This window comes from Dendrobates tinctorius, unplaced genomic scaffold (assembly GCF_039654945.1).
Source record: "Dendrobates tinctorius isolate UK_male_01 unplaced genomic scaffold, ASM3965494v1 ptg000029l, whole genome shotgun sequence".
Taxonomy (NCBI): domain Eukaryota; kingdom Metazoa; phylum Chordata; class Amphibia; order Anura; family Dendrobatidae; genus Dendrobates; species Dendrobates tinctorius.
The window spans coordinates 16106815-16178903 of record NW_027361697.1 but is presented as its reverse complement, the minus strand read 5'-3'; positions in this window follow the sequence as shown (position 1 = coordinate 16178903).

Here is a 72089-nt window from a genome sequence, read left to right as displayed (position 1 = left end):
CGCTCAGATATTCATTGGGCCTCACACAATCCAAAAGTGTCCAGTGTCCAAAAGTCTGTGCAGAGATTCAAAATCTCCCTTATCCTCTAGTCACTTTGGTCACAGCTGTGCCATTGAGCCTGTCACATAGCGCTCAGATATTCATTGGGCCTCACACAATCCAAAAGTGTCCAGTGTCCAAAAGTGTGTGCAGAGATTCAAAATCTCCCTTATCCTCTAGTCACTTTGGTTACAGCTGTGCCATCGAGCCTGTCACATAGCGCTCAGATATTCATTGGGCCTCACACAATCCAAAAGTGTCCAGTGTCCAAAAGTGTGTGCAGAGATTCAAAATCTCCCTTATCCTCTAGTCACTTTGGTCACAGCTGTGCCATTGAGCCTGTCACATAGCGCTCAGATATTCATTGGGCCTCACACAATCCAAAAGTGTCCAGTGTTCAAAAGTGTGTGCAGAGATTCAAAATCTCCCTTATCCTCTAGTCACTTTGGTCACAGCTGTGCCATCGAGCCTGTGACATAGCGCTCAGATATTCATTGGGCCTCACACAATCCAAAAGTGTCCAGTGTCCAAAAGTGTGTGCAGAGATTCAAAATCTCCCTTATCCTCTAGTCACTTTGGTCACAGCTGTGCCATCGAGCATGTCACATAGCGCTCAGATATTCATTGGGCCTCACACAATCCAAAAGTGTCCAGTGTCCAAAAGTGTGTGCAGAGATTCAAAATCTCCCTTATCCTCTAGTCACTTTGGTCACAGCTGTGCCATCGAGCCTGTGACATAGCGCTCAGATATTCATTGGGCCTCACACAATCCAAAAGTGTCCAGTGTCCAAAAGTGTGTGTAGAGATTCAAAATCTCCCTTATCCTCTAGTCACTTTGGTCACAGCTGTGCCATCGAGCCTGTCACATAGCGCTCAGATATTCATTGGGCCTCACACAATCCAAAAGTGTCCAGTGTCCAAAAGTGTGTGCAGAGATTCAAAATCTCCCTTATCCTCTAGTCACTTTGGTCACAGCTGTGCCATCGAGCCTGTCACATAGCGCTCAGATATTCATTGGGCCTCACACAGTCCAAAAGTGTCCAGTGTCCAAAAGTGTGTGCAGAGATTCAAAATCTCCCTTATCCTCTAGTCACTTTGGTCACAGCTGTGCCATCGAGCCTGTCACATAGCGCTCAGATATTCATTGGGCCTCACACAATCCAAAAGTGTCCAGTGTCCAAAAGTGTGTGCAGAGATTCAAAATCTCCCTTATCCTCTAGTCACTTTGGTCACAGCTGTGCCATCGAGCCTGTCACATAGCGCTCAGATATTCATTGGGCCTCACACAATCCAAAAGTGTCCAGTGTCCAAAAGTGCGTGCAGAGATTCAAAATCTCCCTTATCCTCTAGTCACTTTGGTCACAGCTGTGCCATCGAGCCTGTGACATAGAGCTCAGATATTCATTGGGCCTCACACAATCCAAAAGTGTCCAGTGTCCAAAAGTGTGTGCAGAGATTCAAAATCTCCCTTCTCCTCTAGTCACTTTGGTCACAGCTGTGCCATCGAGCCTGTGACATAGCGCTCAGATATTCATTGGGCCTCACACAATCCAAAAGTGTCCAGTGTCCAAAAGTGTGTGCAGAGATTCAAAATCTCCCTTATCCTCTAGTCACTTTGGTGACAGCTGTGCCATCGAGCCTGTCACATAGCGCTCAGATATTCATTGGGCCTCACACAATCCAAAAGTGTCCAGAGTCCAAAAGTGTGTGCAGAGATTCAAAATCTCCCTTCTCCTCTAGTCACTTTGGTTACAGCTGTGCCATCGAGCCTGTCACATAGCGCTCAGATATTCATTGGGTCTCACACAATCCAAAAGTGTCCAGTGTCCAAAAGTGTGTGCAGAGATTCAAAATCTCCCTTATCCTCTAGTCACTTTGGTCACAGCTGTGCCATCGAGCCTGTCACATAGCGCTCAGATATTCATTGGGCCTCACACAATCCAAAAGTGTCCAGTGTCCAAAAGTGTGTGCAGAGATTCAAAATCTCCCTTATCCTCTAGTCACTTTGGTCACAGCTGTGCCATCGAGCCTGTCACATAGCGCTCAGATATTCATTGGGCCTCACACAATCCAAAAGTGTCCAGTGTCCAAAAGTGTGTGCAGAGATTCAAAATCTCCCTTATCCTCTAGTCACTTTGGTTACAGCTGTGCCATCGAGCCTGTCCCATAGTGCTCAGATATTCATTGGGCCTCACACAATCCAAAAGTGTCCAGTGTCCAAAAGTGTGTGCAGAGATTCAAAATCTCCCTTATCCTCTAGTCACTTTGGTCACAGCTGTGCCATCGAGCCTGTGACATAGCGCTCAGATATTCATTGGGCCTCACACAATCCAAAAGTGTCCAGTGTCCAAAAGTGTGTGCAGAGATTCAAAATCTCCCTTATCCTCTAGTCACTTTGGTCACAGCTGTGCCATCGAGCCTGTCACATAGCGCTCAGATATTCATTGGGCCTCACACAATCCAAAAGTGTCCAGTGTCTAAAAGTGTGTGCAGAGATTCAAAATATCCCTTATCCTCTAGTCACTTTGGTCACAGCTGTGCCATCGAGCCTGTGACATAGTGCTCAGATATTCATTGGGCCTCACACAATCCAAAAGTGTCCAGTGTCCAAAAGTGTGTGCAGAGATTCAAAATCTCCCTTATCCTCTAGTCACTTTGGTCACAGCTGTGCCATCGAGCCTGTCACATAGCGCTCAGATATTCATTGGGCCTCACACAATCCAAAAGTGTCCAGTGTCCAAAAGTGTGTGCAGAGATTCAAAATCTCCCTTATCCTCTAGTCACTTTGGTCACAGCTGTGCCATCGAGCCTGTGACATAGCGCTCAGATATTCATTGGGCCTCACACAATCCAAAAGTGTCCAGAGTCCAAAAGTGTGTGCAGAGATTCAAAATCTCCCTTATCCTCTAGTCACTTTGGTTACAGCTGTGCCATCGAGCCTGTCACATAGCGCTCAGATATTCATTGGGTCTCACACAATCCAAAAGTGTCCAGTGTCCAAAAGTGTGTGCAGAGATTCAAAATCTCCCTTATCCTCTAGTCACTTTGGTCACAGCTGTGCCATCGAGCCTGTCACATAGCGCTCAGATATTCATTGGGCCTCACACAATCCAAAAGTGTCCAGTGTCCAAAAGTCTGTGCAGAGATTCAAAATCTCCCTTATCCTCTAGTCACTTTGGTCACAGCTGTGCCATTGAGCCTGTCACATAGCGCTCAGATATTCATTGGGCCTCACACAATCCAAAAGTGTCCAGTGTCCAAAAGTGTGTGCAGAGATTCAAAATCTCCCTTATCCTCTAGTCACTTTGGTTACAGCTGTGCCATCGAGCCTGTCACATAGCGCTCAGATATTCATTGGGCCTCACACAATCCAAAAGTGTCCAGTGTCCAAAAGTGTGTGCAGAGATTCAAAATCTCCCTTATCCTCTAGTCACTTTGGTCACAGCTGTGCCATTGAGCCTGTCACATAGCGCTCAGATATTCATTGGGCCTCACACAATCCAAAAGTGTCCAGTGTTCAAAAGTGTGTGCAGAGATTCAAAATCTCCCTTATCCTCTAGTCACTTTGGTCACAGCTGTGCCATCGAGCCTGTGACATAGCGCTCAGATATTCATTGGGCCTCACACAATCCAAAAGTGTCCAGTGTCCAAAAGTGTGTGCAGAGATTCAAAATCTCCCTTATCCTCTAGTCACTTTGGTCACAGCTGTGCCATCGAGCATGTCACATAGCGCTCAGATATTCATTGGGCCTCACACAATCCAAAAGTGTCCAGTGTCCAAAAGTGTGTGCAGAGATTCAAAATCTCCCTTATCCTCTAGTCACTTTGGTCACAGCTGTGCCATCGAGCCTGTGACATAGCGCTCAGATATTCATTGGGCCTCACACAATCCAAAAGTGTCCAGTGTCCAAAAGTGTGTGTAGAGATTCAAAATCTCCCTTATCCTCTAGTCACTTTGGTCACAGCTGTGCCATCGAGCCTGTCACATAGCGCTCAGATATTCATTGGGCCTCACACAATCCAAAAGTGTCCAGTGTCCAAAAGTGTGTGCAGAGATTCAAAATCTCCCTTATCCTCTAGTCACTTTGGTCACAGCTGTGCCATCGAGCCTGTCACATAGCGCTCAGATATTCATTGGGCCTCACACAGTCCAAAAGTGTCCAGTGTCCAAAAGTGTGTGCAGAGATTCAAAATCTCCCTTATCCTCTAGTCACTTTGGTCACAGCTGTGCCATCGAGCCTGTCACATAGCGCTCAGATATTCATTGGGCCTCACACAATCCAAAAGTGTCCAGTGTCCAAAAGTGTGTGCAGAGATTCAAAATCTCCCTTATCCTCTAGTCACTTTGGTCACAGCTGTGCCATCGAGCCTGTCACATAGCGCTCAGATATTCATTGGGCCTCACACAATCCAAAAGTGTCCAGTGTCCAAAAGTGCGTGCAGAGATTCAAAATCTCCCTTATCCTCTAGTCACTTTGGTCACAGCTGTGCCATCGAGCCTGTGACATAGAGCTCAGATATTCATTGGGCCTCACACAATCCAAAAGTGTCCAGTGTCCAAAAGTGTGTGCAGAGATTCAAAATCTCCCTTCTCCTCTAGTCACTTTGGTCACAGCTGTGCCATCGAGCCTGTGACATAGCGCTCAGATATTCATTGGGCCTCACACAATCCAAAAGTGTCCAGTGTCCAAAAGTGTGTGCAGAGATTCAAAATCTCCCTTATCCTCTAGTCACTTTGGTGACAGCTGTGCCATCGAGCCTGTCACATAGCGCTCAGATATTCATTGGGCCTCACACAATCCAAAAGTGTCCAGAGTCCAAAAGTGTGTGCAGAGATTCAAAATCTCCCTTCTCCTCTAGTCACTTTGGTTACAGCTGTGCCATCGAGCCTGTCACATAGCGCTCAGATATTCATTGGGTCTCACACAATCCAAAAGTGTCCAGTGTCCAAAAGTGTGTGCAGAGATTCAAAATCTCCCTTATCCTCTAGTCACTTTGGTCACAGCTGTGCCATCGAGCCTGTCACATAGCGCTCAGATATTCATTGGGCCTCACACAATCCAAAAGTGTCCAGTGTCCAAAAGTGTGTGCAGAGATTCAAAATCTCCCTTATCCTCTAGTCACTTTGGTCACAGCTGTGCCATCGAGCCTGTCACATAGCGCTCAGATATTCATTGGGCCTCACACAATCCAAAAGTGTCCAGTGTCCAAAAGTGTGTGCAGAGATTCAAAATCTCCCTTATCCTCTAGTCACTTTGGTTACAGCTGTGCCATCGAGCCTGTCCCATAGTGCTCAGATATTCATTGGGCCTCACACAATCCAAAAGTGTCCAGTGTCCAAAAGTGTGTGCAGAGATTCAAAATCTCCCTTATCCTCTAGTCACTTTGGTCACAGCTGTGCCATCGAGCCTGTGACATAGCGCTCAGATATTCATTGGGCCTCACACAATCCAAAAGTGTCCAGTGTCCAAAAGTGTGTGCAGAGATTCAAAATCTCCCTTATCCTCTAGTCACTTTGGTCACAGCTGTGCCATCGAGCCTGTCACATAGCGCTCAGATATTCATTGGGCCTCACACAATCCAAAAGTGTCCAGTGTCCAAAAGTGTGTGAAGAGATTCAAAATCTCCCTTATCCTCTAGTCACTTTGGTCACAGCTGTGCCATCAAGCCTGTCACATAGCGCTCAGATATTCATTGGGCCTCACACAATCCAAAAGTGTCCAGTGTCCAAAAGTGTGTGCAGAGATTCAAAATCTCCCTTATCCTCTAGTCACTTTGGTCACAGCTGTGCCATCGAGCCTGTGACATAGAGCTCAGATATTCATTGGGCCTCACACAATCCAAAAGTGTCCAGTGTCCAAAAGTGTGTGCAGAGATTCAAAATCTCCCTTATCCTCTAGTCACTTTGGTCACAGCTGTGCCATCGAGCCTGTCACATAGCGCTCAGATATTCATTGGGCCTCACACAATCCAAAAGTGTCCAGTGTCCAAAAGTATGTGCAGAGATTCAAAATCTCCCTTATCCTCTAGTCACTTTGGTCACAGCTGTGCCATCGAGCCTGTCACATAGCGCTCAGATATTCATTGGGCCTCACACAATCCAAAAGTGTCCAGTGTCCAAAAGTGTGTGCAGAGATTCAAAATCTCCCTTATCCTCTAGTCACTTTGGTCACAGCTGTGCCATCGAGCCTGTGACATAGCGCTCAGATATTCATTGGGCCTCACACAATCCAAAAGTGTCCAGTGTCCAAAAGTGTGTGCAGAGATTCAAAATCTCCCTTATCCTCTAGTCACTTTTGTCACAGCTGTGCCATCGAGCCTGTCACATAGCGCTCAGATATTCATTGGGCCTCACACAATCCAAAAGTGTCCAGTGTCCAAAACTGTGTGCAGAGATTCAAAATCTCCCTTATCCTCAAGTCACTTTGGTCACAGCTGTGCCATCGAGCCTGTCACATAGCGCTCAGATATTCATTGGGCCTCCCACAATCCAAAAGTGTCCAGTGTCCAAAAGTGTGTGCAGAGATTCAAAATCTCCCTTATCCTCTAGTCACTTTGGTCACAGCTGTGCCATCGAGCCTGTCACATAGCGCTCAGATATTCATTGGGCCTCACACAATCCAAAAGTGTCCAGTGTCCAAAAGTGTGTGCAGAGATTCAAAATCTCCCTTATCTTCTAGTCACTTTGGTCACAGCTGTGCCATCGAGCCTGTCACATAGCGCTCCGATATTCATTGGGCCTCACACAATCCAAAAGTGTCCAATGTCCAAAAGTGTGTGAAGAGATTCAAAATCTCCCTTATCCTCTAGTCACTTTGGTTACATCTGTGCCATCGAGCCTGTGACATAGCGCTCAGATATTCATTGGGCCTCACACAATCCAAAAGTGTCCAGTGTCCAAAAGTGTGTGCAGAGATTCAAAATCTCCCTTATCCTCTAGTCACTTTGGTCACAGCTATGCCATCGAGCCTGTCACATAGCGCTCAGATATTCATTGGGCCTCACACAATCCAAAAGTGTCCAGTGTCCAAAAGTGTGTGCAGAGATTCAAAATCTCCCTTATCCTCTAGTCACTTTGGTCACAGCTGTGCCATCGAGCCTGTCACATAGCGCTCAGATATTCATTGGGCCTCACACAATCCAAAAGTGTCCAGTGTCTAAAAGTGTGTGCAGAGATTCAAAATATCCCTTATCCTCTAGTCACTTTGGTCACAGCTGTGCCATCGAGCCTGTGACATAGTGCTCAGATATTCATTGGGCCTCACACAATCCAAAAGTGTCCAGTGTCCAAAAGTGTGTGCAGAGATTCAAAATCTCCCTTATCCTCTAGTCACTTTGGTCACAGCTGTGCCATCGAGCCTGTCACATAGCGCTCAGATATTCATTGGGCCTCACACAATCCAAAAGTGTCCAGTGTCCAAAAGTGTGTGCAGAGATTCAAAATCTCCCTTATCCTCTAGTCACTTTGGTCACAGCTGTGCCATCGAGCCTGTGACATAGCGCTCAGATATTCATTGGGCCTCACACAATCCAAAAGTGTCCAGAGTCCAAAAGTGTGTGCAGAGATTCAAAATCTCCCTTATCCTCTAGTCACTTTGGTTACAGCTGTGCCATCGAGCCTGTCACATAGCGCTCAGATATTCATTGGGTCTCACACAATCCAAAAGTGTCCAGTGTCCAAAAGTGTGTGCAGAGATTCAAAATCTCCCTTATCCTCTAGTCACTTTGGTCACAGCTGTGCCATCGAGCCTGTCACATAGCGCTCAGATATTCATTGGGCCTCACACAATCCAAAAGTGTCCAGTGTCCAAAAGTGTGTGCAGAGATTCAAAATCTCCCTTATCCTCTAGTCACTTTGGTCACAGCTGTGCCATTGAGCCTGTCACATAGCGCTCAGATATTCATTGGGCCTCACACAATCCAAAAGTGTCCAGTGTCCAAAAGTGTGTGCAGAGATTCAAAATCTCCCTTATCCTCTAGTCACTTTGGTTACAGCTGTGCCATCGAGCCTGTCACATAGCGCTCAGATATTCATTGGGCCTCACACAATCCAAAAGTGTCCAGTGTCCAAAAGTGTGTGCAGAGATTCAAAACCTCCCTTATCCTCTAGTCACTTTGGTCACAGCTGTGCCATTGAGCCTGTCACATAGCGCTCAGATATTCATTGGGCCTCACACAATCCAAAAGTGTCCAGTGTCCAAAAGTGTGTGCAGAGATTCAAAATCTCCCTTATCCTCTAGTCACTTTGGTCACAGCTGTGCCATCGAGCCTGTGACATAGCGCTCAGATATTCATTGGGCCTCACACAATCCAAAAGTGTCCAGTGTCCAAAAGTGTGTGCAGAGATTCAAAATCTCCCTTATCCTCTAGTCACTTTGGTCACAGCTGTGCCATCGAGCCTGTCACATAGCGCTCAGATATTCATTGGGCCTCACACAATCCAAAAGTGTCCAGTGTCCAAAAGTGTGTGCAGAGATTCAAAATCTCCCTTATCCTCTAGTCACTTTGGTCACAGCTGTGCCATCGAGCCTGTGACATAGCGCTCAGATATTCATTGGGCCTCACACAATCCAAAAGTGTCCAGTGTCCAAAAGTGTGTGTAGAGATTCAAAATCTCCCTTATCCTCTAGTCACTTTGGTCACAGCTGTGCCATCGAGCCTGTCACATAGCGCTCAGATATTCATTGGGCCTCACACAATCCAAAAGTGTCCAGTGTCCAAAAGTGTGTGCAGAGATTAAAAATCTCCATTATCCTCTAGTCACTTTGGTCACAGCTGTGCCATCGAGCCTGTCACATAGCGCTCAGATATTCATTGGGCCTCACACAGTCCAAAAGTGTCCAGTGTCCAAAAGTGTGTGCAGAGATTCAAAATCTCCCTTATCCTCTAGTCACTTTGGTCACAGCTGTGCCATCGAGCCTGTCACATAGCGCTCAGATATTCATTGGGCCTCACACAATCCAAAAGTGTCCAGTGTCCAAAAGTGTGTGCAGAGATTCAAAATCTCCCTTATCCTCTAGTCACTTTGGTCACAGCTGTGCCATCGAGCCTGTCACATAGCGCTCAGATATTCATTGGGCCTCACACAATCCAAAAGTGTCCAGTGTCCAAAAGTGTGTGCAGAGATTCAAAATCTCCCTTATCCTCTAGTCACTTTGGTCACAGCTGTGCCATCGAGCCTGTGACATAGAGCTCAGATATTCATTGGGCCTCACACAATCCAAAAGTGTCCAGTGTCCAAAAGTGTGTGCAGAGATTCAAAATCTCCCTTATCCTCTAGTCACTTTGGTCACAGCTGTGCCATCGAGCCTGTGACATAGCGCTCAGATATTCATTGGGCCTCACACAATCCAAAAGTGTCCAGTGTCCAAAAGTGTGTGCAGAGATTCAAAATCTCCCTTATCCTCTAGTCACTTTGATGACAGCTGTGCCATCGAGCCTGTCACATAGCGCTCAGATATTCATTGGGCCTCACACAATCCAAAAGTGTCCAGAGTCCAAAAGTGTGTGCAGAGATTCAAAATCTCCCTTATCCTCTAGTCACTTTGGTTACAGCTGTGCCATCGAGCCTGTCACATAGCGCTCAGATATTCATTGGGTCTCACACAATCCAAAAGTGTCCAGTGTCCAAAAGTGTGTGCAGAGATTCAAAATCTCCCTTATCCTCTAGTCACTTTGGTCACAGCTGTGCCATCGAGCCTGTCACATAGCGCTCAGATATTCATTGGGCCTCACACAATCCAAAAGTGTCCAGTGTCCAAAAGTGTGTGCAGAGATTCAAAATCTCCCTTATCCTCTAGTCACTTTGGTCACAGCTGTGCCATCGAGCCTGTCACATAGCGCTCAGATATTCATTGGGCCTCACACAATCCAAAAGTGTCCAGTGTCCAAAAGTGTGTGCAGAGATTCAAAATCTCCCTTATCCTCTAGTCACTTTGGTTACAGCTGTGCCATCGAGCCTGTCACATAGTGCTCAGATATTCATTGGGCCTCACACAATCCAAAAGTGTCCAGTGTCCAAAAGTGTGTGCAGAGATTCAAAATCTCCCTTATCCTCTAGTCACTTTGGTCACAGCTGTGCCATCGAGCCTGTGACATAGCGCTCAGATATTCATTGGGCCTCACACAATCCAAAAGTGTCCAGTGTCCAAAAGTGTGTGCAGAGATTCAAAATCTCCCTTATCCTCTAGTCACTTTGGTCACAGCTGTGCCATCGAGCCTGTCACATAGCGCTCAGATATTCATTGGGCCTCACACAATCCAAAAGTGTCCAGTGTCTAAAAGTGTGTGCAGAGATTCAAAATATCCCTTATCCTCTAGTCACTTTGGTCACAGCTGTGCCATCGAGCCTGTGACATAGTGCTCAGATATTCATTGGGCCTCACACAATCCAAAAGTGTCCAGTGTCCAAAAGTGTGTGCAGAGATTCAAAATCTCCCTTATCCTCTAGTAACTTTGGTCACAGCTGTGCCATCGAGCCTGTGACATAGCGCTCAGATATTCATTGGGCCTCACACAATCCAAAAGTGTCCAGTGTCCAAAAGTGTGTGCAGAGATTCAAAATCTCCCTTATCCTCTAGTCACTTTGGTCACAGCTGTGCCATCGAGCCTGTCACATAGCGCTCAGATATTCATTGGGCCTCACACAATCCAAAAGTGTCCAGTGTCCAAAAGTGTGTGCAGAGATTCAAAATCTCCCTTATCCTCTAGTCACTTTGGTCACAGCTGTGCCATCGAGCCTGTCACATAGCGCTCAGATATTCATTGGGCCTCACACAGTCCAAAAGTGTCCAGTGTCCAAAACTGTGTGCAGAGATTCAAAATCTCCCTTATCCTCTAGTCACTTTGGTCACAGCTGTGCCATCGAGCCTGTGACATAGCGCTCAGATATTCATTGGGCCTCACACAATCCAAAAGTGTCCAGTGTCCAAAAGTGTGTGCAGAGATTCAAAATCTCCCTTATCCTCTAGTCACTTTGGTCACAGCTGTGCCATCGAGCCTGTCACATAGCGCTCAGATATTCATTGGGCCTCACACAATCCAAAAGTGTCCAGAGTCCAAAAGTGTGTGCAGAGATTCAAAATCTCCCTTATCCTCTAGTCACTTTGGTCACAGCTGTGCCATCGAGCCTGTGACATAGAGCTCAGATATTCATTGGGCCTCACACAATCCAAAAGTGTCCAGTGTCCAAAAGTGTGTGCAGAGATTCAAAATCTCCCTTCTCCTCTAGTCACTTTGGTCACAGCTGTGCCATCGAGCCTGTGACATAGCGCTCAGATATTCATTGGGCCTCACACAATCCAAAAGTGTCCAGTGTCCAAAAGTGTGTGCAGAGATTCAAAATCTCCCTTATCCTCTAGTCACTTTGGTCACAGCTGTGCCATCGAGCCTGTCACATAGCGCTCAGATATTCATTGGGCCTCACACAATCCAAAAGTGTCCAGTGTCCAAAACTGTGTGCAGAGATTCAAAATCTCCCTTATCCTCAAGTCACTTTGGTCACAGCTGTGCCATCGAGCCTGTCACATAGCGCTCAGATATTCATTGGGCCTCACACAATCCAAAAGTGTCCAGTGTCCAAAAGTGTGTGCAGAGATTCAAAATCTCCCTTATCCTCTAGTCACTTTGGTCACAGCTGTGCCATCGAGCCTGTCACATAGCGCTCAGATATTCATTTGGCCTCACACAATCCAAAAGTGTCCAGTGTCCAAAAGTGTGTGCAGAGATTCAAAATCTCCCTTATCCTCTAGTCACTTTGGTCACAGCTGTGCCATCGAGCCTGTGACATAGCGCTCAGATATTCATTGGGCCTCACACAATCCAAAAGTGTCCAGTGTCCAAAAGTGTGTGCAGAGATTCAAAATCTCCCTTCTCCTCTAGTCACTTTGGTCACAGCTGTGCCATCGAGCCTGTGACATAGCGCTCAGATATTCATTGGGCCTCACACAATCCAAAAGTGTCCAGTGTCCAAAAGTGTGTGCAGAGATTCAAAATCTCCCTTATCCTCTAGTCTCTTTTGTCACAGCTGTGCCATCGAGCCTGTCACATAGCGCTCAGATATTCATTGGGCCTCACACAATCCAAAAGTGTCCAGTGTCCAAAACTGTGTGCAGAGATTCAAAATCTCCCTTATCCTCAAGTCACTTTGGTCACAGCTGTGCCATCGAGCCTGTCACATAGCGCTCAGATATTCATTGGGCCTCACACAATCCAAAAGTGTCCAGTGTCCAAAAGTGTGTGCAGAGATTCAAAATCTCCCTTATCCTCTAGTCACTTTGGTCACAGCTGTGCCATCGAGCCTGTCACATAGCGCTCAGATATTCATTGGGCCTCACACAATCCAAAAGTGTCCAGTGTCCAAAAGTGTGTGCAGAGATTCAAAATCTCCCTTATCTTCTAGTCACTTTGGTCACAGCTGTGCCATCGAGCCTGTCACATAGCGCTCCGATATTCATTGGGCCTCACACAATCCAAAAGTGTCCAATGTCCAAAAGTGTGTGAAGAGATTCAAAATCTCCCTTATCCTCTAGTCACTTTGGTTACATCTGTGCCATCGAGCCTGTGACATAGCGCTCAGATATTCATTGGGCCTCACACAATCCAAAAGTGTCCAGTGTCCAAAAGTGTGTGCAGATTCAAAATCTCCCTTATCCTCTAGTCACTTTGGTCACAGCTGTGCCATCGAGCCTGTCACATAGCGCTCAGATATTCATTGGGCCTCACACAATCCAAAAGTGTCCAGTGTCCAAAAGTGTGTGCAGAGATTCAAAATCTCCCTTATACTCTAGTCACTTTGGTCACAGCTGTGCCATCGAGCCTGTGACATAGCGCTCAGATATTCATTGGGCCTCACACAATCCAAAAGTGTCCAGTGTCCAAAAGTGTGTGCAGAGATTCAAAATCTCCCTTATCCTCTAGTCACTTTGGTCACAGCTGTGCCATCGAGCCTGTCACATAGCGCTCAGATATTCATTGGGCCTCACACAATCCAAAAGTGTCCAGTGTCTAAAAGTGTGTGCAGAGATTCAAAATATCCCTTATCCTCTAGTCACTTTGGTCACAGCTGTGCCATCGAGCCTGTGACATAGTGCTCAGATATTCATTGGGCCTCACACAATCCAAAAGTGTCCAGTGTCCAAAAGTGTGTGCAGAGATTCAAAATCTCCCTTATCCTCTAGTCACTTTGGTCACAGCTGTGCCATCGAGCCTGTCACATAGCGCTCAGATATTCATTGGGCCTCACACAATCCAAAAGTGTCCAGTGTCCAAAAGTGTGTGCAGAGATTCAAAATCTCCCTTATCCTCTAGTCACTTTGGTCACAGCTGTGCCATCGAGCCTGTGACATAGCGCTCAGATATTCATTGGGCCTCACACAATCCAAAAGTGTCCAGAGTCCAAAAGTGTGTGCAGAGATTCAAAATCTCCCTTATCCTCTAGTCACTTTGGTTACAGCTGTGCCATCGAGCCTGTCACATAGCGCTCAGATATTCATTGGGTCTCACACAATCCAAAAGTGTCCAGTGTCCAAAAGTGTGTGCAGAGATTCAAAATCTCCCTTATCCTCTAGTCACTTTGGTCACAGCTGTGCCATCGAGCCTGTCACATAGCGCTCAGATATTCATTGGGCCTCACACAATCCAAAAGTGTCCAGTGTCCAAAAGTGTGTGCAGAGATTCAAAATCTCCCTTATCCTCTAGTCACTTTGGTCACAGCTGTGCCATTGAGCCTGTCACATAGCGCTCAGATATTCATTGGGCCTCACACAATCCAAAAGTGTCCAGTGTCCAAAAGTGTGTGCAGAGATTCAAAATCTCCCTTATCCTCTAGTCACTTTGGTTACAGCTGTGCCATCGAGCCTGTCACATAGCGCTCAGATATTCATTGGGCCTCACACAATCCAAAAGTGTCCAGTGTCCAAAAGTGTGTGCAGAGATTCAAAACCTCCCTTATCCTCTAGTCACTTTGGTCACAGCTGTGCCATTGAGCCTGTCACATAGCGCTCAGATATTCATTGGGCCTCACACAATCCAAAAGTGTCCAGTGTCCAAAAGTGTGTGCAGAGATTCAAAATCTCCCTTATCCTCTAGTCACTTTGGTCACAGCTGTGCCATCGAGCCTGTGACATAGCGCTCAGATATTCATTGGGCCTCACACAATCCAAAAGTGTCCAGTGTCCAAAAGTGTGTGCAGAGATTCAAAATCTCCCTTATCCTCTAGTGACTTTGGTCACAGCTGTGCCATCGAGCCTGTCACATAGCGCTCAGATATTCATTGGGCCTCACACAATCCAAAAGTGTCCAGTGTCCAAAAGTGTGTGCAGAGATTCAAAATCTCCCTTATCCTCTAGTCACTTTGGTCACAGCTGTGCCATCGAGCCTGTGACATAGCGCTCAGATATTCATTGGGCCTCACACAATCCAAAAGTGTCCAGTGTCCAAAAGTGTGTGTAGAGATTCAAAATCTCCCTTATCCTCTAGTCACTTTGGTCACAGCTGTGCCATCGAGCCTGTCACATAGCGCTCAGATATTCATTGGGCCTCACACAATCCAAAAGTGTCCAGTGTCCAAAAGTGTGTGCAGAGTTTAAAAATCTCCATTATCCTCTAGTCACTTTGGTCACAGCTGTGCCATCGAGCCTGTCACATAGCGCTCATATATTCATTGGGCCTCACACAGTCCAAAAGTGTCCAGTGTCCAAAAGTGTGTGCAGAGATTCAAAATCTCCCTTATCCTCTAGTCACTTTGGTCACAGCTGTGCCATCGAGCCTGTCACATAGCGCTCAGATATTCATTGGGCCTCACACAATCCAAAAGTGTCCAGTGTCCAAAAGTGTGTGCAGAGATTCAAAATCTCCCTTATCCTCTAGTCACTTTGGTCACAGCTGTGCCATCGAGCCTGTCACATAGCGCTCAGATATTCATTGGGCCTCACACAATCCAAAAGTGTCCAGTGTCCAAAAGTGTGTGCAGAGATTCAAAATCTCCCTTATCCTCTAGTCACTTTGGTCACAGCTGTGCCATCGAGCCTGTGACATAGAGCTCAGATATTCATTGGGCCTCACACAATCCAAAAGTGTCCAGTGTCCAAAAGTGTGTGCAGAGATTCAAAATCTCCCTTATCCTCTAGTCACTTTGGTCACAGCTGTGCCATCGAGCCTGTGACATAGCGCTCAGATATTCATTGGGCCTCACACAATCCAAAAGTGTCCAGTGTCCAAAAGTGTGTGCAGAGATTCAAAATCTCCCTTATCCTCTAGTCACTTTGTTGACAGCTGTGCCATCGAGCCTGTCACATAGCGCTCAGATATTCATTGGGCCTCACACAATCCAAAAGTGTCCAGAGTCCAAAAGTGTGTGCAGAGATTCAAAATCTCCCTTATCCTCTAGTCACTTTGGTTACAGCTGTGCCATCGAGCCTGTCACATAGCGCTCAGATATTCATTGGGTCTCACACAATCCAAAAGTTTCCAGTGTCCAAAAGTGTGTGCAGAGATTCAAAATCTCCCTTATCCTCTAGTCACTTTGGTCACAGCTGTGCCATCGAGCCTGTCACATAGCGCTCAGATATTCATTGGGCATCACACAATCCAAAAGTGTCCAGTGTCCAAAAGTGTGTGCAGAGATTCAAAATCTCCCTTATCCTCTAGTCACTTTGGTCACAGCTGTGCCATCGAGCCTGTCACATAGCGCTCAGATATTCATTGGGCCTCACACAATCCAAAAGTGTCCAGTGTCCAAAAGTGTGTGCAGAGATTCAAAATCTCCCTTATCCTCTAGTCACTTTGGTTACAGCTGTGCCATCGAGCCTGTCACATAGTGCTCAGATATTCATTGGGCCTCACACAATCCAAAAGTGTCCAGTGTCCAAAAGTGTGTGCAGAGATTCAAAATCTCCCTTATCCTCTAGTCACTTTGGTCACAGCTGTGCCATCGAGCCTGTGACATAGCGCTCAGATATTCATTGGGCCTCACACAATCCAAAAGTGTCCAGTGTCCAAAAGTGTGTGCAGAGATTCAAAATCTCCCTTATCCTCTAGTCACTTTGGTCACAGCTGTGCCATCGAGCCTGTCACATAGCGCTCAGATATTCATTGGGCCTCACACAATCCAAAAGTGTCCAGTGTCTAAAAGTGTGTGCAGAGATTCAAAATATCCCTTTTCCTCTAGTCACTTTGGTCACAGCTGTGCCATCGAGCCTGTGACATAGTGCTCAGATATTCATTGGGCCTCACACAATCCAAAAGTGTCCAGTGTCCAAAAGTGTGTGCAGAGATTCAAAATCTCCCTTATCCTCTAGTAACTTTGGTCACAGCTGTGCCATCGAGCCTGTGACATAGCGCTCAGATATTCATTGGGCCTCACACAATCCAAAAGTGTCCAGTGTCCAAAAGTGTGTGCAGAGATTCAAAATCTCCCTTATCCTCTAGTCACTTTGGTCACAGCTGTGCCATCGAGCCTGTCACATAGCGCTCAGATATTCATTGGGCCTCACACAATCCAAAAGTGTCCAGTGTCCAAAAGTGTGTGCAGAGATTCAAAATCTCCCTTATCCTCTAGTCACTTTGGTCACAGCTGTGCCATCGAGCCTGTCACATAGCGCTCAGATATTCATTGGGCCTCACACAGTCCAAAAGTGTCCAGTGTCCAAAACTGTGTGCAGAGATTCAAAATCTCCCTTATCCTCTAGTCACTTTGGTCACAGCTGTGCCATCGAGCCTGTGACATAGCGCTCAGATATTCATTGGGCCTCACACAATCCAAAAGTGTCCAGTGTCCAAAAGTGTGTGCAGAGATTCAAAATCTCCCTTATCCTCTAGTCACTTTGGTCACAGCTGTGCCATCGAGCCTGTCACATAGCGCTCAGATATTAATTGGGCCTCACACAATCCAAAAGTGTCCAGAGTCCAAAAGTGTGTGCAGAGATTCAAAATCTCCCTTATCCTCTAGTCACTTTGGTCACAGCTGTGCCATCGAGCCTGTGACATAGAGCTCAGATATTCATTGGGCCTCACACAATCCAAAAGTGTCCAGTGTCCAAAAGTGTGTGCAGAGATTCAAAATCTCCCTTCTCCTCTAGTCACTTTGGTCACAGCTGTGCCATCGAGCCTGTGACATAGCGCTCAGATATTCATTGGGCCTCACACAATCCAAAAGTGTCCAGTGTCCAAAAGTGTGTGCAGAGATTCAAAATCTCCCTTATCCTCTAGTCACTTTTGTCACAGCTGTGCCATCGAGCCTGTCACATAGCGCTCAGATATTCATTGGGCCTCACACAATCCAAAAGTGTCCAGTGTCCAAAACTGTGTGCAGAGATTCAAAATCTCCCTTATCCTCAAGTCACTTTGGTCACAGCTGTGCCATCGAGCCTGTCACATAGCGCTCAGATATTCATTGGGCCTCACACAATCCAAAAGTGTCCAGTGTCCAAAAGTGTGTGCAGAGATTCAAAATCTCCCTTATCCTCTAGTCACTTTGGTCACAGCTGTGCCATCGAGCCTGTCACATAGCGCTCAGATATTCATTGGGCCTCACACAATCCAAAAGTGTCCAGTGTCCAAAAGTGTGTGCAGAGATTCAAAATCTCCCTTATCTTCTAGTCACTTTGGTCACAGCTGTGCCATCGAGCCTGTCACATAGCGCTCCGATATTCATTGGGCCTCACACAATCCAAAAGTGTCCAATGTCCAAAAGTGTGTGAAGAGATTCAAAATCTCCCTTATCCTCTAGTCACTTTGGTTACATCTGTGCCATCGAGCCTGTGACATAGCGCTCAGATATTCATTGGGCCTCACACAATCCAAAAGTGTCCAGTGTCCAAAAGTGTGTGCAGAGATTCAAAATCTCCCTTATCCTCTAGTCACTTTGGTCACAGCTGTGCCATCGAGCCTGTCACATAGCGCTCAGATATTCATTGGGCCTCACACAATCCAAAAGTGTCCAGTGTCCAAAAGTGTGTGCAGAGATTCAAAATCTCCCTTACCCTCTAGTCACTTTGGTCACAGCTGTGCCATCGAGCCTGTGACATAGCGCTCAGATATTCATTGGGCCTCACACAATCCAAAAGTGTCCAGTGTCCAAAAGTGTGTGCAGAGATTCAAAATCTCCCTTATCCTCTAGTCACTTTGGTCACAGCTGTGCCATCGAGCCTGTCACATAGCGCTCAGATATTCATTGGGCCTCACACAATCCAAAAGTGTCCAGTGTCTAAAAGTGTGTGCAGAGATTCAAAATATCCCTTATCCTCTAGTCACTTTGGTCACAGCTGTGCCATCGAGCCTGTGACATAGTGCTCAGATATTCATTGGGCCTCACACAATCCAAAAGTGTCCAGTGTCCAAAAGTGTGTGCAGAGATTCAAAATCTCCCTTATCCTCTAGTCACTTTGGTCACAGCTGTGCCATCGAGCCTGTCACATAGCGCTCAGATATTCATTGGGCCTCACACAATCCAAAAGTGTCCAGTGTCCAAAAGTGTGTGCAGAGATTCAAAATCTCCCTTATCCTCTAGTCACTTTGGTCACAGCTGTGCCATCGAGCCTGTGACATAGCGCTCAGATATTCATTGGGCCTCACACAATCCAAAAGTGTCCAGAGTCCAAAAGTGTGTGCAGAGATTCAAAATCTCCCTTATCCTCTAGTCACTTTGGTTACAGCTGTGCCATCGAGCCTGTCACATAGCGCTCAGATATTCATTGGGTCTCACACAATCCAAAAGTGTCCAGTGTCCAAAAGTGTGTGCAGAGATTCAAAATCTCCCTTATCCTCTAGTCACTTTGGTCACAGCTGTGCCATCGAGCCTGTCACATAGCGCTCAGATATTCATTGGGCCTCACACAATCCAAAAGTGTCCAGTGTCCAAAAGTGTGTGCAGAGATTCAAAATCTCCCTTATCCTCTAGTCACTTTGGTCACAGCTGTGCCATTGAGCCTGTCACATAGCGCTCAGATATTCATTGGGCCTCACACAATCCAAAAGTGTCCAGTGTCCAAAAGTGTGTGCAGAGATTCAAAATCTCCCTTATCCTCTAGTCACTTTGGTTACAGCTGTGCCATCGAGCCTGTCACATAGCGCTCAGATATTCATTGGGCCTCACACAATCCAAAAGTGTCCAGTGTCCAAAAGTGTGTGCAGAGATTCAAAATCTCCCTTATCCTCTAGTCACTTTGGTCACAGCTGTGCCATTGAGCCTGTGACATAGAGCTCAGATATTCATTGGGCCTCACACAATCCAAAAGTGTCCAGTGTCCAAAAGTGTGTGCAGAGATTCAAAATCTCCCTTATCCTCTAGTCACTTTGGTCACAGCTGTGCCATCGAGCCTGTGACATAGCGCTCAGATATTCATTGGGCCTCACACAATCCAAAAGTGTCCAGTGTCCAAAAGTGTGTGCAGAGATTCAAAATCTCCCTTATCCTCTAGTCACTTTGGTGACAGCTGTGCCATCGAGCCTGTCACATAGCGCTCAGATATTCATTGGGCCTCACACAATCCAAAAGTGTCCAGAGTCCAAAAGTGTGTGCAGAGATTCAAAATCTCCCTTATCCTCTAGTCACTTTGGTTACAGCTGTGCCATCGAGCCTGTCACATAGCGCTCAGATATTCATTGGGTCTCACACAATCCAAAAGTGTCCAGTGTCCAAAAGTGTGTGCAGAGATTCAAAATCTCCCTTATCCTCTAGTCACTTTGGTCACAGCTGTGCCATCGAGCCTGTCACATAGCGCTCAGATATTCATTGGGCCTCACACAATCCAAAAGTGTCCAGTGTCCAAAAGTGTGTGCAGAGATTCAAAATCTCCCTTATCCTCTAGTCACTTTGGTCACAGCTGTGCCATCGAGCCTGTCACATAGCGCTCAGATATTCATTGGGCCTCACACAATCCAAAAGTGTCCAGTGTCCAAAAGTGTGTGCAGAGATTCAAAATCTCCCTTATCCTCTAGTCACTTTGGTTACAGCTGTGCCATCGAGCCTGTCACATAGTGCTCAGATATTGATTGGGCCTCACACAATCCAAAAGTGTCCAGTGTCCAAATTTGTGTGCAGAGATTCAAAATCTCCCTTATCCTCTAGTCACTTTGGTCACAGCTGTGCCATCGAGCTTGTCACATAGCGCTCAGATATTCATTGGGCCTCACACAATCCAAAAGTGTCCAGTGTCCAAAAGTGTGTGCAGAGATTCAAAATCTCCCTTATCCTCTAGTCACTTTGGTCACAGCTGTGCCATCGAGCCTGTCACATAGCGCTCAGATATTCATTGGGCCTCACACAATCCAAAAGTGTCCAGTGTCCAAAAGTGTGTGCAGAGATTCAAAATCTCCCTTATCCTCTAGTCACTTTGGTTACAGCTGTGCCATCGAGCCTGTCACATAGTGCTCAGATATTCATTGGGCCTCACACAATCCAAAAGTGTCCAGTGTCCAAAAGTGTGTGCAGAGATTCAAAATCTCCCTTATCCTCTAGTCACTTTGGTCACAGCTGTGCCATCGAGCCTGTCACATAGCGCTCAGATATTCATTGGGCCTCACACAATCCAAAAGTGTCCAGTGTCCAAAAGTGTGTGCAGAGATTCAAAATCTCCCTTATCCTCTAGTCACTTTGGTCACAGCTGTGCCATCGAGCCTGTCACATAGCGCTCAGATATTCATTGGGCCTCAGACAATCCAAAAGTGTCCAGTGTCCAAAAGTGTGTGCAGAGATTCAAAATCTCCCTTATTCTCTAGTCACTTTGGTCACAGCTGTGCCATCGAGCCTGTGACATAGCGCTCAGATATTCATTTGGCCTCACACAAGTAGAGTTGAGCGATACCGTCCGATACTTCAAAGTATCGTATCGGATGGTATCGGCCGATCTTTAAAAAAAGTATCGGTATCGCCGATTCCGATACCGGAAGTCCCATTCAAGTCTATGGGACTTCCGGTATCGGAATAAGAAAAACCCTTTCCTGCCCTTGTACAGCCTCTCTGGGGTCTGTACGGGCCTTTCGGGGGGCTGTGCCGGCCTGCCAGGGGGTCTGTGCAGGCTCCGGTGGTCTGTGCCGGCCTGCCGGTGGTCTGTGCAGGCTCCGGGGGGCTGTGCCGGCCTGCCGGGGGGCTGTGCCGGCCTGCCGGGGGGCTGTGCAGGCTCCGGGGGGCTGTGCCGGCCTGCCGGGGGGCTGTGCCGGCCTGCCGGGGGGCTGTGCCGGCCTGCCGGTGGTCTGTGCAGGCTCCGGGGGTCTGTGCAGGCATCGTCCGATGGGACTACAAGTCCCATCGGGCGATGCCTGCTACCATGACAGTGATTGACACATTAGCCAATGATGGGACAGTAGTAGTCCCATCATCCGGCTAATGTGTTAAATGTAAAAAAAAAAAAAAAATTACATGCTACATACATACAACATGCATACTACATACATGCTACATTCATACTACATACTACATACATGCTACATACATACTACATATATACTACATGCATGCTACATACATACTGCATGCTACATACATACCACATACATACTACATACATACTACATGCTACATACATACTACATACATACTACATGCTACATACATACCACATATATACTACATACATACAATACATTCATACAATACATACATAGACATACAGTACATATAACATAGAGTAACATACTTACCAATACTAGTCACATTGTTCCCCGAAGCCATTGTCGTCTACGGAATAAATATTAACATAACAAACCACAAAAATACTCACCCACGATCCGAAGCAGTCCACGAGTGTGTCCCACGACGATCTTGGGTAGAGAACTGCAGCATCAGCTGTTGCTGCCGTTCTCTACGGGCTGCAGGAATCCAATGACGAAAGGTAGGTATCCTTCCGCACTGTATTCCTCCGCCACTTAAAAAAAAAAAAAGTCCCTAGTCTCACTTTATGCCATTGCTGTGTGGGAAATTCCCACGCAGCAATGGCATAAAGTGAGACTAGGGACTTTTTTTTTTTTTAAGTGGCGGAGGAATACAGTGCGGAAGGATACCTACCTTCCGTCATTGGATTCCTGCAGCCCGTAGAGAATGGCAGCAACAGCTGATGCTGCAGTTCTCTACCCAAGATCGTCGTGGGACACACTCGTGGACTGCTTCGGATCGTGGGTGAGTATTTTTGTGGTTTGTTATGTTAATATTTATTCCGTAGACGACAATGGCTTCGGGGAACAATGTGACAAGTATTGGTAAGTATGTTACTCTATGTTATATGTACTGTATGTCTATGTATGTATTGTATGAATGTATTGTATGTATGTAGTATATATGTGGTATGTATGTAGCATGTAGTATGTATGTAGTATGTATGTAGCATGTAGTATGTATGTAGTATGTATGTGGTATGTATGTAGCATGTAGTATGTATGTAGCATGCATGTAGTATGTATGTAGTATTTTTTTTTTTTTTTTTTTAACATTTAACACATTAGCCGGATGATGGGACTACTACTGTCCCATCATTGGCTAATGTGTCAATCACTGTCATGGTAGCAGGCATCGCCAGATGGGACTTGTAGTCCCATCGGACGATGCTTGCACAGACCCCCGGACATCAGCACAGCCCCCCGGCAGGCCGGCACAGCCCCCCGGCAGGCCGGTACAGACCCCACAGGGTGCACAGACCACCGGCAGGCCGGCACAGCCCCCCGGCAGGCCGGTACAGACCCAGGGCAGTCCACACAGCCCCCCGGCAGGCCGGCACAGCCCCCCGGCAGGCCGGCAGAGACCCCCGGAAGGCCCGAAATGACGGCGCATCATGATGCGCACACACCGCGCATCATGATGACATCAGGCCGTCAATCAACTGAACTTCCGATTCCGATGCCGAATTCCGATATTGAAAAAATATCGGAAGTCGGTATCGGAATTCCGATACAGCAAGTATCGGCCGATACCCGATACTTGCGGTATCGGAATGCTCAACACTACACACAAGCCAAAAGTGTCCAGTGTCCAAAAGTGTGTGCAGAGATTCAAAATCTCCCTTATCCTCTAGTCACTTTGGTCACAGCTGTGCCATCGAGCCTGTGACATAGCGCTCAGATATTCATTGGGCCTCACACAATCCAAAAGTGTCCAGTGTCCAAAAGTGTGTGCAGAGATTCAAAATCTCCCTTATCCTCTAGTCACTTTGGTCACAGCTGTGCCATCGAGCCTGTGACATAGCGCTCAGATATTCATTGGGCCTAACACAATCCAAAAGTGTCCAGTGTCCAAAAGTGTGTGCAGAGATTCAAAATCTCCCTTATCCTCTAGTCACTTTGGTCACAGCTGTGCCATCGAGCCTGTCACATAGCGCTCAGATATTCATTGGGCCTCACACAATCCAAAAGTGTCCAGTGTCCAAAAGTGTGTGCAGAGATTCAAAATCTCCCTTATCCTCTAGTCACTTTGGTCACAGCTGTGCCATCGAGCCTGTGACATAGCGCTCAGATATTCATTGGGCCTCACACAATCCAAAAGTGTCCAGTGTCCAAAAGTGTGTGCAGAGATTCAAAATCTCCCTTATCCTCTAGTCACTTTGGTCACAGCTGTGCCATCGAGCCTGTCACATAGCGCTCAGATATTCATTGGGCCTCACACAATCCAAAAGTGTCCAGTGTCCAAAAGTGTGTGCAGAGATTCAAAATCTCCCTTATCCTCTAGTCACTTTGGTCACAGCTGTGCCATCGAGCCTGTCACATAGCGCTCAGATATTCATTGGGCCTCACACAATCCAAAAGTGTCCAGTGTCCAAAAGTGTGTGCAGAGATTCAAAATCTCCCTTATCCTCTAGTCACTTTGGTCACAGCTGTGCCATCGAGCCTGTCACATAGCGCTCAGATATTCATTGGGCCTCACACAATCCAAAAGTGTCCAGTGTCCAAAAGTGTGTGCAGAGATTCAAAATCTCCCTTATCCTCTGTCACTTTGGTCACAGCTGTGCCATCGAGCCTGTCACATAGCGCTCAGATATCAGTGGGCCTCACACAATCCAAAAGTGTCCAGTGTCCAAAAGTGTGTGCAGAGATTGAAAATCTCCCTTATCCTCTAGTCACTTTGGTCACAGCTGTGCCATCGAGCCTGTCACATAGCGCTCAGGTATTCATTGGGCCTCACACAATCCAAAAGTGTCCAGTGTCCAAAAGTGTGTGCAGAGATTCAAAATCTCCCTTATCCTCTAGTCACTTTGGTCACAGCTGTGCCATCGAGCCTGTCACATAGCGCTCAGATATCAGTGGGCCTCACACAATCCAAAAGTGTCCAGTGTCCAAAAGTGTGTGCAGAGATTCAAAATCTCCCTTATCCTCTAGTCACTTTGGTCACAGCTGTGCCATCGAGCCTGTGACATAGCGCTCAGATATTCATTGGGCCTCACACAATCCAAAAGTGTCCAGTGTCCAAAAGTGTGTGCAGAGATTCAAAATCTCCCTTATCCTCTAGTCACTTTGGTCACAGCTGTGCCATCGAGCCTGTCACATAGCGCTCAGATATTCATTGGGCCTCACACAATCCAAAAGTGTCCAGTGTCCAAAAGTGTGTGCAGAGATTCAAAATCTCCCTTATCCTCTAGTCACTTTGGTCACAGCTGTGCCATCGAGCCTGTCACATAGCGCTCAGATATTCATTGGGCCTCACACAATCCAAAAGTGCCCAGTGTCCAAAAGTGTGTGCAGAGATTCAAAATCTCCCTTATCCTCTAGTCACTTTGGTCACAGCTGTGCCATCGAGCCTGTCACATAGCGCTCAGATATTCATTGGGCCTCACACAATCCAAAAGTGTCCAGTGTCCAAAAGTGTGTGCAGAGATTCAAAATCTCCCTTATCCTCTAGTCACTTTGGTCACAGCTGTGCCATCGAGCCTGTCACATAGCGCTCAGATATTCATTGGGCCTCACACAATCCAAAAGTGTCCAGTGTCCAAAAGTGTGTGCAGAGATTCAAAATCTCCCTTATCCTCTAGTCACTTTGGTCACAGCTGTGCCATCGAGCCTGTGACATAGCGCTCAGATATTCATTGGGCCTCACACAATCCAAAAGTGTCCAGTGTCCAAAAGTGTGTGCAGAGATTCAAAATCTCCCTTATCCTCTAGTCACTTTGGTCACAGCTGTGCCATCGAGCCTGTCACATAGCGCTCAGATGTCAGTGGGCCTCACACAATCCAAAAGTGTCCAGTGTCCAAAAGTGTGTGCAGAGATTCAAAATCTCCCTTATCCTCTAGTCACTTTGGTCACAGCTGTGCTATCGAGCCTGTGACATAGCGCTCAGATATTCATTGGGCCTCACACAATCCAAAAGTGTCCAGTGTCCAAAAGTGTGTGCAGAGATTCAAAATCTCCCTTATCCTCTAGTCACTTTGGTCACAGCTGTGCCATCGAGCCTGTGACATAGCGCTCAGATATTCATTGGGCCTCACACAATCCAAAAGTGTCCAGTGTCCAAAAGTGTGTGCAGAGATTCAAAATCTCCCTTATCCTCTAGTCACTTTGGTCACAGCTGTGCCATCGAGCCTGTCACATAGCGCTCAGATATTCATTGGGCCTCACACAATCCAAAAGTGTCCAGTGTCCAAAAGTGTGTGCAGAGATTCAAAATCTCCCTTATCCTCTAGTCACTTTGGTCACAGCTGTGCCATCAAGCCTGTCACATAGCGCTCAGATATCAGTGGGCCTCACACAATCCAAAAGTGTCCAGTGTCCACAAGTGTCTGCAGAAATTCAAAATCTCCCCTGTCCTATAGACACCTTGTACCTTGTTTTACATTACTATATAGTTTGTTGGATTTTGTCTACATTTCTACCAAAAATGAGGAAGGCTGGTGGAAGAGGCCGTGGAATTGGGCGGGGGTTGGCAGCTGGTAATGATGGTGTTGGTGGTGGATCTGATGGTAGTGGCAAGAGCAAAATAGGACCGAATGCAGGAGGTGTTGAGCCTGCGTCATCGTCTGGCTACATAAGGCCTCGAACGCTTAGTTTTCTAGGAGTTGGCAAACCGCTTTTAAAGCCAGAGCATCAGGAAAAAGTTTTGTCTTACATTGCTGACTCAGCCTCCAGCTCTATCGCCTCCTCTTCTTCAGTTGTAAAAAGTAAAAGCACTGAGTCGTCATTGGAGGCTCCTGTTCATGAACCACACCTCTCCTTGTGTCCTTCACCCCAACCAAGATTGAAGGATGACGCAGGCCATGCTACTGATTACTCCATGGAGCTGTTTTCACATACCATGCCTGGATTATCAAGTCAAATGGTGAATTACCCAGGCCAAGATGAATGTGACATGGAGTGCACTGATGCACAGCCTCTGATGGATGATTCTGCTGGTACATTCACTCAGAGCACTACATTGTCCTCGCAGTGTACAGAGCCAGATTCTGACCCTGATGAGACTCAGGTGCCCCTTCCCGCACACTATACCACCATACACGGTGACACAGAGGAAGGTGCACATGACATAGAAGAGGAGGTGATGGATGACCCAGTTGTTGACCCAGATTGGCATCCATTAGGGGAAGAGGGTGCTGCTTCCAATAGCTCAGATGAGGAGCATCCACAGCAGACATCGACATCGCAACAGCTGTTATCTGGCAGGCCCGGAGCACTCCAAAGACAGGTTCCAAACATCAAAAGTGTTGCTGGACAGCTTGTCCAGAGGGACAAAAGATTACAGCGTGCTAGGCCGCAAAATGTCTGCCAAAGTAGGAAGAGTGCAGTGTGGCACTTTTTTGAACAAAATCCTCATGATCAGGCCAAGGTTATCTGTAAGAAGTGCGCAAAGACCTTTAGCCGAGGGAAAAATCTGAAAAATTTGAATACCATTTGCATGCTTAGACATTTAACCAGCATGCACTTGCAAGCGTGGACACAACACCAAACCTCAAGTGCCACATGTGCAACTGATCACAACGAAGGTAGTCAGCAACGCTACATTGTTTCCCCCACTGTAAGCCCACCGGTTAGCACAGCAGCAAATGTTGAGGTGTCGCTGCAAGGCCACAGCAGTCAGGGAATCCCACTGTTATATCAACGAAAGACTGATTCTAGGCCATCAGAAAGAACACCAACTCCATCACCATCATCAACCCTCTCTCAGTCCGCCCTGTCCGCAGCTACTTCCACCATATGCAGCTCTCAAGTCCAGCTCACCCTCCCAGACACTATGAGTAGGTCAAGAAAGTACTCAGTCTCTCATCCGTGTACACTGGGTTTGAACGCCCACATTGCCAAACTAATCTCGTTTGAGATGATGCCCTTTCGGTTGGTGGAAAGCACAGCTTTCCGCGAACTCATGGCCTATGCAGTACCACGCTATGACCTACCTAGTCGCCACTTCTTCTCTCGCAAAGCCATCCCAGCCCTCCACCATCATGTGAAAGACCGCATTGTTCATGCACTCAAGCAGTCAGTGAGCGGAAAGGTGCACCTCACAACTGATGCATGGTCCAGTCGGCATGGCCAGGGCCGTTACGTGTCCATCACTGCGCACTGGGTTAATGTGGTGGATGGAGGGTCCACAGGGGACAGCGGTGGTGAGACAGTGCTGCCTAGCCCACGGTATAGGAAACAGTTGGCTGTAGGCGTTCGACCCTCCTCCTCCTCCTCCTCCAGAAGCGAAAGCTCGTCCACAGAGCGCAGTCGTACGAGCACTCCATCTGCAGCTGCCACTGTTGCACACGATGTGTCCCCCTATCGAGCAGCTAGTGGAAAGCGTCAGCAGGCTGTGTTGCAGATGATGTGTTTGGGCAACAGACACACCACCGAGGTGCTGGCCGAGTACTTGAAGTGACAAACTGAGTCATGGCTGGGCAGTGTACATCTTGAGGCAGGCAAGGTAGTTAGTGATAACGGCCGTAATTTTGTGGCAGCCATAGCCCTTTCAAAACTCAGCCACATACCTTGCTTGGCTCACACCTTGAACCTGGTGGTGCAGTGCTTCCTCAAAAATTATCCGGAGTTAACAGCCCTGCTCCAGAAGGTGCGAAGACTGTGCGCGCACATCCGCCGGTCGCCTGTACACTCCGTTCGTATGCAGAAGCTGCAGCGATTGCTCCACCTTCCCAACCACCGCCTCATTATTGACATTGCAACAAGGTGGAACTCCACCCTTTACATGGTGGAGCGGCTGTGCGAGCAGAGGCAGGCCATAATGCATTTGTGGGAGGATACACGGCCAGGCACTTTGAGAGCAGACATGGAGTTGACAGGTGTGCAGTGGTCGAAGCTGAAAGACCTCTGTAAAGTCCTTCAGTGTTTTGAGGAATGCACACGGCTGGTAAGCGCAGATGACGCCATCCTAAGCATGAGCATCCCACTTATGCGTCTGCTCATGCAAACTTTGACGCACCTTAAGGAGCAGGCGTCTGCAGCCAATGTTGATGAGGAGGAAGAGGAGGAGGGAATCCTTGATGACGTTCAGCCATTGTCTGCTCAGGGACCTCTCCTGGACGAGGTGGAGGAAGAAGAGGAGGAGGAGGATGATGATGGGGATGATTACTTAGGGGAGGAGGATGCATCTCGTGGGGCAAGTGAAAATGTTGGCGTGGCAAGGTCTGGTACAGGGTTTGTGCGTGACTGGAGGGATGTGGATTTGCCAGAAAGTGCTCCTCCAACCAGCACTCGCAGTGCATCATTGACACCGGGAACATTGGCCCACATGTCAGATTATGCCTTGCAGATCCTAAAAAGGGACCCCCGCATTGCCAAAATGATGAACGATGACGACTACTGGTTGGCCAGCATCCTGGATCCATGCTATAAAGGCAAATTACAAAACATCATGCCACAGTAGAACCTTGACCTAATATTGGCTAATAAACAAGCAACTCTGGTAAATCGGTTGCTTGAGGCATTCCCAGCACACAGCAGCGGTGATGGTTCTCACACGAGCCGTACGGGCCGGGGGCAGCTTGGCAGAGGTGTTCGTGGTGCACACAGCAGAAGTGGCGTTGGAGACAGGGGTTTCATGACAATGTTGTGGACTGATTTTTGAAATACCGCTCACACAACTGGTAATACTGCATCGATGGAAAGTGACAGGAGACAGCAGTTGTCAACTATGGTTACAAACTACTTTTCCTCCCATATCGATGTTCTCCCACACAGGTCATTCCCCTTTGACTATTGGGCCGCTAAACTGGACACCTGGCCTGAATTGGCCCAATATGCCTTACAGGAGCTCGCTTGCCCAGCTGCAAGTGTGCTATCGGAAAGAGTCTTCAGTGCAGCTGGATCAATCCTGACAGAAAAAAGGACCCGTCTGTCAACCCAAAATGTGGATGATCTAACCTTCATTAAAATGAACCATGCATGGGTTTCCAAGGATTTTGTCCCACCTTCCCCTGATGACACATAGGGTGACAGAAAAATGGCTTGCTTTGGTCCACCTCTTCCTGGGACTTCACCTATTTCACCTTTTGCATCATCTGAATGTCCAACATCAACATATGCCACTTTCTAAAACTCCCTAACTGTGCTGCCTCCCCCCCCATGGCCGGGGTCACCACCTAGCGCACGACAACGTGCAAGTGCCGTTGCCCTGGACAGGTGGGTAGGCCGACTCTTGGGCGCGGGCACTGGCACAGGGTCCCTCATAGTACAATCAAGTGTCTCTGACGGTGGTGGTGCACACCCGCCGTCAGACACACCGCTGTACTATGAGGGGCCCAGTGCCAGTACCGACGCCCACGAGCGGGCCCCCCTTGCTTGGGCAGGGCCCCAGCATTTGCAATCTTTACCTCTCCCTGCTCCTCCGCTGTGTAATCTGGGCCGTCAAATCCATACTGTGCCTGACACCGTCTGAGCCTGCCTCCTGATGTATAGACATATATTTTGAATGTGTACGCTATCCATACATGTTATCCGGGGATACGGTACCCTTTCTAACCTTTGTGCAATCACGTGCAATCCATACTGGGCCTGACACCGTCTGAGCCTGCCTCCTGATGTATAGACATATATTTTGAATGTGTACGCTATCCATACATGTTATCCGGGGATACGGTACCCTTTCTCACCTTTGTGCAATCACGTGCAATCCATACTGGGCCTAACACCGTCTGAGTCTGCCTCCTGAGACATATATTTTGAATGTGTACGCTATCCATCCATGTTATCTGGGGATACGGTGCCCTTTCTAACCTTTGTGCAATCACGTGCAATCCATACTGGGCCTAACACCATCTGAGCCTGCCTCCTGATGTATAGACATATATTTTGAATGTGTACGCTATCCATACATGTTATCTGGGGATACGGTACCCTTTCTAACCTTTGTGCAATCACGTGCAATCCATACTGGGCCTAACACCGTCTGAGCCTGCCTCCTGAGACATATATTTTGAATGTGTACGCTATCCATACATGTTATCCGGGGAAACGGTACCCTTTCTAACCTTTGTGCAATCACGTGCAATCCATACTGGGCCTAACACCGTCTGAGCCTGCCTCCTGATGTATAGACATATATTTTGAATGTGTACGCTATCCATACATGTTATCTGGGGATACGGTACCCTTTCTAACCTTTGTGCAATCACGTGCAATCCATACTGGGCCTAACACCGTCTGAGCCTGCCTCCTGATGTATAGACATATATTTTGAATGTGTACGCTATCCATACATGTTATCCGGGGATACGGTACCCTTTCTAACCTTTGTGCAATCACGTGCAATCCATTCTGGGCCTAACACCGTCTGAGCATGCCTCCTGAGACATATATTTTGAATGTGTACGCTATCCATACATGTTATCCGGGGAAACGGTACCCTTTCTAACCTTTGTGCAATCACGTGCAATCCATACTGGGCCTAACACCGTCTGAGCCTGCCTCCTGATGTATAGACATATATTTTGAATGTGTACGCTATCCATACATGTTATCTGGGGATACGGTACCCTTTCTAACCTTTGTGCAATCACGTGCAATCCATACTGGGCCTAACACCGTCTGAGCCTGCCTCCTGAGACATATATTTTGAATGTGTACGCTATCCATACATGTTATCCGGGGAAACGGTACCCTTTCTAACCTTTGTGCAATCACGTGCAATCCATACTGGGCCTAACACCGTCTGAGCCTGCCTCCTGATGTATAGACATATATTTTGAATGTGTACGCTATCCATACATATTATCCGGGGATACGGTACCCTTTCTAACCTTTGTGCAATCAAGTGCAATCCATACTGGGCCTAACACCGTCTGAGTCTGCCTCCTGAGACATATATTTTGAATGTGTACGCTATCCATACATGTTATCCGGGGAAACGGTACCCTTTCTAACCTTTGTGCAATCACGTGCAATCCATACTGGGCCTAACACCGTCTGAGCCTGCCTCCTGATGTATAGACATATATTTTGAATGTGTACGCTATCCATGCATGCTATCTGGGGATACGGTACCCTTTCTAACCTTTGTGCAATCACGTGCAATCCATACTGGGCCTAACACCCTCTGAGCCTGCCTCCTGATGTATAGACATATATTTTGAATGTGTACGCTATCCATACATGTTATCTGGGGATACGGTACCCTTTCTAACCTTTGTGCAATCACGTGCAATCCATACTGGGCCTAACACCGTCTGAGCCTGCCTCCTGATACATATATTTTGAATGTGTACGCTATCCATACATGTTATCCGGGGAAACGGTACCCTTTCTAACCTTTGTGCAATCACGTGCAATCCATACTGGGCCTAACACCGTCTGAGCCTGCCTCCTGATGTATAGACATATATTTTGAATGTGTACACTATCCATACATGTTATCCGGGGATACGGTACCCTTTCTAACCTTTGTGCAATCACGTGCAATCCATACTGGGCCTAACACCGTCTGAGCCTGCCTCCTGATGTATAGACATATATTTTGAATGTGTACGCTATCCATACATGTTATCTGGGGATACGGTACCCTTTCTAACCTTTGTGCATTCACGTGCAATCCATACTGGGCCTAACACCGTCTGAGCCTGCCTACTGATGTATAGACATATATTTTGAATGTGTACGCTATCCATACATGTTATCTGGGGATACGGTACCCTTTCTCACCTTTGTGCAATCACGTGTAATCCATACTGGGCGTGAGAACGGCTGGCGAGCTGTTAAGCAAGCTACAGCACCTGTGGTTTGCACACGTAAGTTTTTCATTTTTTCAGGAATGACGGTTAGGCCTAATTCCGGAACTGCGGTTGACCTGCACTTACTGGGAAATCATTGTTCGCGGGTAATAATTGTAATCAGTGATCCCCATCACTAACGTTGTTCAGCAGGTTATCTGCACCTGTAAGCGACAAACGCTGGCCTTTTCAGTGTAGTGCACATGCAGCCACGGACATGTAAGGGCATGACACACCAGTTATTGGCCAATCTCATGTGCCAGAGCCTCACGTGTCCCTCTAGTAAGCCGGACTCGGACCGCGGGGCATGACGGAGTCTCGTTCGTTAACGGAATTAAGCTTGCAATGTGTGCATCTGTTCTGTAGCTGGCATGGTTGAGGTTTCCCAGGTGGAGTCGAATTTAACCATAGGCTCCACTCCTGGTGGTGCCCTTCTGGACATTCCTTTAAGTTTCAGCTTTGCAACCATACTGCCCACGTAAAACAAACACTTTGCGTTCATTAATGCTGTTTGGAGGGTCATGACTCGTGGGAATAACGCCGCCCAAACAGTTAACCTGCTAGAGAGATCCTTCCTTGCTCCCAAGCATGACATCACACTCCCTAGGAAGAAGGTAATGCCACTGTGGCGACCGTACTCCTGGGGGCGACACAAGTGCACTGATGCCCAGCCACTGCTCGATGAATCTGCTGGTACATTGACCCAGACCACTACATTCCCCTCGCACGCTACCCGGCCTGAATCTGACCCTGATGAAACTCAGGTTACCCTTCCCATATACAGTTCCATCTTACACGGTGACAAAGAGGAAGCTGCAGATGAAATTGCAGGTTCGGCCCACCCGCCATCAGACACACCACCGTACTATGAGGGGCCCTGTGCCAGTGCCGTCGCCAACGAGTGGGCCCCCCCTGCTTGCCCAGGATCACAGCACTTGCAAAGTTGAAATACTGTGCAGTGAGATGGAAGATGGGGACGACGAGGAGTCTAGACTAGTACAGGGATTCCCTAGCGAGGAGACTTATTTGATTGTTTTCAATGTTGGGACAGCAATTTTTGGGGAGCACTATACTCTGGAGAATGATAGATGGGGCCCACCATACACTGGAACATTCCAAAGGTGGACATCAGACACTGGAGCAGCATTTACAGGGCCCATTATACACTAGAGCATTAGAAATGGGGCCCATTATGTTTGGAGCATTATTTGGGCCCATAAGACAGTGGAGCTTCATCCATGGGGACCAACATATACTGTAGCATTATGTGGAGCTCATCATATACTGTTTCAAACATTATATGGGACCAATGATTCTGTATGGAGAAATAGATGGGCCTCGTCATGAGATGTAAAAAGTGCGGTATTTTTCATTGTACTATACCGCTATTTCTCTGCCGTATCGGAGCATGATGAGTTGTGGTATGTGTTAGATGGGCGCTCTTTCGCCCAGGGCACATGAAAACCTGCAGCCAGCCCTCCCCCCCACAACTTTAGCCAAATAACCCCCATTTTTCAGTGCGTAACTTGTATTATGAAGTTAATTAAGGTTGACAAGCTTAAGTAAGAAAAATTGATGCTTTTGGCATTCAAATGGGCACTGTAGGTGTGTTTCCTGTCCTCCTCTCACTGCCGACTTTTATTCCCCATTGACTTACATTGGGTTTCGTGTTTCGGGACGACCCCGACTTTTCCCTATAATCGGACGATCTTGCTCGACCCGACTTTTGGAAAAGTCGGGTTTCACGAAACGAAACGCGACCCTAAAAAACCAAAAGTCGCTCAACTCTAATTTACAACAAGATTTGTCCGCGTTCAGTTAGGCCTGCAGCAGCAGGCATTTTCCAGGGGCACCACGAGGAGGAACAGACTCACCCCCATACACTGCTTAGTCTTCTTCTGCTTATAATTTAGATAATATCTTTTGCTCTGATTTTTAGTCTTATGCTTAATGTTCTTCTGCTTTTTGTTCTTCTGCTTCTTGGTCTTCTGTCTCTTGTTGTTCTGTATCTTGGTGGTTGTCTTCATGTTCTTTGTCCTCTTGGTCATCTTCTTCAGGGTCATCTTTTGGTCTTCTTTGGGGTGGTCTTCAGGGTCGTCGTCAGGGAAATCCAGAGTGATTACCAAAAACCATTTAAAAAAGCTTGAACTTGGAAATGTAGCAGAAGGTACAAGGAGGCTGAGGAACTGCCGAGAACCAGCTGACGATACTGGAACCCGGATGGGTAGCAGAAGGAACAAGAGCCAATGGCACTACCGAGGACCAGCTGATGGTACTGGAACCTGGTTACTAAGCAGGAGGTACCTGTGCTAGAAAGCACTAACAAGGACCAGCAGACGTTGCTGGAACTCGGATACCGAGATGGAGGCACCTAAGCCAAAGGCACTGCCGAGAACCAGCTGACGGTGCTGGAACCTAGAGGGGCAGCAGAAGGAACAAGAGCCAATGTATTAGCACCGCTACTACTACGGGTCCCACTGTCCCTGCCGTCCCCATACTCACCGCTGCTGCTTCGGCGTCCGGTCCGGGTTCCTCTTGCCTCTCGCTCCCTGCGCGCTCAGCCAGTCGTCCTCCGTTCCGGGGGGCCTGACCGCGCGTCCTGCCGTATGGACGCCCGCTGCCTGACCTGATCCAGACCCTCCGCCTGGCCAATCGGGGGATACCAGCAGGTATTTCAGGCCGCCCTCCCTTAGGGGAGGCGCCTGACTATCGAGTTCTCCTTGCTGCGCTCAGGCCCTGCTTGCTCTCGCTGGTCCCCAGCTCTCGCTCGCTCTCCCGGCTCCTGTAGCTGCATCAGCTTATGTCTCCCTGCTAACCTCCCTGTGTCTTCCTTTTTCAGCCCCCTGTGCCCCGCTTCCGTCTGGTTCCCGCTGCTCTCCTTCACCCTTCCGCAACAACCTCCATTCCCTGGACCCTGGTTACCCCGGATCGCTACTCCTCCTCTCCGCTGCTCATCCTCTTGAGCCGACCCCTGGTCCTGGCCGCCGTGACGTTTGAGCTTCCTGAGCCTGCTCCCAAATGGTCCCTGTATAGGGGTCGGTCCACCTGGTGCGCTCGCTCAGGGAGAGTTCGGCGTCATGGTCCAGTGGGTCCACTCTTGCCCCCGTATCCAGCCCCGTGACAGAATAGTCAGGCCATGGACCCCGCCGGGGCCGCCACCCAAAAGGAGCTAGTGTTCCTACGGGAGAACCAGACCCGTATGATGTCTTTTATGAAGACTATGGACTCCCGCCTCTCGGCCTTGCAGGCCGCAGATCCCAGTAACGCTTCCCAATTGGCCAGTTTCCAGCAGGAGCTGGGTCAACAGCGAGATACCCAGGCCCATATTCTGTCCTATATGGCTTTGGTCGACGATCGGCTGCTCTCCCTTCAGTCTGCAGCCGCACGTGAGCCGTCTCGCAGCCCAGATCCTGTCCCGTCCCCTAGGCTTGGAAAACCGCCACGGTATGGCGGTGACCCTAAGCTGTGCAGGGGTTTTTTGAATCAGTGCAGGCTGCATTTTGAACTCCTGCCTCAGCAGTATCCCACTGACCGGGCTAAGGTGGCCTTCATTGTGTCCCATTTGGAGGGAGAGGCCCTCTCCTGGGTGAATCCCCTGTTGGAGCGGGACGACCCCATAGTCTTTAGTCTCCAGATCTTCACGGACACTTTTCGTAAAGTTTTTGATGAACCCGGCCGGTTGGCTTCCGCTACAGAGTCCCTTTTCTGCCTCACTCAGGGTTCTCTTATGGTCGGACAATACGCCATCCGGTTCCGCACCTTGGCCTCTGAGTTGGGGTGGAATAATGAGGCTCTGGTCGGGGCCTTCTGGCGTGGTCTCTCGGGCAAGATTAAGGATGAATTGGCAGGACGAGATACCCCGGCTACCTTAGAGGATCTCATTTCCTTGGCTACACGGATTGACCTCCGGTTTCAGGAACGCGCCCGCGAGGCCACTAGGGAGAGGAGACCGCTTAGACCTTCTGCTTCTCTCCACAGACCATCCAGTCCACGTTCCCTTGGGTCGTCCTCCAGTCCGGTGCCAGAGCCGATGCAAGTAGATCGGGTCAAGTTAGCGGAACAGCGCCGGAGGGAGAGATTGACGGATGGCTTATGTTTGTATTGTGGCAACGCGTTTTCACTTCCTGCGTTCTTGTCCTGAGAGGCCGGGAAACTCCTCCACCTAGGCCAGGAAAGAGAGGCCATACTAGGTGTGTCTCACTCCTCTCATCCTTTTACTCTTTCTGGTCAGAGACGTGTTCGGAGGTGGCCTATGTGGACTCGGGCGCGGTGGGGATCTTCATCCGGTTGAAGGAGGTGAAGAAGTACCAGATTCCCGTTATTACCCTGAGGACTCCACGGGTTATCGCCACGGTTGACGGGAGACCTTTACAAGTGTCGGTATCTCTGGTTACGGAAGAGGTGCGTCTCCGCATTGGGGCATTGCACCAGGAGCTGATCTCGTTCTATGTCCTACCCAACCTGTCCCACACTCTGCTACTTGGCCTCCCCTGGCTTAGGACACATGAACCCGTATTGGATTGGCGTTCCGGTGAAGTTCTCCGCTGGGGGCACCCTTGCCAAGAAAGGTGCCTAGCTCCCGTCCTCCCTGTCACTCCTCATCCAGTTTCCTCGGGTCCTGCAGGCTTGCCTGCCGCATACTGGTCATTTTCGGACGTCTTTGATAAGAAAGAGGCAGAGACACTTCCCCCGCATCGCCCGTATGATTGTCCTATTGACCTACGGCCGGGGACTACTCCTCCCAGGGGTCGAATTTATTCTCTCTCTCCAGCAGAGACTACTGCCATGTCCAAGTACATTCGTAATAACCTTGCCAGAGGGTTCATACGGAAGTCTTTTTCTCCTGCCGGTGCCGGATTCTTCTTTGTGAAAAAGAAGGACGGTTCGCTCCGCCAGTGCATCGATTTCCGAGGATTAAACGATATCACGATAAAGAATAAATATCCCTTGCCTCTCATTCCTGAACTCTTTGACCGCTTACGTGGAGCCCGCATCTTCTCGAAGTTGGATCTACGCGGAGCCTACAACCTCGTCCGCATCCGCTCCGGTGACGAATGGAAAAAGGCCTATAACACCCGGGACGGGCATTATGAATATCTTGTTATGCCCTTCGGCCTCTGCAATGCTCCCGCGGTGTTCCAGGAGTTCGTGAATGACATCTTCAGAGACCTGCTGTACTCCTGCGTGGTCGTGTACCTAGATGACATCCTTATTTTTTCCCCGGATCTGGCATCCCACAGGAGGAGTGTTCGTCTGGTACTGCAGCGCCTGCGAGAGAATCACCTCTACGCGAAGCTTGAGAAATGCCTCTTTGAGCAGTCATCGTTGCCCTTCTTAGGCTACATTGTTTCGGATTCTGGGCTGGAGATGGATCCTGAGAAATTGTCGGCAATTCTTCAATGGCCTCGTCCGGTAGGGGTCAAGGCGATTCAACGGTTTCTTGGCTTCACCAATTATTATCGTCAGTTTGTGCCACATTTTTCTTCTCTCATCAAACCCATTTCCAGTCTTACTCGCAAGGGCACCAACTTCTCATCCTGGCCAGCCGAGGCTGAAGAGGCCTTCTCCAGGTTAAAACAAGCCTTTGCAACAGCCCCTGTGCTCCACCGACCCGAGGCCAACAAGCCATTCGTTTTGGAGGTCGATGCCTCATCCACAGGAGCGGGTGCCGTTCTCTCTCAACGATCTTCCTTCGGACGACTGGTTACCTGTGTGTTTTTCTCGAAGGCCTTCTCCCCTGCCGAGTGTAATTACTCCATCAGGGACCGCGAGTTGTTAGCCATAAAATTGGCCATGGAGGAGTGGCGCTATCTTCTTGAGGGAGCGGTCCACCCGTTTACCATCTTTACCAATCACAAGAATTTGGCATACCTCCAGTCAGCCCACAGACTGAATCCCCGACAAGCCCGATGGTCTCTCTTTTTTGGCCGGTTCGATTTTGAGCTGCGTTTTCGTCCCGGACCTAAAAACGTCAAGGCTGATGCATTGTCCCATTCTCTGCAGTCTCCTGATTTGATAGAGGAACCGACTCACATCATCGATCCGGCTCAGATCATCACGGTGGCTCCTGTGAGTCTAATCACTCCTCCTCCAGGCAAGACCTACGTCTCTGAGGCGGACAGAAGAGAGGTGCTGCATTTGGGACATTCCTCTAAACTTTCCGGGCATGTCGGAGTCAAAAAGACACTGGACTTCATTGCTCGTTTTTATTGGTGGCCTTCACTTCGTCAGGATGTAATTGACTTCACGGCATCTTGTTCCTCGTGTGCCAAGGTCAAAGTTCCTAGACGTCCACCCTCCGGTCTTCTGCTTCCTTTGCCGATCCCCTCGGTTCCGTGGCGACATATAGCTTTGGATTTCGTCACCGATTTGCCTAAATCTTCTGGATGTACGACTATCCTGGTGGCAGTAGATCGCTTTTCTAAGATGGCCCATTTTGTTCCTCTTCCAGTGCTGCCCTCTGCTCCAGAGTTGGCGAAGATTTTTATCCAGCATATCTTCCGCCTTCACGGCTTCCCGCAGCATATTGTCTCGGATCGTGGTGTACAATTTACTTCTCGATTTTGGAGAGCCTTATGCAAACTTCTGGAGGTCAGATTGGACTTTTATTCCGCCTACCATCCTCAGTCCAACGGGCAAGTGGAACGTGTCAATCAGGTGCTAGCCTCATATTTACGCCTGTTCTCGAATGCGCACCAGGATAACTGGGTCCATCTTCTCCCCTGGGCAGAATTCTCCTACAATAATCATTCCAGCGAGTCCTCAGCTAAGTCTCCATTTTTTGTAGTATTTGGGATGCATCCCGGTATTCCACTGCCGATATCCACTGCTTCCGGTGTGCCTGCAGCAGATTCCCTGGCCATTGAATTCTCCAAGGTCTGGTCCGAGACTAAAGAAGCTCTCAAGAAGTCCGGGGAGCGCATGAAGAGACATGCGGACAAGAGGCGCTTGGACTCCCCGACTTACCTCCCGGGACAACAAGTTTGGCTGTCGGCCAAGTATATTAGGCTAAAGCTCCCGTCTTACAAGCTTGGACCCCGCTACATTGGGCCTTTCAAGATTCTCAGGCGCATCAACAACGTGTCCTACCGGCTGGAGTTGCCCGCCTCGCTCCGAGTTCCCAACACCTTCCACGTCTCTCTCCTTAAGCCAGTTGTCCTGAATCGTTTCCACCCAGCTCCAAACTCTTCTCCTCCACCGGTCAGCTCTGATGATGTTTTTGAGGTGAGAGATATTTTGGCCTCAAGAAGGGTAAGAGGTAAAACATTTTTTCTCATCGACTGGGAGGGTTTCGGTCCTGAGGAGAGGTCTTGGGAACCGTCCGAGAACATCAATGCTCCACGTATTCTTAAAAGGTTCCTTTCCAGACGCAGTAGAGGGGGGTGTAAGGGAGGAGGTACTGTTAGCACCGCTACTACTATGGGTCCCACTGTCCCTGCCGTCCCCATACTCACCGCCGCTGCTTTGGCGTACTGTCCGGGTTCCTCTTGCCTCTCGCTCCCTGCGCTCTCAGCCAGTCGTCCTCCGTTCCGGCGGGCGGTCTCCGGGCGCGTTCCTCCTCTGCCTTTGGCCGTGCGCACAGTGCCTCTGCGCACGCGCCGGGGGGCCTGACCACGCGTCCTGCCGTATGGACGCCCGCTGCCTGACCTGATCCAGAAACTCCGCCTGGCCAATCGGGGGATACCAGCAGGTATTTCAGGCCGCCCTCCCTTAGGGGAGGCGCCTGACTATCGAGTTCTCCTCGCTGCGCTCAGGCCCTGCTTGCTCTCGCTGGTCCCCAGCTCTCGCTCGCTCTCCCGGCTCCTGTAGCTGCATCAGCTTATGTCTCCCTGCTAACCTCCCTGTGTCTTCCTTTTTCAGCCCCCTGTGCCCCGCTTCCATCTGGTTCCCGCTGTTCTCCTTCACCCTTCTGCAACAACCTCCATTCCCTGGACCCTGGTTACCCCGGATCTCTCCTCCTCCTCTCCGCTGCTCATCCTCTTGAGCCGACCCCTGGTCCTGGCCGCCGTGATGTTTGAGCTTCCTGAGCCTGCTCCCAAACGGTCCCTGTATAGGGGTCGGTCCACCTGGTGCGCTCACTCAAGGAGAGTTCGTCGTCACGGTCCAGTGGGTCCACTCTTGCCCCCGTATCCAGCCCCGTGACACAATGGAACTAACGAGGACCAGCTGATGGTGCTGGAACCTGGAGGCGTAGCAGAAGGAACAAGAGCCAATGGCACTACCGAGGACCAGCTGATGGTACTTGAACCCGGTTAATAAGCAGGAGGTACCTGTGCCAGAAAGCACTACCAAGGACCAGCAGACGTTGCTGGAATTGGATACCAAGAAGGATGCACCTAAGCCAAAGGCACTGCCGAGAACCAGCTGACGGTACTGGAACCCGGATGGGTAGCAGAAGCTACAAGAGCCAAAGGAACTACCAAGGACCAGCTAATGGTACTGGAACCCGGTTACTAAGCAGGAGGTACCTGTGCTAGAAAGCACTACCAAGGACCAGCAGACGTTGCTGGAACTCGGATACCGAGATGAAGGCACTGCCGAGAACCAGCTGATGGTACTGGAACCCAGATGGGTAGCAGAAGGTACCCCTGAAAAACAACGTTGCAAGGCCACGAGCCGGCCGCATTTACCGAAACCCACAGTCCTACAGGGGGTGCTTGTCCTATTGGTGCTACAGAACCAGCCTTTATTGCCAGATCCCGCAGCCCACATAGGAAGCACCTAAACTGCTGGCACCATAGAGTCGGCTAACCCGACCGCAACGCGACAGGACAACGTATTGGTGGCAAAGTGACGTTGACACTTCCCGGAAACAGCTGGCGTTCTGGAACCAGGCTGGGCAGGAGGGAGTACCTGTGCCAAAGACACTTCTGAGCAGCAACTGGCGGTATTGGAGGGTGTAGGCTGAGGCCTAATTGGAGCAAGTTTAATATCTGATGTTAGGATGAATGTGGAGGGAGCAGGAGATATTGCCGGACACACAGCAGGGGAGCAGCTGGCATTAGTGAACCCCACTAACACAGGAGCTAGTGTTTTTCTCTGTGCAGACGGCATTTCTGAGCAGAGCAACTGGTGGTGTTGGAGCACAGGGTCAATCATGGAGTAGGCTGAGGCCTAATTGGAGCAAGTTTAATATCTAATGTTGGGATGAATGTGGAGGGAGCAGGGGATATTGCCGGACACACAGCAGGGGAGCAGCTGGCGTTACTGAACCCCACTAACACAGGAGCTAGTGTTTTTCTCTGTGCAGACGGCACTTCTGAGCAGCAACTGGTGGTGTTGGAGCCCAGGGATTACAGTTCAGGTGGTAGAAACATGAACACAACAGGAGACATGGATACTGTTGCCAACCAATTATTTAATCTGGAAGAGGACTGGCAAATTCCGGCGAGATCCAAGCCTTGTTCATTTTCAGAAAAGTAAGCCAGTCAACGTTATTGGAGGATAGTCGTATGCGACGGTCTGTTAGTACACCACCTGCGGCACTAAAGACTTGTTCCGATAATACACTAGCAGCAGGGCAAGCCAGCACCTCCAATGCATACTGGCTAAGCTCTGGCCATGTATCCAGCTTAGAGACCCAAAACTTGAAGGGGGAAGAGCCGTCTGGGAGTACACTGAGAGGGGAAGACATGTAGTCTGTCACCATTTGAAGGAAACGTTGCCTCCTGCTGACTGGAGCCATCTGTGATGGTGTAGACATTTGTGGCGGGCACACAAAACATTGCCACATTTGGGCCATACTGGTCTTGCCTTGTGCTGAGGCGCTGCCTCTGCTCCCTCTTTGTGCAGAGCTTCCTCCACTGCCTCGACGCACAGAGCTGCTTTATAAAGCACTAGCAGCACTGCTCTCGGGTGGAATGGAGAACATGATGGAATGCACCAGTGTGTCTTGGTACTCCCGCATTTTACTCTCAAGGTTCAACGGTGTTATGAGGCTTTGTAAATTGTCCCGGTAGCGAGGATATAGGAGGGTGTACACCCAATAATCAGCCGTGTTGAGTATGTGGGGGATGCGGTGGTCTTTTCTCAGGCACTACAGCATGAAATCAACCATGTGCTGCAGACTCCCAACTGGCCAAGAAACGCTGTCCCCAGCTTGAGGCATCATCTCTGCCTGCTCTGCATCACCCCACCCTCGCTCTACATTCTGACTACTAGAGCATTGTGTACCTCCCTCCTCTGGAGACATGTCTTCCTCCTCCATTGACTCCTCCTCATCCTCCTCACAAAGTGTCCCCTGTCAAGGCCTTTGTGAGGAACCACGTTGCGCAGACTGTCCAGAAGCAGATGGCATTTGTAACTCCTCATCCTCCACCTCTTCCACAACCTCCTCCCTTAGTGCTTGCAGTGTTTTTTGAAGCAGGCAGATAAGGGGGACAGTCATGCTGACTAGTGTATCATCTGCACTCGCCATCCGCGTGGAATCATCGAAGGCACGCAAAACGTGACAGATGTACTTCATAGAGGCCCACTCAGTGGTGGTGAAGTGTGAAAGGCGCACAGTGCGACTTGTTTGCGCCTGATGCAGCTGGTACTCCATTACTGCTGCCTGCTGCTCACACAACCGCTCCAACATATGTAACATTGAATTACACCTGGTGGGCAGGTCACATATGATGCGATGTTCCGGAAGGCGGAATCGGCGCTGCAATGCGCGATCTTGCCATGCTGGAACGCCGCAAGTGAGTGCACTCTATGCGGACCTTGTGCAGCAGGTCATCAAGATCCGGATAGTCCCTCAAAAAACTCTGCACGACCAAGTTGAGCACATGTGCCAGACATGGGATGTGAGTGAGGTTGCCTAGGCCCAGAGCTGCCACCGGATTTCGGCCATTGTCACATACTACCAAGCCTGGCTGGAGATTCGCTGGCACAAACCACACGTCGCTCTCCTGCTTGATGGCATTCCAGAGCTCCTGCGCTGTGTGGCTTTGATTCCCAAAAGAAATTAATTTCAGTACGACCTGTTGATGTTTGGCCACGGTTGTGCTCATATCGGTCATAACAGGCTCCTGCAGTGCTGATTCTGAGGAACTGGAGTATGAGGAGGAGTCAATGTGTACTGGATTCCTGCAATCCTTGGAGTTGGCAGAACATGTACAGCGCCACTCTCAAGATCTGTACCCGGCTCGACAACATTTACCCAAAGGGCAGTGAGGGAAAGGTATCGTCCCTGTCCATGGTTACTTGTCCACGCATCGGTGGTCAGGTGGACCTTGTTACTGATGGCGTTTAGTAGTGCATGTTTAATTTTTGCCTCCACATGCTTTTGCAGGGCAGGGACGGCTTGCCTGCTGAAATAAAAGCGGCTGGGCACATTGTATTGTGGGACTGCCAATGCCATGAAATTCCTGAAGGTGTCAGTCTCCACCAGCCTGAATGCGAGCATTTCAAGGGCCAGTAGTTTTGCAATGCCAGCATTCAGAGCCTGTGCTCGGGGATGGTTAGCCGAGTATGGCCGCCTTTTCTCCCATGCCTGTGCTACCGATGACTGTAGAGTGGCCTGGGAGTGTGAGGATGACAGGGAACGTGGTGCTGTTGTTGTAATTAAACTGGGTCTCTGTACAACAGTGCCAGAGGTTCTTCCATGGCGATCCTGCTAGGAAGCAGAACCAGCTGTGTGTGAGCTGGAGGAAGAAGCTACAACACGACCTGAAGAGGTGGTAGGTGGTGCTGTAGGTTGGCCTACGTCTTCAGAGTGTCTTTGTAACTCCACCACGTGCTTGGTCCGCACATGTTTCCACATATTTGTGGTATTGAGGTTGCTGACACTTTTCCCTCTTTTGACTTTATGATTACACAGCTTGCATTTGACAAAGCAAATGTCATCTGCAACTGTGTCAAAAAAGGACCACGCACTGCAAGTTCTGGGAGCGCCCGTTTTGGGTTTTGGAAGAGGAATGCTCCTAACGGGTGCCGAAGTGGAGGCTACAGGCAACCAAGTCTGCCCCCTCCCTCTCCCTCCTGTTTTGGCCGTTCGGGGAATCTCTTCCTCAGAGCTGCTCCCACCACCTTCCTGCTCCTCACGCCATGATGGGTCAAGGACCTCATCATCTATACTACCCTCTTCAAACACCTGCTTCTCCTGGGTAGTCTCGCCAGCACCGTACACACCAGAAAGTGGCACCTGAGTCTCATCATCAGATGCATACTAAGGTGTGCTGACCATAGGCTCTGGCCCACCCACCTCTTCAGATTCAGAGAGACAAAGCTGTTTCGCATCACTGCATACTCCCTCTTCTTCACATTCTAGAATGCTGCTTGACTGGCCCCCTCTTTCTAAGCCTTTGAGATTCAGAGAACAGAAGTAGAGATGACTCCTGTCCAGGGCTCTCTGACTGTCTGGGCAATTTGGCAGGTGGTTAATAGACAGATGGTTGCTCTTCAGTGCTCTGGACCTGAGAGGATGTGGAAGTAATTGAAGTCGATGCGTTAGCTGCCATCCATCCGACAATGGCTTCAATTTGTTCATCCCGCAGCAGTGGGGTACGGCGAGCTCCTACAAAGCTGCGCATAAAGGACTGTTCCCTATTAAAACTGGGGGATGCTGAGTCACTGGTGCCCGCAGCAGGCACAGAATCCCCACATCCTCTCCCTGCTGAAACTCCACGCCCACTACCACGTTCCTTACTCCCTGCCTTCTTCATCTTGGTAGACTGATAAAGATAGGCAGAAAAGTACTAAGGGCTTAGTGTGCTTATTCCTGAACAGCTGCTAACAGGTATAAGAAACACTAATTTTATAAAGTGTGTGGACTACACTTTAATATGAGCTAATGTGGCCTACACAACTGTAAAGTGGAGTGTTTGGTGAACTTTATTTACGTGTTTTTTTTTTCAAAAAAACAAAAAGGATGTAACCAAAGATGTAAAAGCGATAGTATCACAAACTTTTTGGAGCTATTACAATGCAGGAAGGTAACCTACAATGCAATAGATGAGGCTCCAAAAAATAGGCCAATACTAATCTGGCTGGGGCTGCAGGGCACAAGCCAGCAAAAAGGCTCCTCTATCTACTCCTATATAGTGTTTGCAACCAATCTAGCTGGATACGGATGGAAGAACACTAATAGGAGAAATTCAGGAAAAATGAGCATCACTACAGCAAAAAAGGACAACGTATGAGGCAGTGACGCACACTCAGCGGACTACAACCAGAGGTGGCTGCAGAACACACTGCAGCGTGAGCTGCACTCACACACAGAGACCTCACAGACAGCCGTGAACAGTGCTGAGAACTGTTCACTAGCACTGAAAGGCTGCAGAAAGGCTCCGCTATCTACTCCTATATAGTGTTTGCAACCAATGTAGATGGATACGGATGGATGCACACTAATAGGAGGAATCAGTAAAAATGAGCAGCAATAAAAAAAAAAATTTATGTATGAGGCAGTGACGCACGCTGAGCGGACTACAACCAGAGGTGGCTGCAGAACACTACAGCGTGAGCTGCACTCACACACATAGACCTTGCAGACAGCTGTGAACAGCGCTGCAAGGCAAAAGAAAGCTTCACACAGGGGTTGCTAAAGTAGCCTGGGTAAAGCACAATATAGCAAATCGCTATCTCTAACTGTCCCTCAGAGTCACAAGAGCAGCATCCTGTCCCTAACTGAATTCACAGCAGAGTGAACCCAAAATGGCGGCAGCGGCTTTTATAGTGCATCATGACATCATTTCAGCAGCCAATCACAGCCATGCCATGAGTTAACATGCCTACATGCCTAACAGGATGTGCCCACACTTCTTAGGATTCCTCATTGGCTGAATGAAATCAAACTGGCTCATAACATTATGGGAACTTCCGATTCCGGCATTCGATATGCTAAAAGTATCGGAACTCAGTATCAGAATTCCGATACCGCGAATATCGGCCGATACCTGAAATTTGCAGTATCGGAATGCTCAACACTAGTAATCACTAGGGATGAGCTTTCCGATATTGAAATATCAGAAATCGGTCCGATATTTGCGATATCGGAATTCCAATTTCCGATTCCGATATTTTTTTCACATCAGAAATCGGAAATCCCATAATCCTTCAGCCTCTGAGCACTCCGTGGAGCCAATCAGGAGCTGAAGAATTGCTGACAACATTGTGTAACTGCCCTAAGCTTGGTAGAAGGCGTCCAAACTTGCTAGCTAGGGGCTGCGCTGCGATTGGCTGGCTGGATGGTGTGATCAGGCAGTATGAAAGGCTGCGCCTGCCATTTTAGCCTCACTCTACTGTGAAAGCAGATAGGGATAGGTTGCTGTTGGAGATAGGGAGAGATCTCGGATCTAATAGCGATAGAAATTGTTTTTTCAGCGACTGTAGCAGCCCCTGTGTGTTACAGAAGCAGTCTTTTTCCTCACTGACCCCGCTCAGTTTCATTTTTTGTGCTGTGCAGGCTCTCAGTGAGGTGCTTAGTGAGACAGTGCAGAGCACATTCACTGCAGCTGCTGCAGCTCCTCTTGCTGCAGGACTGTGTGGTGTGTGTCTCACTGCCTTTTCTTTTCATCCCTTAAATCCCCTTCCCCTATTTTTTCCTAAAAGTTACACGCTATATAGGGATTGTGCTGTGAGGGACCCAAACAACCTCTGTGACTGGTGCCACACAGCACCAGGCCCAGTCCCGGAGAATCCTTTTTATTTCGGTATCACAGCAGTGTCATTTACTGCGCTGTGACATCCGACCGTAACATGTACACCAATACCACAAACACACGTTACTCTTTGTGTAGGCCACACTAGATTCAAATAAAGTGTAGCAGACACACCATCATCATACAGTGCCATTAGTGTTTCTTATACCTGTTTGTAGTCCTACAGGAATAAGCACACTAATTTCTAATAATTACTTTCTTGCCGTTCTGAATCCATCGATAGAGATGAAGAAGGCAGGGAGTAAGGGACGTCCCCGTGGCGGCCGCGAAAGAGGTGCATCAGCAACTAGACATGGTGCACATCCAGAGCAAGCAGCAGGCCCAAGTCACTCAGCACCTACTTTCACCCGGCAGCAGTCATTTATTCACAGCTTGCTAGGAGCGCAGGGCCATAGGCTGATAAGAGGGGATCAAGTAGAAACCGTTGTTGGTTGGATGGCAGCTGAGGAATCCACCTCAATGAGCGCAGCATCCTCCCAGGACCTCTCCACCACATTGGGTCAGACCACTGAAGAGCAGCACCCATCTGCTTCTTCACCGCCCACTAAATTGCCCAGACATTCAGAGGGCCAGGAGCCAACCTTAATCCTCTTCTCAGAATCTATTGGCTTGGAATCTGTGTGCCAGCCAGACAGCATTTCGGCAGCTGAAGAAGAGGCAGTGTGCACAGATGCGCAACCACTGTGTCGGTCTCAGGAACAAGTGGAGGGTGGGCCAGTGCCCACAGTGGCCAGACCCCAGTCAGCAGATGATGATGAAACTCAGCTGCCAGTTTCTGCTGATGAAAGTGTATTGGATGATGAGGTACTTGACCCATCATGGCATGCTGAGGGGCAGCAAGCAAGTGGGGATAGCTCAGAGGAAGAGCTTGCAGGTGTGGCGCAGCGTGACCGTCCACATGGGAGAGGAAGAGGGAAAAATTGTTTGTCGGCTCCCTCAACTTCAGCACCCGTTAGGAGCAGGGCTCTTTTAAAGAACACAAGGGATGCGCTCAAGAGTTGTGGTGCATGGGCCTTTTTTGACCAAGTTGCAGTTTACGTTACAGTAGTCAGATGCAAGCTTTGTCGACAAACTGTGCAGAGAGGGAAGAACGTCAGCAACCTTAATACCACCAATATGTTGACACATGTCAGGAAGAGGCACCCTGTGGAGTGGCAGCATCACACCCATGATGATTCGCCACCTTCAGCTGGTTCCCCACCTTCCACCTCTTCAGACACAGCGGCCACCTCTTACTCCAGCTCGCAAACAGCTGCTCCCGCTTCCTCGCCAGAATGCCAGGGTGCATCTGCAGGCAGTGTTGTACGGCGGCACACTGTCTGTACTTCATCAGCATCAGCATCCCAATCGCTGGCATCCTCACACTCCCAATCCAGTGTGCAGCCATCTGTCACACAGGTGTGGGAGAAAAGGCGCCCGTACTCGGCAAACCACCCACGAGCACAGGGCATGAATTCTCGCATTGCCAAACTGCTTGCAGTGGAAATTCTACCATTCTGGCTGGTGAGCAAGCCAGTCTTTATCGATATGTTGGGGTTTGCAATCCCACAATACAGCGTTCCCAGCCGCTTCTACTTCAGCAGGCAAGCCATCCCCGCCCTGCAACAGCATGTGGAGCATAAAATGAAGCATGCACTATAAAATGCAGTTAGTAGCAAGGTCCACCTGACCACCGACGTGTGGACCAGTCAGCATGGCCAGGGACGCTACATTTCCATCACCGCCCATTGGGTAAATGTAGTTGAGCCTGGAACTGAAGTAGACAGTGCAAGTGCGCGGGTCCTGCCAACTCCACGGATTGCAGGCCTCTCCTCCATACAAATTGACTCCTCCTCATACTCCTCGTCAGACTCGCCTGCACCCAGACCTACCACAACAACCGATTTCAGCACTGCCTCGGCCAAACATCAACAGGCCGTGTTGAAATTGGTTTATCTGGATGATGTTAGCCACACCGCAACCGAGCTGTGGAACACGCTCAAGCAGCAGAGCGACATGTGGCTTGCGCAGCTCAACCTCCAGCCAGGTATGGTGGTGTGTGACAACGGCCTAAACCTGGTCGCGGCTCAGGGCCTAGGTTGTCTGACTCACATTCCATGCCTTGCCCATGTCCTAAACTTGGTGGTGCAGAGTTTCCTTAGGAACTATCCTGACCTTGAGGAGCTGCTGCACAAAGTCAGATACGAGTGCTCTCATTTGCGATATTCATGCATGGCTGCATCGCGCCTTTCAGTAATGCAGCGCAGATTGGGCCTGCCTGAGCAACGCATCATTGTTGACATCCCCACCAGGTGGAATTCGACTTTGCATATGCTGCGGAGGTTGTGTGAGCAGCAACCTGCAATTATGGAGTTGCAGCTGCAGCATGCGCAAAGTAGACGACACACATCTCAGCCCTCCCACTTTACAACCACAGAGTGGGCATCCATGAAGGACATATGCACCATTTTGAAGTGCTTCAAGGACTCCACTCTGATGGTGAGCGTGGATGCTGCCCTACTCAGCCTGACTATTCCCCTTATATGCCTTATACATAGAGTTGCGCGAAACGGGTCGAAAAATTTCAAAAGTCGCCAACTTTTGGTAAAGCCGGGTTTCATGAAACCCTAGGGTGAGGTCGGCCACGAGATCGGCGACTTTAGTGCCAAAGTCGCGTTTCAAAAGTTTGTTTTCTGCCCTTTTTCAGCCAATCAGGATCCACGGACACTGTGGGCAACGTGATGACATAGGCAGGGGTCACCACCATCTTTGAGAAGGGCATGCAAGTGATTGGCTTGCTTTGGGGGGCGTCACAGGGGGTATAAAAGGGCGTGCACGCTGACCGCCATGTTACTCATGCTGATCTCAGAATAGGGAGAGCTGCTGCTGATGATGATTATGTAGGGAGAGCGTTAGGCAGGGAAGAAGACACCAAAAACTGCTTCTGCTGCTAGCGAATTTGCCTGTACAACACACCAGTCACTGTGTGTGCAGTGCAAGTGGAGGCTATATTTTCCTGGATCAGCTGTGTTGGTTGTTAGGCTGCCTTATAAGGCTTCCTGATAGCTGCATTGCTGTTTTCCCACTGCTCTGCAAACTGCTTTTTTAAAAGCAATCCAAATATTTTTTTTTGTCCTGGTGAGGTACTGAGCGTGCATTTTTTCACACCATACAGCGGTGTATGCTCCTCACACAGTACCGTGTAATGGCTGTTATCATGGCCACAGTGAAGCTATCTGTGTGTGACTCTGTAAGGATAAGTCGAGGACATGTTCCGTTCTTACAGACCTCCACCTTCTAGTTTTGTCTGGTTTTCAAACAGTTAAGTATATTTGCTGTTTGATCACATTCAAAACTATAGAGAGACAGCGTGTGTCAGTCCGTATACTTAAAAAACACGGAGCTTGACAATTTTACGGACACCGGACAGCGGTGTACGTGCACGCTCCTCTCTCAGTACCGTGTAACGGCTGTTATCACGGCCACAGTGAAGCTATCTGTGTGTGACTCTGTAAGGATAAGTCGAGGACCTGTTCCGTTCTTACAGACCTCCACCTTCTAGTTTTGTCTGGTTTTCAAACAGTTAAGTATATTTGCTGTTTGATCACATTCAAAACTATAGAGAGACAGTGTGTCAGTCCGTATACTTAAAAAACACAGAGCTTGACAATCTTACGGACACCAGACAGCGGTGTACGTGCACACTCCTCTCAGTACCGTGTAACGGCTGTTATCACGGCCACAGTGAAGCTATCTGTGTGTGACTCTGTAAGGATAAGTCGAGGACATGTTCCGTTCTTACAGACCTCCACCTTCTAGTTTTGTCTGGTTTTCAAACAGTTAAGTATATTTGCTGTTTGATCACATACAAAACTATAGAGAGACAGCGTGTGTCAGTCCGTATACTTAAAAAACACGGAGCTTGACAATTTTACGGACACCGGACAGCGGTGTACGTGCACACTCCTCTCTCAGTACCGTGTAACGGCTGTTATCACGGCCACAGTGAAGCTATCTGTGGGTGACTCTGTAAGGATAAGTCGAGGACTTGTTCCGTTCTTACAGACCTACACTCTAGGGAGATTCCTATTCTGCCCAATTCTATATACACCTTGTCATACACTAGCCAATTTCTGCCTGTGACATAGCAGTGTGATATTCACTGCGCCTCACACAATCCAACAGTGTCCACAAGTGTGTTCAGAAATTCTACATCTCCCCTGTCCAATAGTGACATTTTTCACACCTGCGACATTGAGACTGTGACATAGCGGTGTGATATTCACTGGGCCTCACACAATCCAACAGTGTCCACAAGTGTGTTCAGAAATTCTACATCTCCCCTGTCCTATAGTGACATTTTTCACACCTGCGACATTGAGACTGTGACATAGCGGTGTGATATTCACTGGGCCTCACATAATCCAACAGTGTCCACAAGTGTGTTCAGAAATTCTACATCTCCCCTGTCCTATATACACCTTGTACCTTGTTTTACATTACTATATAGTTTGTGGGATTTTGTGTACATTTTTACCAAAAATGAGGAAGGCTGGTGGAAGAGGCTGTGGAATTGGGAGGGGGTTGCCAGCTGGTAATGATGGTGTTGGTGGTGGATCTGATGGTAGTGGCAAAAGCAAAATAGGACCGAATGCAGGAGGTGTTGAGCCTGCGTCATCGTCTGGCTCCACAAGGCCTCGAAGGCTTAGCTTTCTATGAGTTGGCAAACCGCTTTTAAAGCCAGAGCTTCAGGAAAAAGTTTTGGCTAACATTGCTGACTCAGCCTCCAGCTCTATCGCCTCCTCTTCTGAAGTTGTAAAAAATAAAAGCACTGAGTCGTCATTGGAGGCTCATGTTCATGAACCACACCTTTCCTTGTGTCCTTCACCCCAACCAAGATTGAAGGATGACGCAGGCCATACAATTGATTACTCCATGGAGCTGTTTTCACATACCATGCCTGGGTTATCTAGTGAAATGGTGAATTACCCAGGCCAAGATGAATCTGACATGGAGTGCACTGATGCACAGCCACTGATAGATGATTCTGCTGGTACATTCAGTCAGAGCACTACATTGTCCTCGCAGTGTAATGAGCCAGATTCTGACCCTGATGAGACTCAGGTGCCCCCTCCCGCATACTATACCACCATACACGGTGACACAGAGGAAGGTGCACATGACATTGAAGAGGAGGTGATGGATGACCCAGTTGTTGACCCAGATTGGCATCCATTGGGGAAGAGGGTGCTGCTTCCAAAAGCTCAGATGAGGAGGAGGAGCATCCACAGCAGACATCGACATCGCAACAGCTGTTATCTGGCAGGTCCGGAGCACTCCAAAGACAGGTTCCAAAAATCAAAAGAGTTGCTGGACAGCTTGTCCAGACGGTCAAAATAGCACAGCGTGCTAGGCCGCAAAATGTCTTCCAAAGTAGGAAGAGTGCAGTATGGCACTTTTTTGAACAAAATCCTCATGATCAGGCCAAGGTTATCTGTAAGAAGTGCACAAAGACCTTTAGCCGAGGGAAAAATCTGAAAAATTTGAATACCAGTTGCATGCTTAGACATTTAACCAGCATGCACTTGCAAGCGTGGACACAACACCAAACCTCAAGTACCACATATGCAACTGATCACAAAGAAGGTAGTCGGCAACGCTACATTGTTTCCCCCACTGTAAGCCCACCGGTTAGCACAGCAGCAAATGTTGAGGTGTCGTTGCAAGGCCAAAGCAGTCAGGGAATCCCACTGTTATATCAACGAAAGACTGAATCTAGGCCATCAGAAAGAACACCAACTCCATCACCATCATCAACCCTCTCTCAGTCCGCACTGTCCACTGCTAGTTCCACCATATGCAGCTCTCAAGCCCAGCTCACCCTCCCAGAGACTATGAGTAGGTCAAGAAAGTACTCAGTCTCTCATCCGCGTACACTGGGTTTGAACACCCACATTGCCAAACTAATCTCGTTAGAGATGATTCCCTATCGGTTGGTGGAAAGCGCAGCTTTCCGCGAACTCATGGCCTATGCAGTACCAAGCTATGACCTACCCAGTCGCCACTTCTTCTCTCGCAAAGCCATCCCAGCCCTACACCATCATGTGAAAGACCGCATTGTCCATGCACTCATGCAGTCAGTGAGTGGAAAGGTGCACCTCACAACTGATGCATGGTCCAGTCAGCATGGCCAGGGCCGTTACGTGTCCATCACTGCGCACTGGGTTAATGTGGTGGATGCAGGGTCCACAGGGGACAGCAGTGGTGGTACAGTGCTGTATAGCCCACGGTATAGGAAACAGTTGGCTGTAGGCGTTCGACTCTCCTCCTCCTCCTCCAGAAGCGAAAGCTCGTCCACAGAGCACAGTCGTACGAGCACTCCATCTGCAGCTGCCACTGTTGCACACGAGGTGTCCCCCTATCGAGCAGCTAGTGGAAAGCGTCAGCAGGCTGTGTTGCAGATGATGTGTTTGAGCGACAGACACACCGCGGAGGTGCTGGCCGAGTACTTTCAGCGACAAACTGAGTCATGGCTGGGCAGTATACATCTTGAGGCAGGCAAGGTAGTTAGTGATAACGGCCGTAATTTTGTGGCAGCCATAGCCCTTTCAAAACTCAGCCACATACCTTGCTTGGCTCACACCTTGAACCTGGTGGTGCAGTGCTTCCTCAACAATTATCCGGAGTTAACAGCCCTGCTCCAGAAGGTGCGAAGACTGTGCGTGCACATCCGCCAGTCGCCTGTACACTTCATTCGAATGCAGAAGCTGCAGCGATTGCTCCACCTTCCCAACCACTGCCTCATTATCGACATTGCAACAAGGTGGAACTCCACCCTGCACATGGTTGAGCGGCTGTGCGAACAGAGGCAGGCCATAATGCATTTGTGGGAGGATACACGGCCAGGCACTTTGAGAGCAGACATGGAGTTGACAGGTGTGCAGTGGTCGAAGCTGAAAGACCTCTGTAAAGTCCTTCAGTGTTTTGAGGAATGCACACGGCTGGTAAGCGCAGATGACGCCATCCTAAGCATGAGCATCCCACTTATGCGTCTGCTCATGCAAACTGACGCACCTTAAGGAGCAGGCGTCTGCAGCCAATGTTGACGAGGAGGAAGAGGAGGAGGGAATCCTTGATGACATTCAGCCATTGTCTGCTCAGGGACCTCTCCTGGACGAGGTGGAGGAAGAAGAGGAGGAGGAGGAGGATGATGGGGATGATTACTTAGGGGAGGATGCATCTCGTGGGGCAAGTGAAAATGTTGGCGTGGCAAGGTCTGGTACAGGGTTTCTGCGTGACTGGTGGGATGTGGATTTGCCAGAAAGTGCTCCTCCAACCAGCACTCGCAGTGCATCATTGACACCGGGAACATTGGCCCACATGTCAGATTATGCCTTGCAGATCCTAAAAAGGGACCCCCGCATTGCCAAAATGATGAACGATGACGACTACTGGTTGGCCAGCATCCTGGATCCACGCTATAAAGGCAAATTACAAAACATCATGCCACAGGAGAACCTTGACCTAATATTGGCTAATAAACAAGCAACTCTGGTAAACCGGTTGGTTGAGGCATTCCCAGCACACAGCAGCGGTGATGGTTCTCACACGAGCCGTACGGGCCGTGGGCGGATTGGCAGAGGTGTTCGTGGTGCACACAGCAGAAGTGATGTTGGAGACAGGGGTTTCATGACAATGTTGTGGACTGATTTTTCAAGTACCGCTCACACAACTGGCAATACTGCATCGATGGAAAGTGACAGGAGACAGCAGTTGTCAACTATGGTTACAAACTACTTTTCCTCCCATATCGATGTTCTCCCGCACAGGTCATTCCCCTTTGACTATTGGGCAGCTAAACTGGACACCTGGCCTGAATTGGCACAATATGCCTTACAAGAGCTTGCTTGCCCAGCTGCAAGTGTGCTATCGGAAAGAGTCTTCAGTGCAGCTGGATCAATCCTGACAGAAAAAAGGACCCGTCTGTCAACCCAAAATGTGGATGATTTAATCTTCATTAAAATGAACCATGCATGGGTTTCCAAGGATTTTGTCCCACCTTCCCTTGATGACACATAGGTTGCCAGAAAAATGGCTTGCTTTGGTCCTCCTCCTATTCCGTGAACTTGACCTATTTCGCCTTTTGCATCAGCTGAATGTCCCACATCAACATATGCCACTTTGTAAACCGCCCTAACTGGGCTGCCCCCCATGGCCGGGGTCACCACCTAGCGCACGACACCGTGCGAGTGCCGTTGCCCTGGACAGGTGGGTAGGCTGACTCTTGGGCGCGAGCACTGGCACAGAGTCCCTCATAGTGCAATCAAGTGTCTCTGACGGTGGTGGTGCACACCCGCCGTCAGACACACCGCCGTACTATGAGGGGCCCAGTGCCAGTACCGACGCACACGAGTGTGCCCCCCTTGCTTGGGCAGGGCCCCAGCATTTGCAATGTTTAACTCTCCCTGCTCCTCCGCTGTGTAGTCTGGGCTGTCAAATCCTTCACTGGGAGTGCCACTACAAATTGATTGAACTGAAAGATGATGGTTATGATGTAGCTATGCCCTGTCCTGCTGGCTGGGCTTTAGCTCCAGATGATCAATGGCTTCCATTTCTTATGGACGTCGACTCACACTGACATGCAGTGGTGGTTTATTATCAGCTTTCACAGTTTTCCTACTCACAAAAGTGTGACATTCCGGCACACATTTTAAAATGTGCCCTCTCATGCCAATCAAATAGAATTGCCTACGGCCTGTGGCTTCTGTCTTTTGCACTCCAAAGTTACGTGACAGATCATGATAGCCAGTGAGCACCATGTTTACATCGCTCCCTGTGATAAAAATTTGATTGAGATGAGTAACAGTGATGGAATCAACGGAAGTGCGATACAGCAAGACTTTATTCACAAAAAAATGTTTTCACTGTCTCAACACACAGATTAATTGAGGGTCAGCATCGCCTATGAGAATTGTGATGGAAGTTTTTCCCTTGAATAGTAATTCCTAGATTTCTGCAATCACTAGCCTTTATGTCACTAATTGTATGCATCTCATTTCCTATTGTGGAGAGGCTGGACTGTATTACTGAGACAGAAATATATATGAAGATTTAAAAATAACACCAAAAGTATATAGTTGTGTACGCCTCAAATGCATTTCCTTTTTTCCACTTTTTAGATTGCTGTGTAATCCATACTGAGAACACGGAGATTTTACATGTTTAAACTATGCTATATATACCTGCTATCCAGTGATAAAGTACCCTTTCTCAACTTTGTACAATCTGGTCAAATCCATACTGGGCCTGAGAACATCTGAGTCTGCCTCCTGATCTATAGACATATATTTTTAATGTGTAAACTAGGCTACATATATACGTGTTATCCGGTGAAACTGTACCCTTTATCAACTTTCTACAATGTTGTTGAATCCATACTGGGCCTGAGAACGGCTTCCGAGCTGTTAAGCAAGCTACAGCACCTGTGGTTTGGACACGTAATTTTTTCAGGAATGACGGTTAGGCCTAACTCCGGAATTGCGGTTGACCTGAACTTACTAGGAAATCATCGTTCGCGGGGAATAATCTGAATCCCAGATCCCCATCACTAACGGAGTTCAGCAGGTTATCTGCACCTGTAAGCGACAAAAGCTGGTCCTTTCAGTGTAGCATGCATGCAGCCCTGGACATGTACGGGAATGCTAGACCTGTTATTGCTCGATCTCACGTGCCAGAGCCTCGCTTATCCCTCTAGTAAGCTTGACGTGTACTGCGGGGGCATGCCGGAGTCTCGGTTGTTAACGGAATAAAGCTGAGAAATCGCTAGCACAACTACAAACACACATACCACACCACACACAGAATCGACAAACCTTTCAAAGTGTGCATCTTTTCTTTAGGTGGCATGGTTGTGGTTTCCCGGGTGGAGTCCAATTAAGCCACAGGCTCCACTCCTGGTGGTGCCCTTTTGGACATTCCTTTAAGGTTCAGCTTTGCAATCATACTGCTCCCGGAAACCAAAAACTTTGCCTTCAGGGACGCTGTTTGGAGGTTCGTGGGAATAACGCCGCCCGATCAGCAGTCGGCATATGGGTTGCCCTCCCAGGGCTGTGGGGTACTTGGTACCGGGCCGGTGTCAGTGGGATGTGTCACAGCAGCGGTGACCCGGACAGTGGCCCTGGGCACCCATGTAAATGGCGTGGTATAATGGTAAAGAGTTTATATAGATAGTTTGACGCCACCTGTGGTGTTCGGCAACATAGATGTTAGGCCGACGCTGCATGCAGATCCTCTGGGACTGATGGTGTTGTGCAGCAAAGATGGTGAAGCTCCCCACAGGTGGAGGTGGAGTCCCAGGGAAGTGTAGATGTAGTGATGGGGGAAAGGCACAGGTGGTGTAGGTGCTGGTACCCAGATGTAGCGGTGCTGGAATAACTGTAGGACACCAGAGCGTGCAGTTCCAAAGCTTTACTCACAGTCTGCAGGTTACACAGATGCCTGCCTCCGTGCTGTGTCCTCCGGGTCAGGACCTCAGCCAACCTCCGGGACCAAAATGAAAAGCTCCCTTCCCACACTCCATCAACATGTACCTTCCTGAACGTCTCCTTTCTAGCGCTTGTGGGGGAGGCACTCACAGGACCGTGGTTCACTGAAGCGCCTCCTGTCTAACAGATGTTTATCAGACTTTACTTGTATGGCAGACAGCTGTAGCCTTTTCCTTCTGGCTCCCACATGTCGATGCTGGGGCCTCCGAGCCTTAGTTGGGTACAGAGCATTTATAGCTGCTACTTCCCCCGGTTTCTGCTGCAGGAACGTCAGTGTCCCTACAAACTCAGAGACCGGAATCGGGACCATGCGCTCCAGCTAGGAGTGAGCCTTAACTCTGCTCATCCTCCAGCTCCCCTTCTCACGTCCACACACTTCCCCTTCTCTGCACAGAGTGCCCTAACTTACCTCCTCCCGACCACAGAGAGCAGCTCCTCAGCAGTCAGGTTCGGAGGTCTCCCTGCTAGCCTGGAGTGGGAAATGTGTTGTGTGTTGGTTTCACTGCTAGAGAGATCCTTCGTTGCTCCCAAGCTTGACAACACACTCCCTAGGAGGAAGGTAATGCCACAGTGGCGACCGTACTCTTGGGGACGCCACAAGTGCACTGAGGCCCAGCCACTGCTGGATGATGCTGCTGGTACATTGACCCAGACCACTACATTCCCCTCACACTCTACACTGCCAAAATCTGACTCAGAGGAAACTCAGGTTCCCCTTCCCACATACTATACCACCTTACACGGTGACAAAGAGGAAGGTGCAGATGAAAGTGCAGGTTCCTTGAGCAGGTGGGGGGCATACTCTTGGGCGATGGCACTGGCCCAGGGCACCGCATAGTACGCAAAAGTGTCTCTGCCGGTGGGAGGGCCTAAACAGCAGTGAGATGAAAGATGGGGACGACAAGGAGTTCAGAGTAGTGCAGGGTTCCCTAGCAAGGCGACTTATGTAATTGTTTTCAATGTTGGGACAGCAATTTTTGGGGAGAACTATACTCTGATGAATGATATATGGGGCCCACCATACACTGGAGCATTCCAAAGGTGGACATCAGACACTGGAGCAGCATTTACAGGGCCCATTATACACTAGAGCAGTAGAAATGGGGCCCATTATATATGGAGCATTATTTGGGCCCATAAGACAGTGGAGCTTCATCCATTGGGACCAACATATACTATAGCATTATGTGGAGCTCATCATATACGGTTTGAAACATTATATAGGATCAATGATTCCATATGGAGAAATATATGGGCCTCATTACTCTGTATAGCACACTAAGCACTGGCCATAATATTATATGGAGTTATATACTGTCCGTTTTTGGAGGTATTGGAGAATTTAAAATGGATATCAGTCATGAGATGTAAGAAGTGAAGTATTTTTCATTGTACTATACTGCTATTTCTCTGCCGTATCGGAGCATCATGAGTTGTGGTATGTGTTAAAGGGGCGCTCTTTGGCCCTGGGCCCATGAAAACCTGGAGCCAGCCCTACCCCCCCACAACTGTAGCCAAATAACCCCCATTTTTCAGTGCGTAACTAGTATTATGAAGTAAATTAAGGTTGACAAGCTTAAGTAATAAGAATTGATGCTTTTGGCATTCAAATGGGCACTGTAGGTGTGTTTCCTGTCCTCCTCTCACTACCGACTTTAATTCCCCATTGACTTACATTGGGTTTCGTGTTTCGGTCGGACCCCCGACTTTTCCCTATAGTCGGACGATTTTGCTCGACCCGACTTTTGGAAAAGTCGGGTTTCATGAAACGAAACTCAACCCTAAAAAACCAAAGGTCGCTCAACTCTACTTATAAAATCATCACTTAAAGGACTAAGGGATGAGGTTTCTCTGGAGGAGGAGGAGTATGATGAGACACTAGCACCAACCAGGCAATCTTCATCGGCCCGGTTGGTACAAAGCTCTGTGGGTGCCTCACAAAGGTCCAGGCAGGACACAGCAAGCGAGGAGGATGAGGAGGACTATGAGGATGAGCCAGAGGAGGAAAGTACACAGCGCTCTACTAGTAGTCACCAGATAGAGCGTGGATGGGGTGATGCAGAGCAGCCAGAGCACATTCCTCCAGCTGGTGACAGCGATGCATGGCCAGTTGGCAGCCTTCAGCACATGAGTGTCTTCATGCTGCAGTGTCTGAGAAACAACCCACGCGTGGCTCGTATTCTCCACACAAATGATTACTGGGTGGCCACCCTCATAGATCCATGTTACCGGGACAGCCTTCAAAGCCTAATTACACTGTTGAACCGGGCGCGTAAAATGCAGGAGTACCAAGATGCACTGGTTAATTCACTCATGTACTCTTTTCCACCGCATAGCAGTGATGCGCGTGCACTAGCAGGCACCTCAGTGCGTCCTGGGCCCAGCGGAATCCGTTCAGAAGCCAGTAGCAGAAGCAGTACATCTGCTACTGACAGGTTCAGTATACCCAACCTGTTCCAACAGTTTCTGAACCCACAAACAGTTCGGGCACCATCAGCACAGACAGTGCAACGCACTAGGAGGCAACGTTACCGTGACATGGTGGCACAATACCTCTCCACCCCTGTCAGTGTGCTTCAGGATGGATCTGTCCCCTTCAAGTTTTGGGTCTCCAAGTTGGATACATGGCCTGAGCTTAGCCAGTAAGCCTTGGAGGTCCTGGCTTGTCCTGGTGCCAGTGTGATTTCTGAACATATCATTAGTGCAGCTGGCAATGTACTATCAGACCAACGTACCAGACTATCCGCAGCAAATGTGGACCGGCTTACATTCCTAAAAATGAACCAGGCCTGGATTTCAGGTGACTTTTGCTGCCCTGGGCCAGAGTAGACAGGTTACATGCATGGTTGGTAGCAGTATGCATGCTCTGTCATGTGCCTATGTTGCACACAGCGTCATCTGTTATTATGCCAGTGCTCTGGCCTGGACTACCAACATCTAGCTCCTGGTTCTGTGACTGACTCTTTCACCTCATACTGTTTTCCATGGGCTCTAGTACCGCCAGCTAGTGCCCATTTCCATGACTGCTGATTTCACAGCATGCCGTGTTTCTGGGCTCTAGTACTGCCAGCTAGTGCCCTGTTATGAGTTCATTTTCCCCTTCACCATTGAGGTCTGATGAACTCCCTCTTCTGGTGAAGGAAGGTAGTGAGGCTGATTACCAAGCACCTGAGCTGGGAGAGGATGACTGGGCGACGGGGATCTCTGACTGGATATAAGGCAGCCGACGCCCTTCTGCCTCGCTGGTGATTTCTCTGTGGAATTCTAGGAGACCAGTCTGATTCCTGCTCCTCAAAAGCTAAGTTTTCTGCTTTGCCTTTTTGCATTTGTGTTTTGGTTTTAGTTTGCCTTGCTTTTCTGGATTCTGCCATTCCCTTCTGGGGTGAGCTGAATTCCTTTTTTGTCGGTTTGCTCTGTCTTCAGAAAATACCTGAGTACTCACATAGTCTTTTTGAAGCCTAGCGTCTTCAGGGCCTTTTTCCCTGTCAGTCTGTTGGCTCTTATTTTGATAGGGTTTTTCGCGGATTGCAGACAGCAGCTTTCCTATCCTGTCCTATCTAGTTAGCTTGGGCCGCATCATTTGCTCAGTCTATCTTTCTATCTGTGTTAGTGTTTTTTCTTCTTGCTTCACCGTCATTATATGTTGGGGGCTGCCTATTGCTTTGGGGTCTGCTCTGGGGCAGTTTAGATTTCCCTTTCTGTCTTTAGGCTAGGCAGTTCTCCGGCTGTGATCGAGGGGTCTAGGGCATCGTAGGAACCCCCCACAGCTACTGCTAGTTGTTGTTGATAGGTTCAGGGGTCTGCAATCCGATAGCTGCCAACTTCTCTGGTTTTCTGGACTTAGCTAGCATTTCTGTTTTTGCCTCCTACGGTGACTCATTCATAACAGAATCACCAGCCATACCGCAGATCCTAGGGTACTCAATAGCAGGAAAGAATTAAAAAAAAAAAAAAAGTGTGTATATTTTTTCCTCTATATCTCTGAGGCCGTAGGGGGAATTTTTTTTTTTCTCAATGGAGATAAAGCAATTGTCTGATCTTGTGGAGCAGCTCGTTGCGGAAGTGCGGGGAATTTCCGCCTACCTTGCTCATTCACATGCTGCTGAACCAAAAATGCCTACTCCTGATGTGTTTTTTAAGGATCGGTCTAAATTTTTGAATTTCAAAAATAATTGTAAATTATTTTTTGCCTTGAAGCCTAACTCGTCAGGGAGCTCCGCGCAGCAGGTTAAAATTGTCATCTCTTTGCTGCGTGGCGATCCCCAGGATTGGGCGTTTTCTTTGAAACCTGATGATCCTAGTCTGACTAATGTGAACGCATTTTTTCAAGCCTTGGGGTTGTTGTATGATGAACCTAATGCTATTGATCAGGCTGAAAAGACCCTGTTGGCATTGAGCCAGGGTAGAGATTCTGCAGAATTGTACTGTCAAAAATTCAGAAAGTGGGCGGTCCTTACTGCCTGGAATGATAATGCCTTGGCAGCTCTCTTTCGGAAGGGTTTGTCAGAAGCCGTAAAAGATACTATGGTGGAATTTCCTGTTCCCTCTGGTCTGGACGATTCTACGTCATTAGCCATTCAGGTTGATCGGCGTTTACGTGAACGCAGGACTGCACGAGAGGTGTTGCCACCTGTGAACAAGTGTCTGAACCTATGCAATGTGATAGAGTTTTGTCCAGGGAGCAACGTCAGGAGTTCAGAAAGCGTAATAAGCTGTGTTTTTTTTGTGGAGATGCCTCGCATATTATTTCTGTCTGTCCTAAACGAGAGAAACGTTTTGCACACACGTTTTCTGTGGGTGGTGTTCAACCTAAGTTTCTTCTGGCAATTACTCTGATCTGCTCCCTGTCCACATTTTCCGCCAAGGCTTTTGTGGATTCGGGAGCAGCCCTGAACCTAATGGACTTGGATTTTGCTAAACGTTGTGGATTTCCTATGACACCTCTGCGGACGCCTATCCCTTTGAGGGGGATTGATGCTACTCCTTTGGCGAAAAATAAACCTGTTTTGGACCCAGGTGGTAATCCGGGTCGCCCCAAACCATCAAGAAAATTGCAGATTTTTGGTGTTGCATAATTTGCATGATACCATTGTTCTGGGGTTTCCCTGGTTGCAAATTCATAATCCAGTTTTGGACTGGAAATCTGTGTCTGTGGTGAGTTGGGGTTGTCGGTGTGCCCTTAGTGAGGCTCCGGTTTTTTCCACCTCTCCTCAGTCGCATGATGTTCCTGACTATTTGGCGGACTTTTATGATGTATTTAGTGAGAATGAGTCTGCGTCTTTGCCTCCTCATAGGAGTTATGACTGTGCAATTGAACTGAGCCCGGGGTGTAAATTTCCCAACGGTCGGCTCTTCAATTTATCTGTACCCGAGCACGAGGCTATGCGATCCTATATTAAGGAGGTGTTGGAGAAGGGTCATATTAGACCATCCTCTTCACCATTAGGTGCTGGTCTTTTTTTCGTGGCCAAAAAGGATGGTTCATTAAGGCCTTGTATTGATTATCGTGCCCTCAACAAAATTACTATTAAATATCAATATCCGTTACCCCTGATTTCGGATCTATTCTCCAGAGTTAAAGGTGCTTGCTGGTTTACCAAGCTTGACCTCAGGGGGCGTATAATCTTATCCGCATTAAGCATGGGGATGAATGGAAGACGGCGTTTAATACTCCAGAGGGACATTTTGAGTATCTGGTGATGCCTTTTGGGCTCACTAATGCCCCTTCTGTCTTCCAGTGCTTCATGAATGACATTTTCCGAGACTTTTTGGATAAATTTTTGATTATCTATCTGGATGATATTTTGATCTTCTCCAAGGATTGGGATTCTCATGTGGAACATGTTCGGACGGTGTTCCGGATCTTGAGGGAGAATTCCCTGTATGTCAAAGGATCTAAATGCCTTTTTGGGGTACAGAGGATTTCATTTTTGAGATTTATTTTGTCTCTGTCAACTATTGAAATGGATCCAGCCAAGGTACAGGCCATTTATGATTCGGTTCAGCCCACTTCTTTGAAGGTCCTTCAGAAGTTTTTGGGTTTTGCTAATTTTTATCAGAAATTTATAGCAAAATTTTCTAGTATTGCCAAGCCATTGACTGATCTGACTAAGAAGGATGCTGATGTGTTGAATTGGTCTCCGGAGGCTGTTTCTTCCTTTCAGGAGCTGAAGCGAAGATTCACTTCTGCCCCGGTTTTGCGGCAACCTGATGTCTCACTCCCGTTCCAGGTAGAGGTGGACGCTTCTGAGATTGGTGCAGGAGCTGTTTTGTCACAAAAGGATCCTGTAACATCTAAAATTAATCCCTGTGCTTTCTTTTCCCGAAAGTTCTCCCCATCTGAACGTAACTATGATGTGGGGAATCGGGAACTGTTGGCCATGAAATGGGCATTTGAGGAGTGGAGACATTGGTTGGAGGGAGTTAAACATCAAGTCGTGGTCCTCACTGACCACAAGAATTTGATTTACCTGGAGTCGGCCAAACGCTTGAACCCTAGACAGGCTAGATGGGCCTTGTTTTTTACACGTTTTGATTTTGTGGTCTCTTTTCTTCCTGGCACTAAGAATGTCAAGACTGACGCGCTTTCTAGGAGCTTCTTTGCTGATTCTCCTGTGGTGACCAAGCCTGTTACCATCTTAGGCAAAGGGGTAGTTCTTTCTGCCATCTCGCCCAATTTGAGACGTGCTCTGGAAGAGTTCCAGGAGGACAAACCTGAGCGTTGTCCTAGTGGAAAGTTGTATGTTCCTGACCAGTGGAAGAAGAGAGTGATGTCTGAAGTTCATTGCTCTGCATTGGCTGGTCATCCAGGTATTTTTGGTACTAGAGATCTGGTGAGTCGGTCTTTTTGGTGGCCCGCCTTGTCTCATGATGTCAGGAATTTTGTGCAGTCCTGTGGGACTTGCTCCCGGTCTAAACCTTGTTCTCGCTCTAGTGGGTTGTTGATGCCTTTGCCGATCCCCAGGAGGCCATGGACCCATATTTCAATGGATTTCATCTCTGATATGCCTGTCTCTCAGAGAATGACTGTTATTTGGGTGATTTGTGATAGGTTCTCTAAGATGGTTCATCTTGTACCACTCCCTAAGTTGCCATCTTCTTCTGAGTTGGTGCCCCTGTTTTTGCAACAGGTGGTTCGCTTGCACGGGATTCCTGAGAACATTGTATCTGACAGAGGAGTTCAGTTTGTGTCTAGATTTTGGAGGACATTCTGTCCCAAGCTGGGAATTCAGTTGTCCTTCTCCTCTGCATTTCACCCTCAGACCAATGGGCAGACGGAGAGAACAAACCAGACCTTGGAGTCGTATTTGAGATGTTTTATTTCCGCTGATCAGGATGATTGGGTTTCTTTTTTGCCTTTGGCCGAATTTGCTTTAAATAATAGAGCTAGTTCTGCCACTTTGATGTCACCTTTTTTTTGTAACTTTGGGTTTCATCCTTTTTTTTTTCTTCAGGGCAGGTGGAGCCTTCTGCCTGCCCAGGTGTTGACACTGTGGTGGAGAGAATGCACCAGATCTGGGACCAAGTGGTGGATAAGTTATCTCTCTCCCAGGAAAAGGCCCAGCGGTTTTCCAACTGACATAGGACCGTTGGTCCCCAGTTTAAGGTGGGTGATATGGTTTGGTTATCATCAAAAAATATCGCTGTGAAGGTAGCTTCTCCTAAGTTTAAGCTTAGATTTATTGGGCCTTACAAGATTTTGGAGATCATTAATCTGGTCTCTTTTCGGTTGGCTCTTCCTGTCACATTTAAAATCCATAATGTGTTTCATAAGTCCTTGTTGAAGAGGTTTGTTGAACCAGTAGTTCCTGGGGTGGCACCTCCGGACCCTCTATTGGTTGAAGGTAACATGGAATATGAGGTAGAGAAGATACTGGATTCCCGTCTGGCTAGACGGAGACTCCAGTATTTGGTTAAGTGGAAGGGTTATGGTCAGGAGGATAATTCCTGGGTCTCTGCCTCTGATATTCATGCCAAAAGATTGGTGCGTGCCTTTCATCAGGCTCACCCTGATCGCCATGGTGGCGTGGATGAGGGTTCAGTGACCCCTCCTCAAAGGGGAGGTACTGTTATGAGTTCATTTTCCCCTTCACCATTGAGGTCTGATGAACTCCCTCTTCTGGTGAAGGAAGGTAGTGAGGCTGATTACCAAGCACCTGAGCTGGGAGAGGATGACTGGGCAACGGGGATCTCTGACTGGATATAAGGCAGCCGACGCCCTTCTGCCTCGCTGGTGATTTCTCTGTGGAATTCTAGGAGACCAGTCTGATTCCTGCTCCTCAAAAGCTAAGTTTTCTGCTTTGCCTTTTTGCATTTGTGTTTTGGTTTTAGTTTGCCTTGCTTTTCTGGATTCTGCCATTCCCTTCTGGGGTGAGCTGAATTCCTTTTTTGTCGGTTTGCTCTGTCTTCAGAAAATACCTGAGTACTCACATAGTCTTTTTGAAGCCTAGCATCTTCAGGGCCTTTTTCCCTGTCAGTCTGTTGGCTCTTATTTTGATAGGGTTTTTCGCGGATTGCAGACAGCAGCTTTCCTATCCTGTCCTATCTGGTTAGCTTGGGCCGCATCATTTGCTCAGTCTATTTTTCTATCTGTGTTAGTGTTTTTTCTTCTTCCTTCACCGTCATTATATGTTGGGGGCTGCCTATTGCTTTGGGGTCTGCTCTGGGGCAGTTTAGATTTCCCTTTCTGTCTTTAGGCTAGGCAGTTCTCCGGCTGTGATCGAGGGGTCTAGGGCATCGTAGGAACCCCCCACGGCTACTGCTAGCTGTTGTTGATAGGTTCAGGGGTTTGCAATCCGATAGCTGCCAACTTCTCTGGTTTTATGGACTTAGCTAGCATTTCTGTTTTTGCCTCCTATGGTGACTCATTCATAACAGTGCTCATTTCTGTGACTGCCTCTTTCACAGCATACCGTGCTTCTGGGCTCTAGTACCGCCAGCAAGTGCCCATTTCCGTGACTGCTGATTTCACAGCATGCCATGTTTCTGGGCTCTAGTACCGCCAGCAAGTGCCCATTTCCGTGACTGCTGATTTCACAGCATGCCGTGTCTCTGGGCTCTAGTACCACCAGCTAGTGCCCATTTCCGTGACTGCCACTTTTCAATTTTTCTTTTGAGTGCCAATTTTTTGTGCTACTTTGTTAGTTGGCTGGATACCTGACTTGTGCACCTCCCTCCTCTTGAGTGCCATGTTTTTTCTATTTTGCCACTTTCACAGCATGCTGTGTTTCTGGGCAACAGTAATGCCAGCTGTACCTCGTTAGACCAAAGTGGAAAAAAGGACAACAGATGCCAAACACCTATAGGCAGAAGCACAAGAGGCGAGATCCAGCCACGCCAGTTGTTTCCTGGCAATGAAGTGCGGACACAGGTGCCTCCCCCGATGGGTAAACCAAGTTCCAGCATCGCCAGCTGGTTCTCGGGAGTGCCTAAGGGCACGGGTACCTCCTGCTCCAAACCGTGTTTCGACAACACTCACCGTTACACGGTTGTGTCCGCCGCACTGTTCCCCACCCCCGCCATATATCATTCTGGCTCAGTTTGCTGTTATTCGTGGTGTCGGCAGTGTAGGAGCCCCCTACGTGGACTCCGGGACCTGGCGCTCAAGGCTGGTCTCAACAGTGCCAGTAGGCCCTCCTCCTCCCCTGCTGCGACTGCGGAGTAAAGAAGACTGTGTCCGGGTTGCGGGGGCAAATGTGGCTCTGGCACCTTCTGCCGAGAGGACATTACTCCGGTAGAAGACCCAAGACATGAAGACAGATGCAGAAGACCCAAGACAGGAAGACAGATGCAGAAGACCCAAGACAGGAAGACATGCAGAAGACCCAAGACAAGAAGACAGATGGAAATGTCCCCGGACTCCTGTCTTTTTGCTCTTGAACTTGTGTCTTTGTGGGGGGTTTTTTGGCTTCTCGGCAGTGCTTTTGGCTAATGTCACTACTACATTGTTGTGCCCGGGCTACAGTAATGTCAGCTCTTTCTCAGTACAGCCACTGGCACTTTTACCTTCTGCTGCTTATCTGGGTTCCAGTAACGTCAGCTGGTTCTCAATAGAGTCAATGGCTTAGGTCCCTCCTTTGTGGTATCCGAGTTCCAGTAATGTCTGCTGGTCCTTGGTAGTGCATTCTGGCACAGGTTACCTCCTGCTTAGTTATCGGCCTCCGGTAACGTCAGCTGGTGCCCGTTAGTTCCATTGGCTGTTATGCTGATTTCTGCTGCCTATACGGGTTCCAGACTCACCAGCTGGTTCTCTCAAGTTCCTGTGCCTACTGTTACTTCTGCGTATTTCCTCTGGATTTGGGACATTCTGCGACCAGCCAATAGCAGGATAACCATAGACAGAGGTTTAGGAAGCAGTAGGAGCAGATGTACATGAACCAAAAGCAGAATATCAATATGCAGAATTACTGAATAACAGTAATATAATCAGCAGAAGACTAAGCATGGTTTAAAGGGAGTTATCCGTTCCTCCACGTGGTGCTCCTGGAAAGTCCCTGCAAAGCAAGGTGAGCTGAACGCGGACACATGTCAGTCAAAGGGCACATTGACACCACCACCGGCAGTTTTAATTTAATAATGTAAAATCATTAACCCTAACCCTAACTATCCCTAACCCTTACCCAACTAACCATAAACCCTAACCCTACCCCAACTAATCCTAACCCAAAGAAAAAACAACGCTGTTAAGATGTTTTCCTGCTACAGCTTTCGCTCTGTGCATTTTTCTAGCAATTTTTTTGCTCCTCTGCCTCTGAAAACTCCTTCCCCATTATCCTGAGGTGTTTCCCCTCCATTTTATCCATTATATAGCACTGTAGTGGTCATTTTGTAATTCCGATTTTTTTCTCCCATTGACTTGCATTGATATCGGAAATTCCGATATCCAATATTTATTCAATATCGGAAATCGGAATTCCGATACGATATCGGGCAATATCGCTCATCCCTAGTAATCACCCAAACAAACGCCATCTTACGGATCTAAAATGTTGTTACTTCAGATGATTAAATCAAAGGTTGAGATGAGGTTAAATTAACATTAATGAGCAATGCATAAAAAATGGGTAGAACATAGAAAAGATTGTATAACGTATAGTTACTTTTTACATTGCTGTTGTAGGAAATGTTCTGTTCACCAGCTGACTGACACAAGTAAGAATACAATTTCAAATTCTCTGTATACCTGATCTGCAAATATCATTAGAAAAAGACATGCTACCTCATATTTTTATTTTATTTTGTTTAACATTGCATTTAGAATTATAGAGTGGCCAGTAAGATACTTGCCTAATGGAATTTAAAGAAGCTGTCCAGCATTTTTTTTTTCCATCACTGCAAACTTTCTTATTGTCTATCACAATTGACACTTCTTCTGTATCACATAGTCAACAGTAGCCAGTAGCTTCATTGCCTGCTGGGAAGAAAGTCTAATTATCTTTCCTATTATATTTGCCTAAATAAGCTAGGAGACCAGAAAAATGCATTCAAGCTGTACTGTAATCACTCCTATTACAACTGTGTGACAGGAGCTGTACAGTCATCATCATTTACTTCAATACGAGTTTCGGTTCCTTTTCCTCTTATGGTGAACTTGTGTGGTACAACCTATGAAACTATGTACAGTGGCTTATGAAAGTATTCATACTCCTTGGCTTTTTACCTATTTGCTACATTACAACCTGTATTTAAATATTTTATACTCCTATTTGTGTGACACATCAGCACTAAATATTCTAAGTTGGTAAAGTGAAATTAAAAAATTGTAGACATAAAATACATTTGTGGATCAAATAACTAAAAAAAAGGATTTGCATATGCACTCAGTCCTTTTCCTACTTTTGCTTTGAAGCCGCTAACATTTTTTGGTACAAGCAATTAACTTCATAAGTCACATGCTTAGGGAAAGGAAGTCCACCTGTGTGCAATCTTAGTGTCACATGGTTTGTCAGTGTATACACTTTACCTTTTCTTAAGGCCCCTTTACATTTAGCGATGCACCAGTGATCCCGACCACGATACGACCTGGTCAGGATCGCTGGTGCATCGCTAAATGCTCGCTAGTGAGCTGCCACATAGGCAGATCTCACAGCGACGTAGCAACGCAGCAGCGGTCATTACTTACCTGTCACACGCAGCGATGATGACGTCCTCCCGCTCGTCAGCGCCAGTAGGAAGCGCCCGACGAGAATTAGAGCTGCACGATCTCGCGCGATCAGTGACAGACAGCGGAGGAGCCGATCGGAGGTAAGTATCACACATAGCGATATCGCTAGCAATATCGCTGCTGCGTCACAAAATCGGTGACACTTTAGCGATATTGCTAGCGATATCACTATGTGTAAAGCCCCCTTTAAAGGCCACAGAGGATGCAAAACCATTAAGCAAGAGGTTCCGCTAACCAAGCCACACCATGAAGACCAAAGAGATCTCCAAAAAGTCAGGGACAAAGTTGTTGAGAAGTGCAAGTCAAGGTTGGATTATAAAAATAATCCCAATCTCTGATGATCCCCCAGAGCACTAACAAATTCATTATCATCAAGTGGAAAGAACATGGTACCATAACAAACTCAGATGGTATTAATCAGAAAGGTAGCACAGAGGCCAAAAGGTAACCGATAAGGAGCTGCAGAGTTCCCAAGTAGAGACTTGCGTATTTGTCCTTACGAATTGTAACGTGGCTGTCAGACACCTAGTAGTTGGGAGACAAACTTGAAGTAATGCTTTAACCCCTTCACTACCAAGGGTGGTTTGCACGTTAACTCCCGGGGCCAATTTTTACAATTCTGACCACTGTCCCTTTATGAGGTAATAACTCTGAAACGCTTCCATGGATCCTGGTGATTCTGACAGTGTTTTCTCAAGACATATTGTACTTCATGTTAGTGGTAAAATTTCATTCAAATAACTTGTGCTTATTTGTGAAAAAAACAGAAATTTGGCAAAAATTTTGAAAATTTCGCAATTTTCCAACTTTGAATTTTTATGCTCTTAAATCACAGAGATACGGCACATAAAAAAACTTAATAAATAACATTTCCCACATATTTACTTTACATCAGCACAATTTTGGAACCAGAATTTTTTTTGTTAGGAAGTTATAAGGGTTAAAAGTTGACCAGCAATTTCTCATTTTTGCAACACCATTTTATTTTTACGGACCACATCACATTTGAAGCCACTTTGAGGGGTCTGTATGATAGAAAATACCCAAAAGTGACACTATTCTAAAAACTGCACCCCTCAAGGTGCTCAACACCACATTCAAGAAGTTTATTAACCCTTTAGGTGCTTCACAGGAAGTTTTTGAATATTTAAAAAAAAATGAACAGTTAGCTTTTTTTCACAAAAAAAATACTTCAGGTTCAATTTTTTTTATTTTACCAAGGGTAACAGGAGAAATTGGACTGCAAAAGTTATTGTGCAATTTGTCCTGAGTACGCTGATACCTGATATGTGGGGGGAACCACTGTTTTGGTGCATGGCAGAGCTCAGAAGGGAAGGAGCGCCGTTTGACTTTTTCAATGCAAAATTGGCTGGAATTCAGATCGGACGCCATGTCACGTTTGGAGAGCCCCTGATGCACCTAAACAGTGGAAAACCCCAACAAGTGACCCCATTTTGGAAACTAGACCCCCAAAGGAACTTATCTAGATGTGTGGTGAGAACTTTGAACCCCCAAGGGCTTCACAGAAGTTTATAACGTACAGCCATACAATTAAAAAATCATATTTTTTCCACAAACATGATCATTTAGTCCCCAATTTTTTTATTTTCCCAAGGGTACCAGGAGAAATTGGACCCCAAAAGTTGTTGTCCAATTTGTCCTGAGTACGCTAATACCTCATATGTGGGAGAAAACTACTGTATGGGCACACGTCGGGGCTCGGAAGGGAAGTAGTGATGTTTTGGAATGCAGACTTCGATGGAATCGTCTGCGGGTGTCATGTGCGTTTGGAGAGCCTCTGATGTGCCTAAACTATTCAAACTCCCCACAAGTGACCCCATTTTGTAAACTAGACCCCCCCACAGAACTTATCTAGATGTGTGGTGAGCACTTTGAACCCCCAAGTGCTTCACAGAAGTTTATAACGCCCGGGCGTGAAAATAAAAAAATTATTTTTTTACACAAAAATGATATTTTTGCCCCCAATTTTTTATTTTCGTAAGGGCAACAGGAGAAATTGGACCCCAAAAGTTGTTTTGCAATTTGTCCTCAGTAGGCTGATACCCCATATATGGGGGTAAAACACTGTTTGGGCGCATGGCAGAGTTTGGAAGGTTAGGAGCACCATTTGACTTTTTCAACGCAGAATTGGCTGGAATTGAGATCAGATGCCATATTGCATTTGGAGAGCACCTGATGTGCCCAAACAGTGGAAAACCCCCAATTCTAACTCCAACCCTAACCCCAACACACCCCAACCCTAATCTCAGCCCTAACCCTAGCCCTAACCCTAGCTCTAACCCTAACCCTAACCCTAGCCCTAACCCTAGCCCTAGCCCTAACCCTAATGGGAAAATGGAATTAAATACATTTTTTTAAATTTCTTATTTTTCCCTAACTAAGGCTGGTTTCACATTTGCGTTTTTTAGCGCTGGAAAAAAACGCATACCTGCGCATGCGTTTTTTCCCCTATATTTAACATGGGTGCGCATACCTGCGCGCTGGTAAGCGCATGTATGCGATTTTCATGCTCTGCGTTTTTTTGGGGTGTGCGTTGGTATTTTCCAGACGCAGCATGTTGCATTTTTTGGCCCTTGAAAAAAGCGCAT